General features: G+C 37.4%; 5 protein-coding genes across 7 annotated transcripts in view; 3 read left to right on the plus strand and 2 right to left on the minus strand.

Moving 5' to 3' along the window:
* The first annotated feature begins 10,279 nt into the window (after positions 1–10,279).
* Positions 10,280–11,248, plus strand: or95a1 (odorant receptor, family 95, subfamily A, member 1). The gene has a single exon (XM_060888887.1). The coding sequence runs from the start codon at positions 10,280–10,282 to the stop codon at positions 11,246–11,248; it is 969 nt and encodes a 322-aa protein (XP_060744870.1).
* A 7,674-nt stretch (positions 11,249–18,922) lies between these two features.
* p4ha3 (prolyl 4-hydroxylase, alpha polypeptide III) lies at positions 18,923–28,582 on the plus strand. 2 transcript variants are annotated; one of them, XM_060888756.1, is made up of 13 exons: positions 18,923–19,198; positions 19,474–19,628; positions 20,535–20,758; positions 22,219–22,362; positions 22,468–22,519; positions 22,740–22,903; positions 23,556–23,732; positions 26,003–26,067; positions 26,397–26,556; positions 26,690–26,752; positions 26,947–27,015; positions 27,248–27,344; positions 28,027–28,582. In XM_060888756.1, the coding sequence occupies exons 1-13, from the start codon at positions 19,020–19,022 to the stop codon at positions 28,095–28,097; spliced, it is 1,620 nt and encodes a 539-aa protein (XP_060744739.1). In that variant the 5' UTR covers positions 18,923–19,019; the 3' UTR covers positions 28,098–28,582. The 2 variants fall into 2 exon arrangements, 1 of the variants encoding a protein (XP_060744739.1); XR_009649630.1 differs by lacking the exon at positions 28,027–28,582 and having other exon boundaries at positions 26,397–26,515; positions 27,248–27,311.
* A 2,677-nt stretch (positions 28,583–31,259) lies between these two features.
* On the plus strand, positions 31,260–52,731 carry c2cd3 (C2 domain containing 3 centriole elongation regulator). Of its 2 annotated transcripts, none has more exons than XM_060888311.1 (33): positions 31,260–31,434; positions 32,070–32,339; positions 32,694–32,851; positions 33,489–33,691; positions 33,788–33,939; positions 34,048–34,177; positions 35,634–35,762; positions 36,367–36,514; positions 36,804–36,871; positions 37,043–37,246; positions 37,357–37,466; positions 37,558–37,676; positions 37,784–37,915; positions 38,205–38,675; positions 38,824–38,975; positions 39,218–39,461; positions 40,533–40,716; positions 40,985–41,168; positions 42,521–42,693; positions 43,419–43,554; positions 43,754–44,007; positions 44,310–44,375; positions 44,529–45,155; positions 45,821–46,150; positions 46,440–46,578; positions 48,238–48,302; positions 48,411–48,616; positions 48,813–48,943; positions 49,613–49,750; positions 49,856–50,049; positions 50,136–50,952; positions 51,631–51,739; positions 52,483–52,731. In XM_060888311.1, the coding sequence occupies exons 1-33, from the start codon at positions 31,383–31,385 to the stop codon at positions 52,609–52,611; spliced, it is 6,624 nt and encodes a 2,207-aa protein (XP_060744294.1). In that variant the 5' UTR covers positions 31,260–31,382; the 3' UTR covers positions 52,612–52,731. The 2 variants fall into 2 exon arrangements, with proteins under 2 accessions (XP_060744294.1, XP_060744293.1); XM_060888310.1 differs by having other exon boundaries at positions 43,754–44,006; positions 44,294–44,375.
* Positions 52,732–53,367: 636 nt separating this feature from the next.
* LOC132858315 (vacuolar protein sorting-associated protein 37B-like) lies at positions 53,368–55,405 on the minus strand. Its single transcript, XM_060888603.1, has 6 exons — positions 55,341–55,405; positions 54,976–55,120; positions 54,782–54,911; positions 54,232–54,403; positions 54,046–54,128; positions 53,368–53,955 (listed from the first exon to the last, which is right to left on the minus strand). The coding sequence occupies exons 2-6, from the start codon at positions 55,005–55,007 to the stop codon at positions 53,542–53,544; spliced, it is 831 nt and encodes a 276-aa protein (XP_060744586.1). The 5' UTR covers positions 55,008–55,120; positions 55,341–55,405; the 3' UTR covers positions 53,368–53,541.
* Positions 55,406–71,483: 16,078 nt separating this feature from the next.
* ywhag2 (3-monooxygenase/tryptophan 5-monooxygenase activation protein, gamma polypeptide 2) overlaps positions 71,484–72,089 on the minus strand; it is a 9,407-nt gene continuing 8,801 nt past the window's right edge. The window contains exon 2 of the mRNA XM_060888696.1: positions 71,484–72,089. This exon is cut by the window's right edge and continues 1,449 nt beyond it. The gene's annotated coding sequence lies outside the window, so the exon portion shown is untranslated.

The raw sequence follows: 72,089 nt of genomic DNA on the forward strand, positions 1-72,089 counted from the left end.
GCAGTGTGTATGTATAGTCCAGTATGTATAAATGCAGTGTGTATGTATAGTCCAGTATGCATAAATGCAGTGTGTATGTATAGTCCAGTATGTATAAATGCAGTGTGTATGTATAGTCCAGTATGTATAAATGCAGTGTGTATGTATAGTCCAGTATGTATAAATGCAGTGTGTATGTATAGTCCAGTATGTATAAATGCAGTGTGTATGTATAGTCCAGTATGTATAAATGCAGTGTGTATGTATAGTCCAGTGTGGATAGTCCGAAAGTTAAAGTGCAGTGTGTGGCATACCATATTGTGAAAGTATGCTGTAGGGTGTATTAGTTATGACTGTTAATTAGTCTGATAGCCTGAGGGAAAAAGCTATCCCTCAGTCAGCTAGTGCAGGCTCGGATGCTACGGAGGCGTCTTCCTGAGGGAAGCAGAGACAGCAGTCTGTGGGAAGGGTGGCTGGAGCCTTTGATGATCCTCGGGCTTTTCTTATACACCGCCTGGTGTATATGTCCTGGAGGGAGGGAAGCTCACCTCCAACAATGTGGCTGGCAGTTCGCACGACCCTTTTCAGGGCTTTACGGTTGCCAGCGGTGCTGTTTCCAAACCAGGCAGTGATGCAGCCCGTCAGGATGCTCTCTATAGTGCAGGTATAGAATGTTCTGAGGATGCTGGGGCTCATTCCAAACTTCCTCAGCCGTCTCAGGAAGAAGAGGCGTTGATGTGCCTTCTTCAGTACTGCGTCAGTGTGTGTGGCCCAGGTGAGATCCTTGCTGGTGTTAACACCAGGCCACACACACTGATGCAGTACTGAATGATGAGTTAATGATGAGTTCTTTTGTTTTTTTAGTGTTAAAGGTTAGGTGGTTCTCAACCCATCATCTCAAGCAGGTTTCTCATCTTTTTCATCACTTTTCATTATGAGTCTGATGACTACTGTGTTGTCTACATACTTGATGATGTTGATGGAGCTATGAATGGACATTAGTGATGAGCTTAGGGCTTTGGCTTAGAGGAAGAGGCTGAGCACATATCCTTGTAGAACAATAGTGCTCAGGTTCAAGGTGGAGAAGAAGTGCTAACTACTTTGATGGTCCAGGGAAGTTGGCAGGAAGTCTATTTTCCAGTTAGAAATGGAGAATTTAGTTGCAGATGGATGTATTGTTGGGAATAACTGTGTTGAACGTTGAACTGTAATAGACTAACAACATCCTTACATGGGTAATAAAATATTGATTTTATTTAATCTCTTAAACATAGGGGGCTTTGCTCTTGTAATCTCTGTTCCAATGACCCAGTAAGGTCAATGCCAATTTTTGCAATGCATAACACCTGTGAACAACAACTGTGAATGACAGGCCAATCTACAAAGGGCTTTTAATTGTGAATTCATAATTCATAATTGTGAAGTGGAAGGAAAATGATAATTGGTGTCCAAATTGTTTTTACAAATAAATATCTGAAAAGTGTGGCGTGCATTTGTATTCAGCCCCACTGAGTCAATACTTTGTAGAACCACCTTTCACCCATTCTTCTTTGCAAAATAGCTCAAGCTCATTCAGATTGGATGGCGAGCGTCTGTGAACAGCGATTTTCAAGTCTCGCCACAGATTCTCAATTGGATTTAGGTCTGGACTTTGACTGGGCCGTTCTAACACATGAATATGCTTTGATCTAAACCACTCCAGTGTAGCTCTGGCTGTATGTTTAGGGTCATTGTCTTGCTGGAAGGTGAACCTCCGCCCCAGTCTCAAGTCTTTTGCAGACTCTAACAGGTTTTCATCTAAGATTGCCCAGTATTTGGCTCCATCCATCTTCTTATCAAGTCTGACCAGCTTCCCTGTCCCTGCTGAAGAAAAGCATCCCCACAACATGATGCTGCCACCACCATGTTTCACGGTGGTGATGGTGTGTTCAGGGTGATGTCTAGTTTGAGGTTTCCGCCACACATAACGTTTTTAATTTTGGCCTCATCTGACCAGAGCACCTTCTTCCACATGCTTGCTGTGTCCCCCACATGGCTTGTCGCAAACTGCAAACAGGATTTTTTATGGCTTTCTTTCAACAATGGCTTTCTTCTTGCCACTCTTCCATAAAGACCAGATTTGTGGAGTGCACGACTAATAGTTGTCCTGTGGACAGATTCTCCCACCTGAGCTGTGGATCTCTGCAGCTCCTCCAGAGTTACCATGGGCCTCTTGGCTACTTCTCTGATTAATGCTCTCCTTGCGCAGCCTGTCAGTTTAGGCGGACGACCATGTCTTGGTAGGCTTGCAGTTGTGCCATACTCTTTCCATTTCCGGATGATGGCTTGTACAGTGCTCCGTGAGATGTTCAAGGCTTAGGATTTAATTTATAACCTAACCCTGCTTTAAATTTCTCCACAACTTTATCCCTGACCTGTCTGGTGTGTTCTTTGGTCTTCATGATGCTGTTTGTTCACTAATGTTCTCTAACACACTTCTGCGGGCTTCACAGAACAGGTTTCACTGGATTTTAGTTAGGGGTATCAGAGTAAAGGGGCTGAATACAAATGTACACTTTTCAGATATTTATTTGTAAAAAAAAAATTGGACAGCATTTATAATTTTCCTTCCATTTCACAATTATTGCCACTTTCTTACGGTCTATTTCATAAAATCCCAATAAAATACATTTTTCTTTGTGGTTGTAACATGCCAAAATGTGGAAAAGCTCAGTGGGTATGAATACTTTTGCAAGGCACTGTAAATCCAACATGTTTAGTATTGTATTTACAGTATAGTATTTACCTTTTTGTAATACATATATTACATATATATATATATTTAAAAATTACATAAAAATGAAGAAGGGAAAAATTCCCATCCAGACATTATCAAATCACACAATTAAATTATTTCTGAGTGAAATGTATTTGATGCAGTCAGAATAATCAAAAATGAATTCATACTTTTATCAAGGTATACTAATATTTTTACATATATAAATGTTATTTTATTTCTTAAATCATGTTAATTTTTTAAAATCATATTTTAAATGTGTTTAATTAATTACAATATCAAAATCAGTATTAAAACTAGAACCACAAAGATTATAAAACTGAATGATCTGGGGACATATGGCATCACCGGGTTTACAGATTTGATCATTAGATGTGTGGAGACGTCTCCCTGTAGTCTAATCGGAGCCAAAAGTCATTAACAGATCATTTGTTTTCATTTTGCTTCAGTTTAATTACTAAGGGATGCAGATGTTGAACTGGGTCTCATGAGTCCCTCAGCAACTTTTTCCATTTTGCTTGTATTAATGAATATGTTTAATAATTTAGGACCTGCTTGTCTTTAACAACCCATAATTAGTCACATAGGATTTACAAAATTGTTGATCTCATTTAACTAGGAGCTATGATGCAAGTTTTTCCTTTAGGGCCTTAGAATGTGAAAATGTTAAATATCAACTTTCTTATGTAAGTAGATTTGATTACATTGAGGCTATTCTGGCTTCAGTGCCCATCACTAAGTTCAATGCACTACAGAAAACTGATTAGTGCATGCAACCTAGCTTGCTATTCATATCAGTGACGCATGACTGAAAGTGAATGAGGATAAAGTGCCTTTTTTGTTTGCCATACAGAACAAATACTTAACCATATCCCAAACGTTTCAGTTAATAATTAAAAGCCATGTGTTCAAGTAACTTCAGAATCACACATCAGTGGTCATAAGTGGTCTATTCATTCTCTGAATATAATAATAGTCATTTCTATAGCACTGTTCCTGTATTAAAAATAAATCTCAGTATGTATGTACAAAAGAGAAATTCATTCAATGCAAAATATACTATTGCTTTGAAACTGACCTTCTGGTCAAAATGAGGATTGAGGCTCAACATGCAGAGCCACCTCATTATACTGTACAGCACCAGAGACAAATCTGAAAAATGTCCAACAAGGGAAACATATGATCACAGTGACTTTGACTGTGAAATGGTTGTTGGAGTCAGATGGGCTGGTTTGAATATTTCAGAAACTGTTGAGGAGAATGATTTCTTTCAAAATGACAGGAAGGATATGTCAACTCAAATGGCCACCATGGTGTGCAGAAATGTCTCACTGAACACTGAACTCATCAAACCTCATCAACAAAGGTGAACCCAAATTGGAAGGTCTAAGATTGGAAAAACACAGGTGATGTGTATTAATCTTCAGCTGTTCTTGAAAGTTTTCGTCAAATCCACAGAATCTGATCAATTTGTCAGATTTGGATCACTTTAACAGTGAGAGACTTCCACTTGTCTGATTATGTAAATATTTGGCATATATATGTGCATACAGTATGCAAGGACAAAATGGGGCAACTCCTTCTGTTTGTGTTCTCCAGATTCCATCAAACTAAAATAAGGCAATCAAAGAAGACGTAGCATAATTTTAGATGAACAATGTGTAATGATTGGGCACATTGCAGGTAACAAATACCAGTGTTCACTGATAGCACAAGTTACAATTCAATTACAGATGGCCAAATTGGGGGCTACTAGTTAGGAGGAATGACATTTGTTTAATCTTCAACTATCCATTTTCAGTAACCCTAGAGATTGTTGTGTGAGAAAAAAACATTTTCTGAAATTGTCAATCCAGCCTGTCTGGCATCAACAACAATTTCACAAAGTCACTGAGATCACATTTTCCAACATAGTATTTGACACGTTTATCAGAAAAACAGCAGAATGTTTTTGACAAAACCAGAAAAGCTAGTGGACTCTCTATTGCTGCAGAACACAAATATATAAATATATAAATTTAGCTGTTCCTCCTCAAGGTAAGCAAGCTAGCTTACCAACCACTTTCTTAAAACACTATACTGATACAGGGTATTCACTCCCTTATATTAATTTCTTACTGTGTGTGTGTATTAAAGTTTATTCAATTTATTTATATAGCGATTTTTAACAATCCACATTGTCTCAAAGCAGCTTTTCTGCAAAGAGTTTGAGAACCACTCTTTTAAGAAACAGTCCATTTAGCCTAGTATCAGAGAAACAAATCTTTAATTATAAACCTGAGTAAGTATAACGCTTAGTGTGTGTGTGTGTGTGTGTGTGTGTGTGTGTGTGTGTGTGTGTGTCCCATTTAATTCCATTTAATGGCGCCCAACGTGGGGCTTCGTAAGGGTTAGCGTGATCTGGTACACAGTAATTGATCTGTGTTCTGCATTATTTAGTGTTCCATTACACCCTGACTCTCAGCACTTGTTTGCATTCACTTATCGTGGACAACAGTATACTCACACGAGATTGCCTCAAGGATACTGTGAAAGCCCATCAATATTTAACCAAGTACTAATTAGAGATCTAGTAAATTTACAAATGGATAGCCTCATGGTCAATTTGGGCACAGCGAGGTTTCCAGAATGCAGATGGCTCAACCATTACACAGGGACTAGCCATATCAGAACTGTTAGCAGCTATACAACTACCTAAGAAATTAGCCATAATGAAGTGTAGGACCCACAGGACTGATGGAACAACTATAACAAAGGGAAACACTGCAGCGGATGAAGCAGCAAAAAAAAAAAGGCAGCAGTAGGTGAAAGATGCATAATGGCTGTTATGCAGGGAGAGGAGCCAGATGCAGATCCAGGAGAAATGTCAATTGAAGATATCAGGGATGCACAAAATCCAGCTAGTCCTGAGGAAGTAGAGCAGTGGGAAAAGTAACAAAAGTGTGGAGAGGAGGAGAGGGTTTGTGGGTAGCTTCCACAGCCCTGTTACCAATACTGATAAAAGAGGCAAATGGGGTAGATCACTGTAACAGAAGAGTAATAATAGACACCATCAGGAAAAATTGGTGGTCTCCGTATCTAGCTAACTTAGAGGACAAAGCACTGAGAACATGTGAGCTATGTGCAACAAGAAATGTCAGGAAGCATTTCACAGCTGCAATAGGACAATTAGACTATTCTTTAATTCGAGGTGTTTAATAAAAAAATTATCCCTTTAAGAAAAACAGCAGTCTTTACATTATTTTCACAGGCTTAAAAGTAATTGGACAAACTAACATAATTATAAATATTAACTTGTTCATGATAAACAAATATCTGTTCTGTGAAGTATGTATTGGTATTGCAGCATTTGAATGAGCCTGAGCAGAATGTATAACAGCTATATACACTTCAGGATTCATCCTGCTACTTCTATCAGCAGTAACGTCATCAATACACAGCAGTGACCCCATATCTATGACATAACACTGCCTCCACCATGTTTGATAGATGATGTGGTATGCTTTGGATCATTAGGCCTTCCTTTCATACTCTTTTCTTCCCATTATTCTAGTACATATTAATCCTGTCCAAAGAATCTTCTTTTATTTCTTCTTTGTTCTTTTATTTAAATATTTTATAGCCTACGTCTAATCTGGCCTATCAAATTCTTCTTTCTTGAGTGTTCCCAATGATTTGCATCTTGAGGTAAAACTGCTGTACTTACATTCATCAAGGCATCTCTTGATTGTAGACAATGGTACCCCAACCTCCTGCAGAGTGTTATTAATTTGTTCTTGGCTAGATGTTGTGAACGACTCATGTTGTGACTAGTTAGTTACAGCTCATTTGATTCATATAACAAGTGTTTAAAGAACCTGAAGTAGCGAGGTATCTACTTAAATATGTTATCCATAATAAAACTGTTAAGCCAGCAAAATGATTTGTTTTTAAAACTGTAGAACACTGAAGATTGAGCTGACTTACAGTATCTGCTTTACATAATCTTTCATTACTGTATAGTGCACGCATTTAATGAAACATACAGCTGCACCTACTGTCTCTGTTGAGAACAATACATGCATTTCCACCTGGTTAGAGCTATCTGGAGTTCTCAAATAAATATAGAGTATGTGATGAATCTGAACAATTTGTCAGATTTGGCTAATTTAACAGTGAAAGTTTTCCATTTGTCTGATTTTGAAACAACTCTTCTTCTGATTGTATGTGTTTTTCAAATTCTATCAAACTTAAATAGAGCAATATTCAGATGAACACTGTGTGATGATTAAGTACATTACATGTAACAAGTACCAGTTTGTCAGAAGGTGGTAAATCTAATTACAGGTAAGTTTGTCTGTTGCCAAATTGGGGTCAACCTAAGGTAAGAAAGCACAGCCAATGTGAATCCAGGGAGATGGACTAATTTTAAGCTTAATGGCATCAAAGGGGGAATCTGTAAGAGTCTGCTGGACATGTGGGTTTTAATCTCAATCCAAACACCTTAGTTTCCTCACTCTAACTCCCAGTCCTTGTTTTACACTGTGCTGACTGGCAGGCAATAAAACATAATGGGTTGCATAATCTTTATTAACTATTCTTTATAAATTAGAATCTATAACCGTTTATTATTTAACTTAGCCATTTATTAATATATATAATTGATTTGAGGAGATGGGGATTGGAATTGAATAACCTTTATGGATTAACATAATATTTTCAATAAATTCAATTCAATTTTATTTTTTTAAATGTACAATGATTAAATGAAATTAAAGATGAATTTAAAAAATGCCAGTGTCAGATAAAATTCCAGAATAAGAAGGGCTCAAAAAAAGCTGTTATAAAAAAAACAATTTTTTTTATTGTAAATTGTAAAAGTGAATATAAGATGAAAATATTATGAGATGCAAATTATTGAACAACAATTTCATTTTTTAAGGAACTCAGCTAATTTTATACTCATAAATTAAAACTATATATAGACAGAAAATTAAACTGATATTTGCAAAGTGTGGAGCTGGTAACCAAAGTCTAAAAAAATATCTGCTGGGCAAAATCTGCTGGAAAGAGTTAGGTGGAAACAGATGATTCACTGTGGCGACCCCTAAAGGGCAAAGCTGAAAGTTGAAGCAGAAGTATTTTTTGTACAGATACCTGTAGTACCTTCAACCGGCAAGAATTAGTTCCTTCTAATAATAGTTCCTAGAAATAATATCTTTCTGAGATCTTGGCTGAGTTGCTTGGATTTCCCCATGGTTAAAAGAGCACTGAATCTCATATGTGCACTCCCAATTAACTCAGTCATCAAATCTAGCCAATCAGAGGCTTCTAAATGACATTGCATCAATTTCTGAGTTTAAAGAGATGTTTGTGTATGGAAACAAAATTAAATCTAAAATAAAATAATAAAATAATCAATGTGTAATTGGTTGTTTTAAAAATTCCTCTCATGTGAACTCAGTTATAAAAAAAACTGAGATTGAATATCTTTATCATAAACATATGTAACTTTCATCCTTAGCTTTATAATATTTTTATTTGGGCAGCATTGCTATGCAGTGTGAGTTGTGCATGTTTCCTCTTATCCCTGTGGTTTCTTTAGGATTCTCCATTTTCCTCCCACATCTGGTTTCATTCTACTCTAATATAGGGCCTTGGTGTGCAAATATGTTGCCCTGTCATGAACACATTCTGGATGCATTCTCACATTGTGCCCAGTATTTTATATTGCAGTACTTTATAATATTTTATATACCACTGTAAAGCATTCAGCAGAAGGAAGTGCTTTGTAGTATCTATAAAAAACATCCATTCCACTACTATTAGAAGAATATACTATTTATTATGGGAGAATAATGAATCAAATACAGTTTTTATTCTTTCTTATACTCAAAAACAAGTAATAACCTAGAGCCACAGACATGAACATAATGAATTTTCTGTGGACAAACATTACATCAGCATGTTTACCAAATAAAGACTTGATCAAGTAATTAGAGTTATGGGGTTTTCTCCCTCTGGCCTAATCAGGGCCAAAAGCCTTTCTTTCCTTTTTGGTTCAGTTTAATTACCAAAAGAAGCAGACAGGGAATTAGGTCTCTTATGACCAAGTAGCCCATGGCTACATTTCTACATCAGTGGCTTTCCCAAATAGCATGTAATAAAATATTACTAAAGAATGTGTTTAATAATTCAGAATCTGCTTGTCTTTCACAGCACTTAATTAGTCACATAGGATTTAAGGACAATGTTGATTAACAAACAAGTGCCATTGTGCTATATGCTCTGTCTGATATTTATTGTGTCTGATGATGTATATTTATTTAATATCAGCCATTATTCTGGCTGAAATGTCCATCACAATTGTCAATGCAATACAACAAAAAAAGTGAAACTTGCTACACACATCAGTGGCATGTAACAGTAATGAAGAAGAGGTTTATAATTCAATCAACTATAAGAACAAATAAATGAGCCACAAAGAGCAAATAGCATTTAACCAAAAAAACAAATAAAAAACTCCACAAATATTTCAGTCACAGATCATCCATGATTAATTTACAATAAAAAAGACAAAAATGAGTTTGACCTGGTCACTGTTCAGTCAAGCATTATATTAACAAAATATACAAACAAAATATTTCGTTTCTAAAATATATTAATGTCCCTCAGACATGCATGCTCCAAGAAGCCAATAGTTACTACATCATTTGATGCAAAGAAATTGTCAATTTCAGTGTGGTACAGATTTTAAATACATTTACTATCAGAATACTTCAAGTAAGAGGTTTTGTTGTTATCATTATATATAAAATTCTTAATTAGTGACAGCACTCTAATATAAATAATATCTGTTTATTTCACAACACATGCATACACAGTGTAAACTTACACTTAATTATCTTAATTAACTTTTATTACATATGTTATTGACCAAACAAAAACTGCACTTTTCAACATGGAAATGTAAAATGTTAATGGAAGTGTAAATGCTGTTAAGTTTAAAAGCAGCGTATAACAACAAAGTAATGCAAACCCCTAAGGACCAATCCTCTTCCTCACATGACAAAGATGAAATGTATAAAACTTAGCTCCACTTCTCAAACTATCCTTTAACTGCTCTACTAACAGAGACTTTGGTGAGTATTTAATCATGCAATTTTAAAATATTTTTTAATATTTTATATGACATCGAATTTGTCATATCCAGGTTTTATTTTCAGTTTTTGACCAATTCATTTCAACTTTCAATTTTTTCCAGCTGTATCAATGTCATGAGCTGATGATAAACTTAAATGTCCACTGTAATTTCTTTTCTTTGTTTTCCTATAAAACAAGAAGTACAAGGAAAGAAACAAAGAAACTCATGCTGTTTGTTTTGTTATTCCAGATCTAATGCACCTCATTCAAATCAGCGCTTTATTTGTCAAGCACTTTTAATATGTTTATCCAATCCAATGTTTATTCACTTAAGTTCAAAATCAATTGTATTCCAGCATTTTTTTCATTTTGCATTTTAGGCTGTGCAAAGTTCTTGACATTATGCAAAATCTGACCGAATCCCTAGACAATGCCACATCCAACAACAGCACATCCATCATAGTAAAGGTGTGTGTGGTGATCCCACTGTTCTGTGTCTTTCTCTACTGCATCCTGCTAATGCTGCATACATTTGCCTCACACCGTCAATTCTTCGACAGCTCACGCTACATCCTGTTTGCCTACATGCTGGTTAATGACACACTGCAGTTACTTACTTCTGTGCTGCTCTTTCTATTTGTCATGGGCAATGTGAAGCTGGCCATCGTCTACTGTGCACCACTTCTTTTTGTCTCAGTTGCCACCTTTCAGAATGGCCCACTAATCCTAGCTGCCATGTCATTAGAACGTTATGTGGCGATCTTCTACCCGCTGCGCAGACCCATCTCCTGGAGGCCGGAAAGAATTTGGGTGATTGCTTTGAGTTTGTGGATCATCAGCTGTATCCCTCCTACTGTGGACTTCATCCTGATGCGCCCCAATGTGGGCTGGGATGTCTTCACCACCCCGCTGGTCTGCAAAAACGGGGTACTCAATAACTTGCCCATCCAGACTCTCTTCAAAGTGGCTGTGAATGCACTCTTCTTTGCTGCAGTGGCTGCTATTATTTTTTTTACATACATTCGAATCCTTTTGGAGACTCGAAAGATGCGTCAGGACCGGGCCTCTGTAACCAAAGCCCTACACACCGTGGTTTTGCATGGATTCCAGTTGGTACTCAGCATGATGGTCTTCACGTTCCCCATCACTGAAACCCTGATTATGTTAAACATCAGATGGATGCTGGAACATATTCAGTTTTTCAACTACTTCTGCTTTGTGTTGCTGCCACGCTTTCTCAGCCCACTCATTTATGGCCTCAGAGATGAGAGCCTGAGGTGCTACATGAAAAAAGCCATGCCTTGCTGTAGGGCTCGTGTTGGGCCACTTAAAATTTCTAAATATACTGGGTCACATAAAATTTCAAAATAAGCATTAAATGCATAGGACAGCAACCGAGAAGTACTGTAATTGTCATTTTTATGCGTTTTCATTAGTCTTGAAAGATATTTAAAACCTTTTTAAAGTCTTCAAAGACACATATATAACCAATATGAATAATAATTTGATAAGGAATTAAATATGATTTAGCTTAAAATCCAACTGTGTATTTAGAAAAATGCCAAAATTTGAATGTTAAATGTATAAAGTTGTTACCATCAACCAACAAATTATTAATGCTGCCCTCAATAATAGATTCTTAAGAAATTTCTATATGGCCACATGTGTGGATGGATTTTATTTCATTACAGAAATGTATGCAACAACATAGACATTGTTTGAAATAACAAGCATGGCATTAAAAAAATCCTCTGTATATAAAGTGCTTTTCATTAATTACCTTTTTAAAACATACTATAACGTTCCTCATATGCTTCATGTCCTTTCTATAGACAAAGAATGAGCAGGGACTCACTTGTTAGAATAGACTACAGCACACCTTGCTATATATTGTTCTTAGCTATAATGCAGTTAACTGTAATTAATGCATGCACATACAAATTTTATAATATCATACTATTCACATTTTATCTAATATAACAAAATTAACACTTATGTCATAATGTAATGTAATTACTGCCCAATCACTCATTTCTATCTGGAAAGAGGGCTGATGATACAGCAGTCTCTTGATCTCTTTCCATTATTAAATGGTTTTCATTATTATACATTTAACATTAATCTTGATTGAAATATATAACACTAGGATTGCAGATTTGTGTAGTGCCTCAAAGAGCTAACAGTTACATGTACTACAGGTACTACACAGAAGCATTGAGAATGATTGATTTTAATGTGAAGACCGCCAGACGGTGTATTAAAAAAACAGTTCACCAGTTTGTGAAATACACAGACCATCCTGGACCCAACAACAACCAGAATATAACTGTGAATAAAAGCCACATTTCTGATATTTGATGTAAGCATTAACTAAAGTTTGTATATAACACAGTGTTCACTTCTACGCTGTGAGATGTTACAAGATGATTACACTTAAAAATGTAAGTTCTCCTGCTTGCTTGAAAATGTGAGTAAACTCAACATGACGATATCATTTGTTTCAAAATTTAGTCAAGACAATAGATTAAGTTTTAATTTTTGAAAACTAATAAAAAAATTCATTCAAACTTGAGAAGTTTTTTAATTTTTTTGTAACCTTTAATATCTTAATGAATATTTATTTATAGCTACAGGAGGAATGCAATTCTCAATACTTAGCAATTACTGCTTATACAGTAGTTAATAATAAACTCTGACTAACCTACTTAATGAGTGTTTAATTAATAATTTCTAGTTATTACAAAAAATAAGACGTATTAATGAACTTCCACTGATTCATTTTGGCTTAGCTTTGGTCATCTTAGTTTCAGTGAAGGGAAATTGTAATGATACTGTATGATACAATGTTGTGTGCTTCCAACTTTGTGGCCACAGTTTGGGAAAGAAACTGTGTGTGATAGGTGTGCTTGTCAGGTGTCCACAAACCTTTGGCCAAATGGTTTATGGATAAATTACATTTACATTGTGGTCTGTGGCATTTTATTTTTAGTCCTATATGAATTTGTGTGATTGTAAAAGTCGTAAACGTCGATTGGGAAGTCGTGGCCCAATTAGAGAGTTTGACTCCTAACCCTAAGGTTGTGGGTTCGAGTCTCGGGCAGAATCCCTTCAACTGCTCCCCGGGCACCGCAGCATAAATGGCTGCCCACTGCTCCGGGTGTGTGTTCACGGTGTGTGTGTTCACTGCTGTGTGTTTGCACTTTGAATGGGTTAAATGCAGAGAACGAATTCTGAGTATGCGTCACCATACTTAGCCGTATGTCACGTCACTTCACTTCACTAAAAGATGTGGTGACATCATGAGTAGTTTTGAGCACTATTTCTGTTAATGGTTTAATAGAATAAGGTTTAACATAACAAGAAGGACAAATTGTTTAGGTGCATCTGTTAAGCATGAATACAGTAGGCTTTGTATAGCTTGTGAACTAACAATAACATCCTTTGTGAGGCAAGTCTTGCAGAGAGACAGGTAGACTGTACAGAGCAGGGTTCAATGTACCTACAGAGTTAGAATCTAACGTTAGAGTCAAGGTTAAGTAGAATGTACAGAGCAGGGTTGTTCCTGTGGGACACCTGCAGCTGATGTCTGATAGAAACCACTTGAGGCATATTCATAAAGGTTTTGAGAACATCAGGTTGACCCCAGGTCAAACTATGTAATTCAAAATGCATTAGCTATAAGTTTAGAATAATTAACAGGGAATATGTGTGGTGACTGATTTTATATATGTTTCATATTAAAGTTGAATTATAATAGGAAATGTAGAATTTAAAGGTTGTGTCTGGGAAAGGCCCAAACCTCCAAGAAAGAAACAGCAGGTGGACAGTTTCGACACTAAGGATAATAAGGAGAGTGAAAAGAAATATAAGCACAGTACTTGAAAGCAGTGGTTTATGGGGTTGATGTGGGGAATGTTCTTTGTGAGCATCTCATAACTTGTACTTAGTGCTGTCTATAATAAACCTCATCTCTGTGTTCATCCAGTCTAAAGAATTGGCTTTTTCTATGTTTTAGTTTACTATGCTAATTTGATTGAACTAGTCTGGTCAGAAAGATTTATTTTTAGATAATCTCTTTTATTTTTATTTATTCATTTATATATTTTTACCACAGGTCAAATATTGTCACATATTATAGTTTTTGGATAGTGTTTCTATATTTTCTTCTTTAATCTTTTTGGGGATCACGTGTTCTGACATCAGCAGTTACAAATCATATAAAGATACTGGAACAAATGCCACTGGTTGCTGACACAATATTATATTTGTCATTAGCAATTTCCACTAATAACCTGTTAATAATCTGACTGATTCAATTTGAATTAAATATTTTTAATTAAACACTTCAGTTAGAATTAAACATGAAACTAATTTCAATGAGGGTCCTATCAGGTTGTAAAGCAGGACACACTTAAAAGCAAATACCAATATTACTGATTTTATAACAGCAAATGTTAAACAAAATATTATGTAAAATGTTAAACAAAAAACAAATTTATCACGTATACAGTATAGAGTATACTAGGAATCAATTTGCGATAATCTTTGCATGTAAACATAGCTAATGAAAGATATTAAATAATTTCAAAACATAATCATTATCAAGATTATCTTAATGAAACAGTATGCTTTATTCATCATCTCTCAAGAACATCTTTATTAATCCTGTTTACAGTTTACAGAAGGCCTGTGTCTTTTGACAGGCTGCATTTGTTGAATGTTCTGTTGTGTTTTTAAATGTATAAATCAGTCAGGTTTTCTGTAAAATTCAAATTCAATTTATTTGTATAGCGCTTTTAACAATTCACATTGTCTTAAAGCAGCTTCACAGAATGGAAAAAGAAGAGAAAAAAAATTAAATGATTATAATAATAATAAGAAGAAGAAGAAAAATAAATAAAAGAATACATACATTTTTATTTACAAATAAAATACAAATTAATTTAAAAATATTAATTAAAAATTTAAAATACTAAATATATAATACAGGGCTCTCAAGTTTTTTTTTTTTACCACAATTTAACCAAATACAAAGTAAAAATAAATTTCCATTTATTAATTTGTGTGTATGTTTTTGTGTGTGTATGTGTGTGTGTGTGTGTGTGTGTGTGACAGATAGAGAGAGAGAGAGAGAGAGAGAGAGAGAGAGAGAGAGAGAGAGAGAGAGAGAGAGAGAGAGAGAGAGATTATGACTGGTGTTGTTTATTGTAAGTGTTTGTTGACTTTTTGGACTCCTTTATCATTTGTAATGTTGCTCCCATTTAAAACAGTTCGGCTCAAGCCCAGATATTTTTAGTGAAATGATTGAGGACAATGTCCCGTCCAGAGACAAGCTGTTTCGTGTTGAGGTTTTGTTCAAACCGACCATCAAAAACCCTCTCTAATGAATATGGGTTTTTCTTTTTCATTGGTTGTTGCGTTAAATCTTACCCCGATAGTGCTATTTACTGATTGGCTATTGTGTAGCCTGTTTTTTTTTTTTTTTTGATTGGCTGATAAGTGTCAGGCTCGACTAAGAACTTGAACCGCGCTTGATTCCTGCCCGGTTCCATAGAGACAGCGGTGCGGACTGATATTTTTTGGGCGCTGCGGCATATTAAATATGAAAAATAGTCCGTTTTTCTGCCTGAGAAATACGATGTGTGGCGGGAAAGCGTGACAAAAGACCGAAATGCGTGACTGTCACTCTCAATGCGTGACACTTGACAGCCCTGATAATATCCCTATCCCTAATGACAAGCCGGAGGCGACAGTGGCAAGAAAAAACTCCCTGAGATGATATGAGGAAAGAAACCTATAGGGGCTTTTTACACCTGGTCACTTCATGCATTTTCTGTGATCCGATAGCTATCCGATGGTAAAAAGACCAGGTCTAAATGCCCTCCGAAACGTTTTCGAGACGGATATAAATCCGATCGTTCAAACCACTTCAGGAGGTGGTCTGGGACGTATTTCAGATGAAACTGGACAGGTGTAAATGAATGTGGTTGTTCAAGCCACATACGTCAGCACTATACTCCTCCCAAACGGAAGTACGTCACTCGCAGGTGACTCGCGAGTCGTGCATTGCGCCAGAAACAAATATGTTTTCCCACCAGTTCTGGCTCCGATCTTTTACCCAGGTGTCTCGTTGGGTCTTAAAATGCACTGCTGCCGCCAGAGAAAATGCAGCAACCGCATACACCAAAGCGTGTTCCATTTCAATTACCCCGGAAATGAGGTGAAATATATTTGCATTTTGGGCGGGAGTAGAAAGATCGGATTGATATCCGATTCGCCAAGACGCATTTATGTGGCCTAATGTAAATGGAACAGTTTTAACAAATCAGATAGCTATCGGATCAGAGAGAACACATGAAGTGACCAGGAGTAAAAAGGCCCTTAGAGGAACCAGGCTCAGAAGGGAACAAATCCTCATTTGGTTGACACTGAACAGGAAATAATGTAAATGTAAATAATGTCATTTCTACAACAGTTTATAATAGTGCAACAGAGAGCTCCTGATGAACTAATCAGCACAAACTCTGAGTTTGCCATAGACCCGGCACTAATTCCTTCTTGTCAAGGCCTTTAAATGATTGCTGATAAAGACCAGACCATACAGCTGACTGACGCAACAAAGGCATGACAGTCTCCATGTGGCCCCATCCACACCAATCCCATGGCTGACCATGCAGATCAATCCCTGGCAGGGTGACTACCAGGAGACAGACTCCAACCAGGGGTAGAATGTCAGGATTGAAGAATTAGCTGCATAAGAGTGACAATCAGACTAAAAACTCTGAACAATGGGAGCTCGGGAGTGGCATATATAGTGAGAGAGAGTGATAGAGAGAGGGAGAGAGATTGAGAGAGAGAGAGGGGAGAATATTTTTAGGTATGATTGTAATCATGTGATGGACAATGTAAATTATGTGCAAAGACTAGATATGACAGAATAACTAAAAGGCTAGAGCCACAGAAGGTGACACAGACATGATGACTTCCTGGAACGTAAAGCATCCCACCACTCCACAGTCTGCAAACCTGAGTGTCTTGTGAGGGTGGACAGCATCCAGACTTCCCAGTTCACCAAACACCAGGGAGGAATACATCAAGGAGGCCCTCGGTGCCGGTTTTATCAGGTTTCTTCTTTGTGGAAAAGAAAGATAGAGGGTTGAGGCCTTGTATTGATTACTGAGGACTTAATGCTATGACGGTAACACCCCAACCCTTTACTGCTGGCTCCTCCAGCTCCAGTACAATTATTTATTATGACTCCCACATCACCACGTTTAAACAACTACAGCAATGTTTTTCTACAGCATTCATTCTACAACACTCCGACCCTGACAGCCCCTTTACAGTAGAAGTAGATGCTTCCAGTTGTGGGATCGGAGCAATGCATTCTAAATGTCATGGGGAACCTGCTAAGTTGTATCTTTTTGCATTCTTCTCCCGCAAATTAACCTCAGCTGAAACAAACTACTGTATGATTCAAACTCCAGAGGCTCTGGAGGAATGGAAGCATTGCAAACCACAAAAACATCCTCATCTGCAACACCCTTTGGCACACATTGCAGTGTATTTTATCAACAACCTGCCCACCTCCCACAGATTCACTACTATCCTGGTGACCGTAGACAGTTTCTCTAATGCATGTACTGTAAGCTGATCCCCTGAAAAAACTCCCATCTGCCATGGAAACTGCCACAGCCCTGTTTGAACATGTCTTTCAATGTTATTGCAAACCAGAAGACATTGTCTCAGAACAAGTGGTCCAGTTCACCTAAAATGTGTGGAGAGAATTCTGTGGGAAACTTAGAATTAACATCAGCATCATTTCCAGTTACCACTCTCAATCCAAAGGTTAGGTAGAGCAACTCAACCAAGAACTAGGCAGATACCTCAGAACCTATAAACACCGGTGGAGTGAGTTTCTCCTCTAGGTGGAATACACCCAAAACTCCCTTACGAGCACATCCTTGGGTCTCACGCTCTTCCATTGTGTAGTCGGCTACCAGCCCACCCTGTTTTTTATGGTCTGGTGAGCCTTCAGAATTATCAGCAGTAAATGACTGGTTTCAGCATAGTCAATATTCAGAGAGCAGTCCAAAAACAGTGCATCCAAGCAGATCATAGGAGATGCCCTCGCCATCCTTATTAGCCAGGACAAAAGGTATAGCTTTTAACCAAGGATTTAATCTTAAGCTCCACTGCCATAAGCTAAGTCCCCACTACATTGGTCCCTTCAAGATTCTTAAACAAATCAACCCTGTAAAATACTGAACAGAATTTCTAGCAAATTACCGTATTTCAACATCATTTCACACATAGCTCCTCAAGCCTGCCCATGTCTATAATCATGGGGAGAATACCCCCCCACCCCAACTGCCTGTTGAGATAGATGGAGCCTACCTGGTCCGTGCCATTATTGATTCCCGGCAAAGGGGGGGTTGCCCACAATACCCTGTTGACTTTGAAGGATATGGCCTGAGCGGTTCTGAGTTTTCAGGGTCACGAGTTCACCTCCCAGCTTTTCTGACATTTAATACGCTCACACCATCTTCTCTTCACGAAGTATCGTTAGTCTTGTGCTGTGGGCTCGAGCTTTAGTTTCATGTTATCGTGTTTTGCTTTTGTGTATGACCCCTTATTAATTCTTGGATTTTTGTTTGCCTTGTTGACTGTTTTTTGCTCATGTTTTGACCTTTTGCTTGGTTTTTGACTTTAGCTTTCTCTCCTGCTCTGGAATGTTTGCTCTAATTATTTATTAAAGCAGCTAAACCGCAAATGGATCAACCTCCTCCTTCTTTACAGGCACCTTTAAATAAAATGCGCCTTTAGATAAAATTGAAAATAAAGCTATGAAACTATGAACATAAATATGGCAATATAAAAAATTAAGAAATTAATCATTAATTAAATACACTGTAGTTGATTTCGCAGAGAAGATCAGTAAAACCTAAACACAATATTCTTCCGTGTATCATGCCAAGTATGATGTGGAACCAGATTGGCTCAACATTCTTGAGAGCCTGCATTTCTTCAAGGAGAACACATGAGCGGCTGAGGCTGAGCGAGTCACTGGAAAGTGTGTGTGAGTGTGTGCTTGTGTGTGTACTTAGGTTTCGCTTATTATGAAGGAAGCACAGTCTCTAAAATGTTGTGTTTCCAGTTGCTCTCACTGTGGTTCATCCTGCATGTGTGCCACCGTTCACTTGGGGAGTTTTACACCTCAATGATGACTATAAAGCAAAGCATTTTATCAGAAAGACAACTCATCGATCATTTAAGAAGATACCTTCATCGGGAAACTCAAAGACTTGAAGACATTAAACGGTGAGTGAACAAGTTTATTCTTGATAGACACTTAAAGCTGACTCAATGTCAGTAGAGGTTATTTATAATTGATTAATACAGTTAAGATAATTTAATTAGAGGGGGAATTGTACATTTATACAATTATAGTAAATCTGCAAAATGGGGGCAATGATAGCATTTTACACATGATTTAGTGGAGTATGGGCATTCTGTGCCATTGCCAAAACATATAAAGTGTTTGTTTTTAATTAATTGAAATATTACAAAGGCAACATATAACCCAAACCTTTCAGGTTCTATACAAAGGTTACTGCATTTCATGAGGCGACACACAATGATTCAACAGTTTCCATGGATAATCCTTTGGCAGCATTTACACTCATCAAGAGATTACAGTCTGAATGGTTGAACATAATCTACAGCAACAAAGCTGAAGAAAATGTCCAAGGTAGTTTGTCTCCAAGGAATAACTTTTTAATGCATGCCATTATCATCATCATCATCATCATCATCATCAATATTATTATCATCATCATGGACAATTTTGAACACTCATGGCCACTGAATTTGCTGTATCAGAACGAGATTAACAACATAAATTTAGTAAAAAAAAAGGCTTGATCTTTGCTATTGACTACAAAGCTAAAATTCTTTTCTCAATTCAGTTTCTTATTCAAATTTGCTGTTCCACCTTAAATTTTATTCCACCATAAATTATTGCAGAAACATTTAGTCCATTATTATATTTTTTAAATTATTCTTTAAAATATGTCTTTTCAGTTTACACATGTAGTGTCTTTTGTACTTACTCATTAAACAAAAAAGGGAACTAATAATAAAGTCTATTAATTTAAAATAAAACAAAAATTCAAAAGAGGTCATTAGCATTTTGTCTAATATCCAAAATATATGGAGCTGTGAATAAGGACCTTCTAAATGATAAATACAGCTGATATATGTTGTGGTGCTCGAACCTGCCCTGTGGACAAGCAAACACTTTGTTTAATATTTATTATCTTCTGTTCATTACTTGGCAATAGATGTCTCTTTTTGATTGTAGCAGTGCAGTCGTAAAATACCAAGAAGGTTTTAGCAATATAAACCAAGTATTAGCAATATAAACAATATTTTAAAAAAATATTTTAAAAAAGAGACCCAAGAAACTTTCAGGTACACAAGTATGATTTTTCAGGCACACACTTTTATTTACAGTACAACACAAAAACTTTAGATAAGTTACAGTAGTAAAATAACTGTTCATAGTTAGCATTAGTATCTTTTAAAAATGGTGATACTATGGTGAGAATTAAATGAAATGAACAGTGCGTAATAATTTATCATTTTTTTATTGTAGAGATGAAAGGTTTTTATAAGAAGATAGAAAGCAACTTGCCAAAGCTGGAGGACCTGCAGGGAGCAGCACAGGGGCTGATGAGACTCCAGGACGTGTATTCCCTTCAATTGGAGGGAATGGTGAAAGGTCATTTCCAGCGGGTCAGCAATGGAACCATAGTTGACATTTACAAGCCATCTGTATGTATCTCTCTCTCTGGGGATGACTGCTTTCTTGTTGGAAAGGTAGGCTACCTGGAAAGTTGCCTTGGATTACTTTTCTGTGGCTGCATATCACTGGGATCGAATATGGCCATCAAATGGACATCAGTATTCTATGTACATTATTATATTATAGGTCAAGCACATTCTTTTATCTTATTCATATGTGGAAATAGTGGAAGTTTTCAGCTATATTTAAACAAACAAGACAACACATAGATAATGTGAACAAGATTGCATGAAGTGCATCAAAATATAAAAAGCTAGTTTTGTTAATTATACAATATACACTAATTACCAAAAACAGAAGAATAATTAGCCTCAAGTCAACATAGTGGAAAGACAAGAACTTGGAGGAAAGGTTATCAAACTGCATGTTGTATTAGAGCACATGAATGTACCAGGGAAAATATAAATAAGCAACACAGTATCTGGACACACACTTCTGAGTGGAAACAGTGCAATGCAGGAAATGAGAAATGAGAAAAATAAAGGGCTGGAGCTGGTGGGGTTGATAAGAATGAGTTTTGTCTGTCATATTTACACTTAAATTTATGGCATTTGGCAGACGCCCTTATCCAGAGATACAAAACTGCTTTGAAGTCTCTATGAATGAATACATAAACACTCTCTGAAACTTTACCCCACAACTCTATGGTCAAGTGATAGTGCTGCTATATTAGTTAAAGGGCACTATTTATTTAAATTTGACTGAATCTTTCATGGTTTCTCTAAGAGGCAGCTAAAAGTGGCCCATAAAACTTCTAATGGAGTTTCTACCTTTTCAGATTTCTCCTCTCAGAGTTGAAGGTTGGGAGCAATAAAAAAGCATTTGAACCCAAATGTCCTACAGAAAGCTAAATTTATAAACAGTCACTCTGAGGATCTAAATATGGTTACTTTCTTGTGACATCTACAAAATGCACAGGCTCTGGATTTGAAGCCCCATGACTTCTTGGGCCCTTGGGTCTGTTCCCAGAAAACATGTTCAGGAGTACATCCTTGATTAAAGAAACCATTTAAACACTGTACATTAGGCTTTGGGATCTGACAGACATGTACACATCCAATCATTTGTTCATCTTCTGTAACTGCTTTTTTCTGGTTCATGTAACCTAGGCTATTTACACAGACTATCCAATGTTTCTGAATAGGCCATGTTCACAAAACCTCAGTTCACAAAACCTCAACCACCACCACTCCATCCCGGACCCCCAATTTTACAGTCACTATTATATTATATTAGATGAGATTCAACTTTATTGTCATTACACAAGTACAAGGCAACGAAATGCAGTTTAGGTCTAACCACAGTGCAATAGCAGCAAGTGCAGGATACACAGTGTTTAAATGAGTTAAATAAATTAAATAAAATGGTATGGCTGTTACTGCGAAACTCAATAACTCTGTTAATCATCACTGAACATAGACATATTACAAGTTGTCTAGTTATGTTTGTCTAGACAATATTTTTCCTTTTTGAGGTGGCGTACCATGGGGAGGATTACTATCATTCTGTACAATGGCTTGAGGAGGCAGTGCGGCTTTTTCGAGGCTTTAACAGGAGCCCAGAAAATGAGGGCACTTTGGAAGATGCCCTAGATTACTTAGCTTTCTCTCACTTTAAGGTAAACTATCGTTGGATCAGCTTTAAGGTTCAGTAAAACTGTGCCTGTTAAAACATTGCTGGTTTGGAGGTTTACATTATTAACCTTTTGTTTAAATCGCTTCAGACAGGAAACATCTTCTCTGCACTTAGCCTGTCCTTGGAGCTGCTGCATTATGGTAAACGTTTAAAACTATAAACTAAAAGCATGTCATGTCACGTGTAAGGGTAAGATTTAACACAGTTTACAGAACAGCTGTGTTTTTATATATTATACAAGTAAAGAGAATTTTAAAAATCTCAAAGTCTTCAGCCATAGTTTTGCAAGCAAAGTTCACTACTCAGTTCAGTGTCCTTTCATTGTCTGCACTTACAGTAAAATTTCATTTTCTGTTAAAGATCCATCAAACAGAAGAGTTCTGCTAAATGTGGAGAAGTATGAAAAACTTCTGTCTAAAAATTATGCCGTTTCAAGGCTAGGGTCTGGATTAAAGAGACCCAGTACCACCTACCTGAGAACAAGAGACACATATGAAACACTTTGCCAAAGCCAGGGATCTCAGGTAAGATTATAATGTGTTATAAGGTAAATAATGGTTTGTTCCATATGTATTTCATTTCTAACCTAGGGTGTATTTCAGTGAAAATGAATTGATGAAGTTAGACTTAAGATCTATATGTGTTTGTATATATTAGAGCTATATTTCTATAACTATAGATTAATAAATAAAATGTAAAATATTGATTCTCATCATATTTGCTAGAGGATTCACATTAAGGAAAAACTATGTATATTTATACAAGTTCAGTCCACAGGGCCATCTAAATCTACGATAGTCACTTGTAATTTTTCCCATATGTCTTTTGTTTGTGAAAAAGGAGGTCCAGGATCTCTGCACTGTTAGGAAGGCAGCCAAAAGTCTTGGAGAGATGTTGACTAAAAACTCTTTACTTTTGCAGCTGTAAAAAATTCCACAGTTATATGGAGTTTGTTTAATTAGTTGTAGTTTTAATATTTTTACTGGTTTCTTGTAATCTCAGGATTTTCTGTTCTAATATGTTTTGTTATAGTACGTGAAGTATGGATGCTACGCAAGGTTCTCAGCTCTGCTACTCAGAATATGCTAAAACATAAAAAAACAGAGAAGTTAACAGTCAATAAGGTTTTTCAAGTAATAAAGTTAATAGAGCTCAGATGGATGTCTTTGTTTACAGCCAAAGCATTATGAAAACCCAAGACTTTTTTGTGACTATTACACCAATGGAAGTCCTGGCCTGCTCCTGCAGCCCATGAAACGTGAGCTAGTGAACCTGCAGCCTTATGTTGTCCTGTTTCATGACTTTATCACAGGAGGAGAGGCTCACTACATCAGGGAGTCTGCAGTGCCAGCAGTGAGTGATTTATAAGTACATTTTTAAAAAGCTGAAGATTTTTTTTGTTTGTGTGAGTGTATTGTCAGTACATATGTATTGTACAATTGGTACAACATTGATTCAAACTGTAGAAGAGATAGTAATATGACAATAACAGAGCATAATAATTAGCTTGATTGTAAAATACAATCTGTGTATTCTATGTGTGAAATCTAAACATCCAACTGAAAATACTTATGATTCACACATAAACATTGTGACCCAAAATGTTGTTCCAAATCAGCTGCTGTTCATTTCTTCCTGTTATGAATCACGCATGTGGAATGATGCAAGTTAAAATCTGCTTTCCTTGAAAGAGCCATCATCACCGCCTTGATCATTATGCTGTCATCTGAGTAAGCAGTTCTGAATTGATTTCAAACACATCTGATGAATCAGTCATGTGGGAAGGTCAGCTATGCCAAAAATACCATCAGTTTTTCCACTTCTGCTTAATGTTGGTAGATTGAATGACAACCTTTTTCCATCATCATACTTCAGAGGGTAAAATCCCTACTTCCTTGCCAGCAGTAAAGCTGTAACATATTGTTCCATCTGCTGATAATACTGCATAACAGAAATGTATCCCTTGTATCTATGAGTGCAGCTCAGAAACTTTTGGTAAGCTTAACAAGCTAGTTATGTATTTAACTGTGGTTTTGTTAACACAGTCTAAGTTCTGATTTATACTTCTGTTTGCATGAAGTATGAACATGTCAGGATATCATGTGTGGATGCTTGCTCAGGATGAAGTGCTCATACTTGCACATAATGTGAGGTTGTCCTCCCTGAGGTGCTGTCATGTTAAACACATCAGAAATTGTGATAAATTACAAATTACAGAATGGTGATGCTTTAGTTTTTATTTATAATGAACAGCTCTGGTTTACATCCCCTACAATACTGTATGTTTTTATTGCTCGAAAGTTCAGTGCACAACCCTGGACGATTAAACTGGCCTTTCTAATGAACTACAGCAGGCCATGCACTTCAATATTCCATATGAACTACATAAATACTATAATTATAATGATACTAGATTATAGTATTTATAGTAACACAATACTATGACAGGTATTATACAGTAATGTGGCCATCCAACTATTGGCCATCCAGAGGTACTTTGCAATCAGAACACTTACTTCTATCTGCCTGTGGTCTTATTAGAATTATTAGAAGTACTTCTATCCTTTCAGAATTAAATATGAGGAGTTAATTTGGCATCTAAAATCTAATGTCCTTTAATCTCCTCAGTTGGTGTCTGTCATCTGGCCTTGCTGAGACATAACAGGGTGTCATCAGCATATTAGTGGTAGCTAATACCATGTATATGAATATATTTACTCAGAGGTGCCTTATATAAAGGGAAAAAAGCAGTGGGCCTTAAATAGAACCTTGTGGAACGCTTAAACGTATAATTTAGTAAGAATAGAAAAGGCAAGATTCTGACTTTCAGTTAAATGAGATCTCAGTCAGGAGAGATGTTCTTTTACTCCAGCTAGATTTTCTAATCTGTACCTAGAATAATATGATAAATGTTATCAAAGCCTGCACTAAGGTCAAGCAACGCAAACAAGGAGACACAACTCTGATTGGAGGCCAGTAGTAGGTCATATGCCACTTTAACCAGCACTAGAGCAGAACTGTGATGAGGCCTTAATATTAAAAGATTACATTCATTTTATTGTTATACAAATATGAGCCTAACCTTCTGTGCTACAACTTTTTCTAGGATCTTGGAGAAAAAGGCAGGTTTTAAATTGACCTATACTGTAGGTTTTTTAACCAGGGTTTCGAAACTGCTAGATTAAAGGATTTATTTTGCATATGCAACAGGGAAAGAATTGATTAGGGAAGGGATTGGGCATTATTTTGAAACTTAAATTAGTGAAATTAGTTGTTTTGAGAAAAGTAAATGATTCTAATTGCTGAAATGTGGATGTGGTTATATTATCATATACAACAGAGCTTCAGTTAATGTTCTCATAAGAATAGGGGAAAATGTGATCGCTGCGACTTTAACCATGACATTGTTGTTGCTGCCAGATTAGCTTGAGTTAGAGTATTTCTAACTCAATAGAGTTTTTCTAATAGAGTATTTCAGAAACTGATGATCTCATGGACATTTTACAAACAAGAGTCTGTAGAGTTTAAACAGAATGATACGAAAAAGAATATTAAGAATCTATATTTTAAAAATTGAGCAAATGAAAATATGTATATTTTGTATTTGTTCTTGTTTCCAATAGCTAAGGAGATCAGTAGTGGCTTCATCTGTGAACCAGTCCACTGCTGACTATCGCATCAGCAAGAGGTAATGAATGTTGATTTAAGGCCTTCATCAATCCTGCCACACTCACTTGTCTATGGAGGGACTTGCAGTGTCTTTGTCATAACATTGTTACTGAAGGTCATACATGACACATAATAAAAATATTCGCTTCACTTTACTTTACTTTAACTTTGCTTTACTTACTCATATTTACTTTATTTTAAGTAACTATCGTAAATGTACACATACAACTATACAGCAATGTCATGTATAGTGTTTGTGTAAATATAGTCTATGCAATTCAAAGTTTTGTAATACTTTGAACCATTTAGTGATATTTTATAGGTTGTACGCTTTTAATATATTTCCAGCGCATGGCTGAAGGGCTCAGAACATCCCACTGTTAGCAAGGTGGACCGTCGTATCAGTCTGCTAACAGGCCTGAATGTTCAGTATCCCTATGCGGAGCATCTGCAAGTGGTCAACTACGGTATTGGGGGACACTATGAACCTCATTTTGATCATGCCACAGTACATAAGCTCTTTATTTTTGATAATTGATCAGAGACTCATCATCTTTTATTTATAGCTAATTAAATAACTCTATAAAAAGAGAAACTTGCTAAGAACGTTTTTGTATTTTCTTTTTTCATCACGTTGACAGTTAAAATCCAGCCCGCTGTACAGACTTAACTCTGGAAATCGAATGGCTACCTTTATGATATATGTAAGTAAATCTCTATCCTGTTAGAGCCTTATTCAAAAGTTCTGGTGTGCATGCTATAGCAGCAGTGCAGCTCATCTAAGTGTGTTCCTTTAATATTCCTATGATTCACCCACACATCACTAGTGATTGTATAATCTATACCAAATTATGTCTTTATTATGAGTGAATTTATTGAATATTGAGATGCACTACAGCTTAGCTCCGTGGAAGCAGGAGGATACACTGCCTTCATCTATGCCAACTTCAGCATTCCTGTAATTAAGGTACATCACCCACTATATCACAGACACAGATTCACATTCAGAATATGGCACATTATTATACAACAAAATTCATGGCAACTGCCAAGCACTGATATGTAACCATTACCCAGGAAGTGTTATGAGTTATAGTGATTACCCTTTAACCTGCAACTTAGGTTTTCACCACCTGGAGCTAACTCATTTTAATGTTTTAGATCTTTTTCTATTTTTATGTTTTTTATTGCTTCCCTAGAATAGTGCTGTGTTCTGGTGGAACCTCCACAGAAATGGCCAGGGGAATGGAGATACGCTGCATGCAGGCTGTCCAGTCCTGGCTGGTGATAAATGGGGTAAGGAAGTAAAATGATATATGACTTTTACATTATATTGATGTGTCACTTAAAAAGCAATTTTGTACCGCTTGAATATATATCATTAAGTTCTGTATTTGGTTACATATTTGATTACTGCTGGATGAAAGAGAGACAGCTGTGTTCTATCAGTAGGATATAGGACATGTTTCAACCCCAAAGCCTGTGCAATCTTGCATAATAGTCATCTATGCGCCTAGCTATCTTATATTCATCTAGTCTAATTAATAGCACTACACTTCATATAAAGTAATATCAAGCCAAAATGGAATTATATACACAATGTGAAACTGACTGCAGAATTTGTTTAATCATCTGAAATATGATTGTAAAGTGCCTGTATTAGTTTATAATCTGTCTCACTTCCACTTCCTCAACTAGTAGATGTTAGAATGTTCTAGTCTAATTGCTTAGTTATTGCAACTTCTAATATATATTACAAATAACGTTAATGCGTGCTTATGTCCTTCTGTTTCCTACAATCCAACTTTTCTACTTTTCTACTTCTTGGTATTAATCTATAACAGAGATAATACATTACAAAAAACATCAGCTTTAGTTCATTGATTGCTTTAATTCAAGGTTTGATGTACGCTTGTAATGTAAATGCATATAATTCAAAGGTAACATAATAATATTGATCAACCCATATCTCTCTCAGTGGCCAATAAATGGGTGCATGAATACGGGCAGGAGTTTCGTTGGCCCTGCAGTCCCAACCCTCATGAATGACTTGGATCATCAGGAGCATAAGCCTCGTTATGTGGGTAGGGGAGAAAGAAGAGGACAGGCCAGACTTCTGCAGGGGAGTGTGGAAATTGGCAGAGGAGATGTGGAAATTAGGGGATAGTTGGCTAAATTGGACTGGACTCCATCGGACTGCATTTTCCAGGCTTCTTGGCCTCAAAAGTGATAAATTGGCTTCATTTTACTCTGCCAGGTCATGTAGACTTTCAGAACTAAATTAACAGAACGCAGCATGCACCTTATTGTTTGCAGAGGGTTTTTGTGTGTGTGTGTGTGTGTGTGTGTGTGTGTGCGTGTGTGTGGATTGTGTCACTTGCAAAAAAAAAGGGCTCATGTATTTTTTACTCAGATGGAGGTATGCACACATTCAAATTCTGTTTAAAATACGGTCCAAATCTCTGTAATTTATCAGTTCAGTATATTGTACCATGTTAAGCATGAACATTGTGAGACCTATGAAATAAAACAGTCCTTGCTAAGAGATTGTTGGTCAGTGCTTTACATATGCATCTGTAGTCTGCTAGGTGTTATTTGTTTACTCATATTTTTAATATTGTGATGGTTCTGTGTAAAAATCCTGAGTCTGACAAACAACTTTGCATTACAATTACACATTACATTAGTGATAGTGACAGTGCTGAAACAGAGTTATCAGGCATGAACACGCACACACACACACACACACACACACACATTACTCTGAGAAGCCTCTGCTTTAGGAATGCTGTGTGAACCATGCTGTATTTGGCAAGTTTATAGAAGAGATTATTCACTATTCATCATGATTTACAGGCCCGGACACATTCTCCATGTGTGTGTGTCCAAAGCATAATAAATAATGTGGACATTGAGTGGAAAGCATTGAGAGCCCCTCAGTTTTTTTGCACACATATATTGTGTTATACATTTGATTTAAATGACTTTTTAAGCACCAATCTTAACAAACAACAAGCTGTAATGATAAGACAAAAATTAGATTTCTAAATGTTTTTCCACTTTGTCAGTAATAACAGCTTTGAACCTCTAAAAGCTTTGCACACTTGGATGTTGCCAGTTTCTCCCATACTTCCTGGAAGATCCTCCAAAGCTCTGATTAGATTTAGAACATCTGTGATCTGACTACTTCAGTTATTTCTGCAGATGTTCTATGTGGTTCTAAGGCTGGGCCACATACAAACATTCAGAGATTTGTCCTTAAGCCTCTTTACTGTTCTCTTGGCTGTATGCTTTGGACTGTGCAGTGCCTCAGTCTGAGGTTGTGTCCATGTTACACATTTCTTACATCATTCCTTTAATTTTGATTAAAATTGTCATTTGATATAATATTTATGATGTGATTGCATTCAGGCAGGTTCTTTCATTTCTATGGCAGACTTCATCATCAGTTTTGCAGACAATACTACAGTATTGGGAATCAACAGCAACAACAAGACAAACAGAACTGATGTGGGGCAGCTAGTGAACTGGTGTCACCTTAGAAATCTGTCTCTAACTGTTGACAAGACAAAGTAGATTGACAGTGAAGGAAAACCTGCATGCACAACTCAACACTGCTCATCCATGCCGTTTCTTCAAGTGAACATCTGAAATCTAATTATATGAAAGTAATGTATGCAATGTGGTTCACAGTAACAGCACGTCTGGATGGCTTGACAAGGAGGACACACACACACACAGAGAGAGAGAGAGAGAGAGAGAGAGAGAGAGAGAGAGAGAGAGAGAGAGAGAGAGAGAGAGATTACTCTCACTTCATTTTGGATTAACATTAACATTGATTCAGATCATTGATGTTTGAGGGCATTTATTTATGCACAGCTCACTTAAGATCCTGTCACAGCATCTCAAAAGCGTTGCCATCTGGACGGTGACTTGGCCATTCTAACACCTTGATGTTTTCTAATAAAATATTTATAATCTGTTTAAATCTGCTAGTGGGGTTTATGGAGGTTATCCTGTTGCATCACCCAATTTTGGCCCAGCTTAAGTTTTTGGACAGAATAGCACATTTCAAATAGTGTGGAGATCCTTAGAACTCTTTCGAGATTGATGAGCAGTGATGATTGATTTTCTGAAGTTTTATCTGATGTTCTTTTTTTCTTGGCATGATGTAGACGTCTAGCTGAATGATCCAGAACCCCAACATTAAAAATGTTGTGCTTTGTTATGTTTAAGTCTCACTTCTTCAAAATAATACATCTTTTCATTATTAATGAAAAACATGGAGACCTATTACTCTCTTAATGATGTGGAAGGTGTAAGGGTCTATTTATTTTTTCCCACCTGACATCTGAATGGTGAATTGGTCTATTTAAAGGTAGGGTCTCTGATTTTTGAAAGCCAATGTTGACATATAAAATCACCAAAACATACAGGCCCCTAACCCAAATGGGTCCCACCCCTGTATCGATAGCTCCGCCCACACATACATACGTAACCCAGGCAACTAATGGAAAGAAATGTGTCTTTATCATAGCTGAAGGGAAGAACGATACGATTGCAGATAAACAAACAAGCAAAAATGACACACAAGCATAATCATGTAAAGGACGGCATATATTAGTTCTGTGAAACAAAGCAAAACCAACGTTACTCACCTATCGAGAAGGAAAAAAGCAATAACTCCTGAGCTAAACGCTGTTACTCCACAAAACACAGTTGTAGCTGCGTCTCTACATTACTACGATAGAAAAAAGGTGTTATTTGTGTAGTAACAGCGTTTAGCTCAGGAGTTATTGACTCGGGAAACTTCAATCTGTGAATATGTGGCCAACTTCCTGCTCCTTCAGTTCTCTCCAGCGCTGGAAAGCTGATCCTATATTAACACGTCCTACTTCTTGCCTTATCGTAAGTCTTTCTTCGCTTTCTTTCTTTGTTTTTATCCTCCATGTCAATGCTAAAACCGCTTTCTGCTAATGTCACACATGCGCACTGAACACTCTCTCCACCCACATAGACAAGACACGCCCCTTTCTGATCATTGGCTACACGTTAGTTTTGTTTTTTGTTTATTTTCGGCCCGACTCAGTTTTCTGAAGCATTTCTCAAAAATTGGAGACCCCACCTTTAATATATATTTTGGCATAGTGTTAATTCGCGCGGCTCCCTCTAGGTGGCGGTAATGAAAGAGTCGCGTTTGACCAACACCATCAGTAGAAGAAGTAGAACGCGGCAGTTGTGATTAGTAATTTGTTCGTTGCCGAGCGGCATTATGTAAACACAAAGAGTCAAAGGACTAAAATAACCTGAAGTTTAAAGTTTACAGCTTAAATAATGAAGAACAAAAGGGAAAAATCATCCAAGTTTGGAGGGAAAATAAAGAAAGGTAGGTTTTAGAGAGTGTTTACTGTGTGCCAGAAGCTCAGGGATTAAAGCCGTTAAGTTTGTTGACAGATGATCATTAGTGAAACACAAATGGACCCAGACTCCATCCCTGTGTATAAACACACTTTACTGTGGTCTGTGTAACACTGTAGTGCATCATCGGGGCTAATAACACTCTGGGATTGGAGTTTAGCTAGTTGTCAGCTGTAAAGCCTTAAAGAAAGAAATAAAAATGAGTTTTGAATTAGAATTAATTCTAAAAAGTATCACAGCAATGTAAATAACAAGCTTATAATATTTATACAATCCAGTTTGGCGTAATAAGAAAGCTGGAAAGTAGTTTATCAGCTGGAAAATGATTTAATCTGAGCAGTTTGATGTGTGTTTAACAGACAGGGAGGAAATAAATAAAACATGGGGAAATAAATAAATAGATAGTTAGATCCAGGTATCTTACAAAGCTAATGAACATTTATGTATAATATAAATAACACAAGCTTTTAAATTATAGTCTTTCTATTTAAAACCCTAGTAAATGAGTAAATGCACCAGCAGTCAGACTTAACCTTGTGTTCTGCATGTAGCACCAATTGCTTTTTTTGCTCCACATTTGAAGACCTTTATTTTCTTTGCCAGTTGTCAGTGATGTGTCTCCTTCGACAAGCATTCCTCCTCTTGTGGAGGGCCATGTGCGATGTTTCCTAAGAGTCACGTTAAGCAGAGTGTTGTGGACTGTAGCCAAGCCTCCACCACGCACCCTGATGAGATTACGCTGGTGGGGAGAGACGACCAGCGGCACCGTCTTCTGTCCCAGAGATGGATCTCTAGATAGAGAGAAAGATGTGAAATCCACAGCCAGGTTTCCAGTTCGATGTGGCCCAAAGCAATTCACTTCATATTTAACAGGTAATGTCATGACTTAAGATTTTTACAAGTCTAATCATTGTAAGATTAAATATTTTATATTATGGCTCATAAAATGATATCATGACAAAGGACATCACAAGTTACTTTTCAGACAGTAGTGCATGATAAGTCAGTGTCTTTATACTTTGCTCCACAAATACAGTCACAGCCATATTTCAGGGTGGACCACTGATCCTCATAATAACCCCACAGTCCCATAACAATATGTTAAATCTTTTACATTTTTAAAATTCTACATATGTATGTATGTGATGTTATGCTGCGGTATTATTTTCTGCATTTTATGATTTAGGCCACTGTTTTCTTATGCGTCGTCATTTATGTTCTTTACAGATATGGGCTCACTGGTGCTGGATGTTCTTACAAAGCCTGATCACTTACCCATAGCACGAGTTCAAATACCTGGAATTGCTAAATTGTCTTTTTCTCGTTCTGTTAATGGATCTTTCACACTTGTGTCACCGGTGTCTGAAAAGCTTGGCGAGCTACAGGTGGGCAGTATGTAAGATCATATTTCATATGATCTCTACTACTTACAATATATGTCAGATGTGGACACGTGACCATTACACGCATAAATGATGATTGAACATCCGGTTCCAAGACTATGGACCAAAAGCCACTCAAGCCACTCTTCTGGAAGAGATTTCTATTAGAAGTCTGTGGTCAGTTTGTGCTTATTCAGGTATAAAAGCCAGAGTCAGTGTTTCTCTTCATCATAATGGTATTCAGTGGGGTTAAGGTCAGGGCTAAGTGAAGGTCTCTCTACTTGGTCTAAATCAGCCATGTCTTCATGGGCCTCACTTTGTGCACAGGGGCATTGTCATGCTGGAACAGATTTAGCAGACTCCCCTTAGTTCATTTTACTGTAAGTGAAAGTATACATAGACAGTTGTGTGCTTCCAACATTGTGGCAACATTGTGGGGGAGGTCCACATATTGGTGTGATGGTCAGCTGTACACATGCATCTGGCCATATAATTTATTATTATTATTATTACTATTATTGCTATTATTTATTAATGAGAATTAAGAGCTTTTTGGCATAAATTTGCATATTATAATGCCTGTGTTTTAAACTATGCATTTTTGAAAAATGTTTTTTTTTTTTCTGTTTTCCCACAATAGGCTACACTTGTTCTGGAGCCTCTGACAGAAACTTACGACAGCAGCAACTCAGTACCAACTGTAGACTTAAATAAAGACACAGCAGTTTCTGCTCCAAGACTCATATCTGACCAAAACATGCTGCTGCCATCTTCATCCCAGTTTGGTTCAAAAACCAATGGAAATGAATCAGATCCTGGCGGCAGCTCCAGGGGGACACCAATGTGTGTTTTACTTCATCATAAACTTTTGTTTTCTCCTTTTAAGTAAATAAATAGTTTTTCCTTTCTTGATTTAAATATTTCTTATTTTTTTATTAGAGGAAAGGATCACTTATACTTTCAAGAGCGGGGAATACCACATTCTGCTAGACCTAATGCTGATGCTGGAGCTTCAGTAAATAGAAATTTGCAGGAGAAAAGTGGCGAACCCAATTCCCTCATTCCCTCAACATCAGTGGACCTACTTTCTGGTATGTTTCCAAAGCAAGATATTTTCTTTATTTTGTTTATTAAATATTTAGCATTTGGGCTGGTGTGTATTTAATCCATCTAATGACCCCTGTCTTGTTCCCTTCTAGTTCTTCTTGAGCGTGGTAGCAAGCTTAGAAATGCTATGGTGGTGTCTGCATTGCAGTCTGATATTGATTCTGAAATGGGTCTAAAGGATGCTTCCCTCCACCTACAGACAGATAACACTGGAGCTTTACCGTATGTCTCCACAACTTCTTTTTTAAATTGTATTTTTTTTAATTCATTTTTAAATTGAAGAGCCCTCTAGAATTATGGAAACTTTTAAGGAAAATGCAAGAATTAGGCAAATAAAACAATAGTCTTATATTTATATATATATTATATTTATATTTACTTATATTTATATAATATATTGCTCACAAAATACAAAGCAATTCAAACTTATTGGCACACTTACAATTAATATTTTGTGGTGCCTAACAGAGAGGAACATTTAATCTTATTTTGTAATGTCATGTTATACAGTTTGTGTTTCTTCACCCATTTCTTTGTTGATGTGGGAATATGTTTGGCTCATCTTGTTCTTCACCCAACCTCCTGAACCGTTAGCTGCACAACACCTCCAGAGCATCATATCATCAAACATCATATTTAACAGATGCATTTCTTTGTATTCAGACCCACTTTGTGAACAAACAAGCCGATGTTGTGCATGACCAAGATGTTTGGTGGATTTTGGTCTCAGTCTGAGCACAACACAAGATTTCAGTCTAATGACGCTTGCTTCTGCAGGGCTTATAAACTACTTGTTGCTATAAGTGGAATTTAAGTTAGTTCTTAAAACTTTAATATGACAATGATCAGTTAGACTTTGCAATTATAATGGTGTAATCTCTGAGCACTTTATTTCTCCTGCACTATCCCCTCCATGTGTGCTTTGACCATGTGCTCGCGGGTTAAAGGTGGGGTCTCTGTTGTTTGAGAAATGCTTCAGAAAACTGTGTTGGGCAGCCAAACAAAACAAAAACAAAACTAATGTGTGGCCAATGAGCAGAAAGGGGCGTGTCTTGTCAATATGGGCGGAGAGAGTGTTCAGTGCGCATGTGTGACATTAGCAGAAAGCAGTTTTAACATTGACATGGAGGATAAAAACAAAGAAAGAAAGCGAAGAAAGGCTTACGATAAGGCAAGAAGTAAGAACCGTGTTAATATAGGATCAGCTTTCCAGCGCTGGAGAGAATTGTATTACCATAGTATTACTCATTGAGTTCATTCATTGATAAAAATATACCCTCGGCCATCTGACCCAGCAGTTTCCGCCATAATACTTGTCTGGGTTATACTTGTCTGGTGTATGTGTGGGGCGGAGCTATCAAAACAGGGGTGGGACGCATTTGGGTTAGGGGCGTGTTTGTTTTGGTGATTTCAAATGTCAACATTGGCTTTCAAACAACGGGCGTAAAGTATTTATTGGCAGTGTTAATATCTTGGTACATATAAATGTTGATATTTTAATGTATTGTTAATATTAATACTAGCATTCTCTTAGTGTTTTAATAAAAATTATTCTATTTTTATTTTCTTCATTAATTATTGCTTTTTTTGGCAGAATGGTGCCTTTAATTCTGGAGTTCAATCAGACTATGGTGACTGTCTGATAAATTAATGGGTTTTTTTTTCCACTCCAAAAAAGGCCCTCCATTTTATCGACAACGCCAGTGAAGCAGAATATTCTCCACTCAAGTATTCATCACTCAACTCAGGACCCTGAGCTCCTCATGCCTGATACGCATGACACAGCTCTGGAGCAGCTTCTGGGGAGGTAATGAAGATGGCATTTCTATTGCATTTAAGGAATATCAGGAATATAAGAAATGTGTTTATTTTTAACTGTAGCACAAATGCAGTTATTATAGACAATATCAACGCTTACTGTGCTGAGCCTATAATGGAAAATAAATCAGCTTGTCATACTTTCCTAAACATTTTGTTGTATCCAGGTGAAAGCCCCACAACTAGAACCTCAAAATCTGCTCAGTGAAGTTAGACTAAGAGTTTGTTTTATTTTACACAATTTTATGTTGGGTAATTAATGCTGTGGGTAATTAAGGAAATTCGTTTTCAAAGATACCTTTCACATAATAATTTTTTGACTGCTCCCTTAAGTGCCCTTTGGCTTGTTATAAGAAACTTCTGAGACAATATGCTTACCTTTCTTTGATAACTTCAGGGACACTTGATGGACTGGTTATATATAATGACACATATGTAGTTGATTGATAAATACTGGAGTTTTTTAATGTTTGGATGCTTTTTTTTACAATTTGGAGTTTGTAATAAGACATGTCCAAGTCATGTAATTTGATATTATGTGTAAATCCTACACTGTACAAACACTGGGTACATTGTAAATTCATTGTTTTCAGTGTTAACGGATCCGTGCTTGCTTTATGGGATGGAGAAGGTTCTCTTCCTGGCTCTCTCTCCGGCTGCAGTAGTTTACTCCTGGACAGTGAGCTCAGTGATCCCCAGTATGATCAGAGTCTACTGGAGAACCTGTTCTACAAGGCTTCAGTAAGTTATGTGTGAGAAGCGGTAGCTGAGTGGGTAAGGGATTGAAGCTAGTGACCTTAAGGTTGTGAGTTCAAAACCCAGTAGAGTTTAAAACTCAATTTGCCTCAAAACAATCTCCTAATTGTTTAGCTACTTTGTGTAAAAGCATCAGCCAAATAAATGTAATGAGTTAAATGTAAAGCTTATGTTTTGGTGTAGTTTTCTATAGAAATGCTTATGCAGTTGTCCTGTCATGATCTGTATATCACAAGTTTCATTTTATTTCAGGACTTCTGTTTTCTTTTTTTAGGTGACTGATAGCTGTTTGGATGCAGAAGATGAGCATGAGCAGCAAAATAGCTTAGAAAAAAATGCCAGGTAAACATTTAGATGAGCATTTTCACAGCATCAGTTACCCAACTAGTAAAATGCTCTTTGGTAAAAGGTTTTTTTTATAACCTAACCTAGTCATTGCTAATTGCATTACTCATTGCTAACAACAGTCATTGCTAATTGCAGCTTTTTTCTTTTTCCTGTTCATCTTTGAAGGCTAGATTTGGGTGTCATATCACATAGCGGAAACATGATTTCCTTCCATGGGCTGAGTTTGGACAGGGTTTCACTTCTTGGAGGCATCAGTTCAGCTAGAGTTATAGTTATTCAGTTATCAGTCCCTATAGACAATACCTCTAATATATCAAGGAAGCAATCAGGAAAAGGAAGACCACCTCTACCTCTCACTACTCGGAAATGGTATGGCCAATTTTTTATTATAAACTTTTATACAGTGTATAGTGCGACAATTTATTATTATTATTACATTCATATAAACAAGCCAGTATTTCATTGTTTCTCTTTTCCAGCACATATTTTGTTGAATATCACTTTCCATTAGCATCTGCTAATAATGCTACTGGGAAATCAATTCCTGTGGAGGTCATAAGAGCTGTCTCCAATAAAGCTGTCGGTGGAGGTTAGAATTTGTTTTTATTTTCATTTGTTATTACAAGAATTGGGAGAAATAAAATGGTACAAAGAATGTATCATATTTCTTTTTTTTTCAGTGGTGAAATTTCAGCATCGGAGTGTCTTTCCAGTGCACTTCAGTGGTGCAACTATCAAGCAATGGTGGGACACAAACCTTAACTTTACAATCTACTTGAGGAAGATTCATCAAAAGAAAGTAAAATGACTATCTGTAATCTTTCAGTGTTTCGTAGAATCCAAATTTCTTAGAATACATTATGTCAAATATTAAGAGTAACATTTTAATCCCTCTATCTGCTTTAGCCTGTTCCAATAGGGACGGCTGTATTCCAGTTACGCACTTTGCTTCAGAGCGATCGACTGAGTATCACCACTTCACTTCCTGTCCAAAGAATTGACAGCGACTATACAAATCAGGACATTGGACCTCTCAAGGTAACAAACCCTTTAACTATTATTACTTTTGAGGACCTTTGTAGGATCTGTTCCCAGTGTTGTAAAGTTGTAGTTCAGTGTTTTTACCTTTGCTCGTTTACAGTCACTGTCTGCTGAGCTGTGCACAATTAACCAAGCTTATTTTGAAGCTGCTGCTGTAGATCTGGAATGTATACTTGTTAAACTGTTCATGTACTCATCTTTTTTATTTTAAATGGATGATATGACTTTGTATATGTTTGTGTTTGGATCATACAACAATATTGATGCCATTTTTATGGTTCTGAAGGTCTCATTTGAACTGGCTGAAAACAAGAAAGACTTCACTTCTAAAAGCAGGTCAGGGAACATGGCAGCATGTGCAGGCACATCTCCACTGAAAGCAGACATCTCTCTTGGACAGCCGGATGATGGAGACGCTATTGATTTCCCACATGTTAGTAACAGTTCTCAGAAGACAGACAGAAGAGAGACACCTCCCATGGCAGTTCATTCATCCTCGAACATCGTAATGCCTGAGGCCAGGTCTGTTTCACCACAGGGAGCTCAAAACTTTCCCCGTAAACCTGCTCAACTCACAGAGGAGGAAGACAGTGATCTTTTGTTCCACACCCTGCTCATGGTGCCAGATGGAAAAGATTTCCATTGTGCACCTTTGCAGCCCAATGTCTATTTAAACTGTAAGCTCTTTGGATCTGAAGAGACAATTCGGTCTGTGGTCAGTTGGGGTCAGACACACCCAACATTCAGCTTGATTCAAGTGAGTTCAATGAGAAGTCTGTATTTTTGACAAAAAAAAAGGAAAAAGTGAAATATTTTTCAAACGTAGATGGTGCATCTGTATATAGTGTGTGTGTGTGTGTGTGTGTGTGTGTGTGTGTGTGTGTGTGTGTGTGTGTGTTCTGCAGGTGGCACCAGTAGCTCTCACTTCCAAACTGTTAGAGAGGATGAGGAATAATATGATGATCATAGAGGTTTGGCTCAGAGCAAGTTCTGCACATGATGATAAACTCCTCGGGCTGGTCAAACTACCTCTACACCAGTTTTATATGTCATTCAGGTTGGCCTCAAATTTATTATAGCAAAAGATGACTCTAGCACATGCACCATGTCTGTAGCATATTGCACTGTAGCATATGGGCAACAACAGCTTTTAAAGTTCAAATACTTTCCCTGTACTAAAAAATATACTACCTTTAACTTTATCCAGTTATTTGCTTTTTCTATGTTTTTGCTTTGGATTTGATTTGCAAATTACAACACATCCCCTAATAAAGCCTTGTTACTTTTTTTTGCCAACAGAGACCCCAAAGTTTGCCAGCTGCTTCTACAGGCACAGTATCCAGTGGTGGCAGTAGACAGCTATATGCCCGTAGTGGACATTTTCAGTGGTGGAACACGTGGGAGTCTGAGGGTGTTTTTGGCCATGGGTACATCTCAGCAGATCACAGCTCTACAGCGCATGAGAGACGAGGACCTGAGCGCCGTGTCTCGGTTGCCCAGACCAGTCCACTTACTAGACCACCGACCCATTGAAGATGTAAAGGTCTGTTTTCTTAAAATGTTTAAAGCTTGTGTGCCACAGTCTAATACTGGATGGTCACAGTACGAGGGATTTAAGGGATTTGCCTTTAGGTATCACCCTGATATAGCCCCTCATGATGGGCATCCACTACAGGCATGGGATCTTTGAGAAAAGCCTCCTAAATGAAGCTCTCCAATAAAAGTGGTTTAGATGATGGAGAGTTTTCAAAGGTTTACCAGAAAAACTGTAAAGAATTAAAATGTTAAATGGTTGTTTGACACTTCTATTTTCTTAGACACTACACAACGTCTTCATTAAAGGTGGGGTCTCCGTTGTTTGAGATATGCTTCAGAAAACTGTGTTGGGCCACCAAACAAAACAAAAACAAAACTAACGTGTAGCCAATGAGCAGAAAGGGGAGTGTCTTGTCAATATGGGCGGAGAGAGTGTTCAGTGTGCATGTGTGACATTAGCAGAAAGCAGTTTTAACATTGACATGGCGGATAAAAACAAAGAAACAAAGCGAAGAAAGGCTTACGATAAGGCAAGAAGTAGGACCCGTGTTAATATAGGATCAGCTTTCCAGCGCTGGAGAGAACTGAACGTCTTCCGCGTGAAACTGAGATAAACCTTTAACGGTACAACACACAGTACTACAAAAACACACTTGTATTACCATAGTATTACTCATTGAGTTCATTTATTGATAAAAATATCCCCTCGGCCAGCTGCCCCAACAGGTTCTGCCATAATAGTTGTCTGGGTTATACTTGGGTTATCCTTGTCTGGTGTATGTGTGGGGCGGAGCTATCAACACAGGGGTGGGACCCATTTGGGTTAGGGGCGTGTTTGTTTTGGTGATTTGAAATGGCTTTCAAAACAATGGAGACCCCACCATTAATATTCAAAATAGTAAAAGAAAAAAACCCCTTCTATGATGTTCAGGTGTTTTGATTGTAGCCTAATTAATACAAATAAAATCACATATTTTATATGACCTAATAGCTGCATTTTACTGACAAATGGGGTTCATAGACATTTCTTTAAGAACAATAACACTAAATCTTTTTACATTTTTTTCCCTTTGTGCAGTTAAACACTCCTCCTTCTGCCCAAGCTAAGCATGAGCACGTGTTTTTGTTACGGATTGAGAGAGTAAAGGGATTAATTCCACTGCAGTCTACTATCTGGGGAGAAGCAGATTGTTATATCCAGTACTCATTCCCCATTCAGGAGGAGGCCTGGCAGGACAACGATCCACATATTGTGGAAAGCAGTAAGCATCTGTAACCTGTCAATAGTAATCAACACTTTGGCCAAGCATGTTAATGTGGTTTAATAATGAATGTCAGCCTGTAGAGCGTTTTTCTTTCTAGCATTCTAGCATTCAGGACACATTGGTTTTTTATGATGTGAGCATTTTTTCATTCTAAAAGTTGTATCGACTCTGTGCCTAAAATTGTATAATAATAATTTGTTCCTATTAAAAACAGGTATTCTCATTTATTTTTTTGCAAAAACTGATTTTATTTTTTCTTACTCAGATGTAGATCTGAAGTCATATCGCACTGCTACTACACTGTGCATGCCCGATCCCGTGTTTGGCCACCGTGAGACACATGTGCTAGTGGCACCTCCTGGTGTTCCAGTGCAGAAGCTGTTGCTCAGCTCGCTGGCCAGTCAGGGCTTCAGCAATGGAGGAGGAATCCAGTTTGAAGTCTGGTGCAGGTAAAGAGCTGAATATTTTCTCTAAATTTTCATGTTTGTCCATAGAACAATAACATATTTAATAAAGCAACAAATATAACCAATTTGTAAATTAAAGTGTTTTAAACCATTGTCAATGCACGCGTTTAGCTTCATTTCATGTGTTTGAATTTTACATAATAACATAGGGGAGGGTCTTCTACAGTAGTTCAAAAGATTTAAACTATTGCCACTATTATGTTTAAATAGTTAGCAAAGCAAATGGTACAAAAATCAACATATTTTACAGTAAAAGTGTGATGTAGTGCTGCAGCCACGGTATATTACATTTCATTTTATCTCCTGAATGGCCCGTGCATGACTAGTAGGTTTAATGTATGTATGTATGTATGTAACACATCATATCATTTTGTATAAAATTTTGACACATTTTAGTATGAAGAAGAATTTAAGATCCATGTGGTCTCCAGTACTCTCTGTCCTGGAAAAAAATCTTTATTAAGAAAAGTACATTAGAGTTGGTGGAGTAGTGGCCTAACTCCAGAGCTGGAAGTGAACAGCTACACCTTTCCATGCCTTAATGTTCATACATTTGAGGTCATAAGTTTACATCCCACTGCTGTTAATAATTGGAAATAATTTATAAAAGGAATTTTAAAAAATTTCTACATTTACAAACAAGTTCACAAGACAAATTAATAACTGTATTTATACAAATGAACCAGTTCAAACATTTACATGTCCTTGATTACTAACACTGTTGGATCAGTGATGACGTTCTAGGAGACTTCTTCATGAGCCCCTTGAACAGTTACACTGCACACAGTTGTTTAGATAAATCCTTCAAATCCTCCCTCCTGTAAATTCTTTGCTTTTCCAGCATCTTCTGGATATTTGACCGCTTTGCATCTGACCCCATATAGAGGCTTTATGACTATGAAATTCATCTTTTCACACTGAGGAACAGGTTTGAACTGGTTAATTTGTATAAATTCAGTATTATTTAGTTTTGTGGATTTTATGTAAACTGTTAAATAGCTTAATCAGTTAACATTTTCAAATGACCTCAACTGTAAATTAAAATCAATATAGAGCATTTAAACAATCATGTCTGCAATCACAGTAAGCCCCACAAAAAGAATGATCCAATTTTAAGGCACATAGTGACACTCTGTGACACCCGGTTTATTCTCGATATGTTCTTGTATTTGGTATTTGCATATTATATGTACTGTACTGCACCAGGTGCAGTTGTGGCTTTGGCAATTACAACAATAGGGTAGTTGTATTTACACAATTACTCTTTTCATAAATGTTTTTTCTATTTATTGAACAAACAAACATGGTGGTGCTGTGCTTGTAAACACCGGCAGGTATTATTACCCAAATGTGCGTGAGCAACTGGTAGCCAGAGGACTGCTGCCCATGGCCAAGTTGTGTGCCATGGTGACAATGCAGAGGCAAGGAGAAATGGAAGCACAGCTTTTCTGTCTCCCACTCGTGCCAAAGTCTGACAAGCCTACTGATGTCCAGACACAACCCTCAGGTACACTTCATCAACACAGAGGTTTCTGCAGTGTGTTCAAACTGTGGGCTTCATGATCTCTTAAGTCACACTAACTTAATAGATGTGAACATTATTAAAATCATTGAAATGAGTAGATTTGTATTAAAGTATTACAATGGACGTGTAGTGTCACTCTTATCTGGTGTAGAATCTTGCGTTCTTGGTTGTCATATGCATTAAGTGCTTGTGATATGTTATTAATTATTCAAATGAATTCAAAAATAAATATTCAAACTCCTAGTGATGCAACTGCTCCTTCATTTGTCTGTAGAAAACATTGTGGCACATAAAGAATATACTTTTTAATACATAATATTAAGTGCCTTTATATCTGTAACTTTCATTATAATAGTACATACAACCGTGTCTTGAGACCATATATTTTGCACAAGATAAAGAGAATAAAGAGAATAGTGAACAATTTTTTAGTGATACCAATGTATTGTTCTAATTTACATAATGTTACAAGTTTGAATCTCCTGATAGAAAATGTATGATTTTTCTATCAGGAGAATGAATATATATGAATATATGTTTTTAAAGTTTAAACTTTGTTGTTGTTGTTGTTGTTGTTGTTGATGATTTATTCTTTTTAAAAGTCTTTAAGATGCACAAACTTATGCGTATTTTGGTCAGTCGCCACACTAATGATTGGGGTCTTTAAATATATCAGATTATATAATATCAGTTGCACTTGCTCTTAGGTCTACTTGAAGTGAGTGTTCAGTACAAGACCCGGCCGGTGAGGAGGAATAGTTTAAAGGAAGGCATTTTGCCCACCCGCGTGGTGAATCTGGTCGTGCAGGTGCACAGAGCCACTGGCCTGCAGGCCGCAGCACGGTGAGTTATTTCCTCCAGCACAGTGAGTTTACTGTCAATTCGCCAAAGCAGCAAAACTCAGAGTTAAAGTTAATGGCAGCTGGTAAGGATGAGCTATCATGATTGTTTTACTTTACTTGTCCTATGTTTTTTTCATAATCACCTTGATAACGTCTAGGCTGTATTCCCCACAGTATATAAGATCTGTCTCTCCACACAGGGCCATAGGATTGAAGTACTACTCAGAGGTGGGAGTTAATTCGTTCGTCACATTGCAGCTCTCGTTCCTGCCTGAGAAGGAGATCAGGACGACACGTATAACAGCCAGGAGCTTTTGCCCACAGTTTGAGCATCACACTGAGTTTTGCTGTCAGCTGCTAGTACAGAGGGACAGTGGAGAGAGTGTGAGTCTAGCTGAGGTGCTACAGGAAGCTATGGCCATTTTTACAGTTTATAACAGAGATGGACGCAAAGGTGAGCAATCTGCAACACTGCAACACTATGCAAGACTGCAACAGCTATGGTTAATCAAATCAGCTGTTCTAGCTGTTACTAGTCTTTGTACTATTGCAGTATTACATTACCACTCCAGTCTATATTAAAAGCCACAGTGTGTAATTTTATTCTTAATAATCCTAAGTAAGATATAGTCTTCTGTTACCTGCAATGAAAGCATTTACCAGGCTCCGCTTACCCCATTACTACTTCCTATAGCTAATGACCACATTCTTATTAATATTTAAACAAATTATCTCATTTGGTGATGAATGCATCAGGATCTGAAGACAGCATACTGGGATCAGTGAAAATTCGACTAGCTGAACTCCTTGATAAAAGAACAGGTAGGGTGTGTAGTGAAAAAACCTCTTTACTTCAAATGTTAAAGTAAAGAACTTTTAACCATGACTGTATATATATATATGTGTGTGTGTGTATATATATATATATATATATATATATGTATATATATTGAGAGAGTTTTTATTTTTTTATAGGTATTTCTGGTTGGTATGCTCTCTCCCTCCCTTCATGTGTGTCTTTACATCATGGCCTAACTTCAGTCGGAGGACTCGAACTCTCTATAAACTTCAGCCACCGCACAGACCGGGAGCGAGTCCTGAGTTCCGCACGGATGCTAGGATGGGAACCTGCGACAGACGGGAGAGAGGAAGATTGGGATGATGAAAAAAAATGGGACACTCCTTCACAAAGAATGTGCACAATGACATTTTCTATTCTTATGCCCAGAGCCTGGCTACCTGTCCATAGCCTGCTGCTCCCAGGTCACACAAAGCTCCAGAGGTCTACCTATTGTTACTATAGATACAAATTTAATGATCAGGAGGCTTTCTGTTCTGAGCTAAGGCATCCAGCTCTGGAAGATGGTGAAGATTGTGAGGGCATGGCTACAGTGGCATTCACAGGCACCCAGGTTATAGAACTGAGAATAAGTCAGCCACTTCTGTGGTACCTGAGGGAGGAGAAGCTAGAGGTGCAGTTGTGGGTATCCTTTGGGAAGGAGAAGCGGATACGGCCTCACAAGTTGGATCGCCTGGTGGGGTCTGCCTTTGTGGATCTTTCAACCCTTACAAAAACTTCAGAGCACAAGCAGACAATAAGTGGTACAGTAATATTTATGGCTATTAGGTACACCAAAGCTTATTCCTGTCATTTTATCAGGTGCACCTACCATAAAGGGGCACTTATATAAATAATTTTTAAAATGATATGTGCATTTTAAAGCAGTGCTTTTATTCCCCTTCCGAGTGTACACCAAATATCGAAGTCTCTGCGGTCCAACCAGAGAGGCCTCAATAGGGCACTGCACCTGGTGTTATTGTGCTACTGGATGCCCAGTTTATTACATCTGTGTTAATGTATTCATCGATAGAGACTTAAAAACACTTTCGTACATTGCTCTGGATAAGAGAATCTGCCAAATGCTGTAAATGTAAACAATTTAGTTGAGTTATTACATTTAACAGTTTAACAGTTCTGTTCAGGGTTTTTTTTTTTATTATAAATATACACATAGAACAAACAGAGAAAATGCTAGTTCAAGTATTTCAGGAAGAGGCAAGTCTCCATCTGCTGTTTGAAGACAGTCAGTGACTCAGATGTTCGGACATCTAGCGGAAGTTCATTCCACCACCTCGGTGCCAGAACAGGAAAACAACTATTTTACTATATTTTTATGTACAGAATAATGACAAATCTGAAGGGAAAAATGAGTGCACATGAACAAAGGAGATGTGTATTATGTGTGATATTTCTGCTGCCTCTGTAGGTGTGTATCCTCTGTTTAATCCTTCTGCTGCTGACCTGGGTGGAGCTGCTCTGAGAGCCCACATCACTGTGACAGCAGGATCCGTTCCACACACACATCAGGCCCCAACACTCACAGAGGAGGAGATTCAGCTGAGCAGCCCCGGAGAGGAAGAGGAGGACAAAGGACCCTCGCCTATACAATCTCCCACTCCAAACACTCAGTCCAGACAGCATTGTGGGTCTAATATACAACAAACTAAATCAGTGCAAAGCTCAAATGTGATCACCAGTGACAACACTTTCACTGCAACTGTCAGTATAGAGCGAGCTATGCACCTTAGTCTGAAAGGTAAGATATGTTGCAGAAATAAATATGTCTTACACAATGTACTTCTTCCCTACAGGAAGTAGGAATTATGACAATATAAACATTTTTATTGGCTAACCTGTTATTACACTCTTGCATTAAATATATTTCTTCTCAACTTGGGGATCATTTGCAAACACGATCTCTTGTAGAGGCAATCAGTTCTGTCTTGTTTCTCAAAATTACCCAGAACTTACCCAGAATAATAGGATTGTCAAGAGGGACACGCTGCCACCTTCAAATTAAAGATATGGTGTCTATTTTATCACAGGTTGCCCTAAAGCTGAGAGGAATAACAGCCTTCCCAGCTGCTGGGTATCTTATGTTACAGCTGATGAACCTGCTACAGTGAGCACATCTGCAGTACAGGATAGTGAGTGTCCAGTGTGGGACCATCAACAGGACTGCAGGTACACAACATTCTCTCTCATGTCTGTGCACACACAAACATACACTTACACAAACATGTACACACACAAACATACACTTACACAAACATGTACACACACAAACATACACTTACACAAACATGTGCACTCACAAACATACACTTACACAAACATGTACACACACAAACATACACTTACACAAACATGTACACACACAAACATACACTTACACAAACATGTACACACACAAACATACACTTACACAAACATGTGCACTCACAAACATACACTTACACAAACATGTACACACACAAACATACACTTACACAAACATGTACACACAAACATACACTTACACAAACATGTACACACACAAACATACACTTACACAAACATGTACACACACAAACATACACTTACACAAACATGTACACACACAAACATACACTTACACAAACATGTACACACACAAACATACACTTACACAAACATGTACACACACAAACATACACTTACACAAACATGTGCACTCACAAACATACACTTACACAAACATGTACACACACAAACATACACTTACACAAACATGTGCACTCACAAACCTACACTTACACAAACATGTACACACACAAACATACACTTACACAAACATGTACACACAAACATACACTTACACAAACATGTACACACACAAACATGTGCACACACAAACATACACTTACACAAACATGTGCACTCACAAACATACACTTACACAAACATGTACACACACAAACATACACTTACACAAACATGTACACACACAAACATGTGCACACACAAACATACACTTACACAAACAAGTGCACACACAAACATACAATTACACAAATATGTACACACACAAACATACACTTACACAAACATGTGCACACACAAACATACACTCACACATACACTTACACAAACATACACTTACACAATCATACACTCACACAAACATACACTTACACAAACATGTGCACTCACAAACATACACTTACACAAACATGTACACACAAACATACACTTACACAAACATGTACACACACAAACATGTGCACACACAAACATACACTTACACAAACAAGTGCACACACAAACATACAATTACACAAATATGTACACACACAAACATACACTTACACAAACATGTGCACACACAAACATACACTCACACATACACTTACACAAACATACACTTACACAATCATACACTCACACAAACATACACTTACACAAACATACACTTACACAAACATGTACACACAAACATACACTTACACAAACGTGTGCACACACAAACATACACTTACACAAACATGTGCACACACAAACATACACTCACACATACACTTACACAAACATACACTTACACAATCATACACTCACACAAACATACACTTACACAAACATACACTTACACAAACATGTACACACAAACATACACTTACACAAACGTGTGCACACAAACATACACTCACACAAACATGTGCGCACACAAACATAAACTCACACAAACATGTACACACAAACGTGCAAACACAAACATGTACACACAAACATATGCTCACACAATCATATATGTACACACAAACATTGACACACAAAGGAGCCAACTAACTATATTGTGTATTTCTGATTAATTGACATTTTTTTCAGGCTTTCAAAAGAGCTGCTTTTAGATCCACAGCAGTCTCTGGTGTTCAAAGTCTGGCACAGAGGAGGTATAGTCTGAGTACATGTAGTCTCATTTACATTCTGTTTTTATTTGCTATCAAACTGAGTAACATTAACAGTTATGGTTCCTTTTCCTCTGTTTTCCTTTTGAACAGAAATAGAGCGTGTAATAGGTTTCACCTCAGTGGACCTTTCCCCTCTTCTGTCTGGCTTCCAGTCCGTGTGTGGCTGGTACAACATTACAGACTTAAGCGGGCAATGCCAAGGCCAGATCAAAGTGTCTGTGTCTCCTCGAAAGGGTGTGCAGGAGCTGCGAGCCCAGAGACAGACCATGCACGAGAACACTGCTACAGAATACAGTGTACGTGTGCTGCATATTCTGTGTGTTCTCAGTGTTCCCATATCGTCAGTCTGGAATTTAAACTCAGACTTCTGATTATTAAAATATCAAATATTATCTCAGTGTGCTCACACTTGTACACTAGTAAAACTAAGAGGTATTTAGTTTTATAAGGGTATTTGGTGCGCCTCAAGACATTTTCCTGTCCCTGTTTCAGCCTCTGTTTAGTGCCATGCCGCTGTGTTATCAGACCACAGCCGTGTACAGCAGCTTCCCCAGTCACATTAGCCGCTTCTCCGAGCAGAGGATCAGCACTCCTGAACAGGCAGACCGATTGCTGTTTACAAGGTATGAACCTTAAAAATAAACCTTTTTAAATAAAAGATTTTAAGATGGTGTATATCACATCATTGTGACTTATATGATATGAATAATGTCTTGGTATGTCATAAGATCTTGTTTCTGTAATCTGTTAGTGTTTGTAGATATCTAAACACATCCTTTACTTTATTGTCATTACACATGTACAAGTACAAGGCAACAAAATGCAGTTTAGGTCTAACCAGAGTGCAATAGCAGCAAGTGCAGGATACACAGTTTTTACAAGATTTATGTCTATATGACCATACAGTGCGTATTGCAACGAGATTTCATTTCAAGGCTTAATTATTATTTAATTTTTTCTAACAGGTTTAAATTGTATTTTTACATTTGCTCCTTCTTTGGTCTTCTAGCTTAGAGAATACATGCATCTTAAGGCTTCTGGTAAGGTATTTTTTATTGCAGGCACAAAAATTACAAACAGCTTGCTATGAAAAATATCTTAAATTGACTGACTATCTTAAAGTTGCTAGTTGCACAAATGTTTGTGCTGGACTTTGTCTTCTGTTACTGTAATCATTTCCTATTTTAAAGGGATAGTGTAACTAATAAAAGATTAGTTGAGAAGCTTATTTGTGACGATGGGATGCATTAGCACTGCTGTGTTGTCAAACAGCAGTTATCATTGTTGCTTAGGTTAAGCCAGGCTGACCATCATGACGAGCACATGGACAAAGTTCGCCAGTTCCATAAGAATCTGCGGGAGAAGGAAAGTGTCATGCTGAGTAACTGTGCTGGAGATCCTTCTAGCTCAGCACTTTTCTCAGCCCTGAGGTATTAATTATCTTTCTGTTGCAAATTAAATTTAGAATTTGTGACACTCGTTTTTCTGGGTTATATTTGTGCAATAGAAGACACATTGCTCTTACGGCCTTTCAGGAAAAACCTCAGTGAGCTGGATGATATCCGAAAGTACTTTAGCCGCAAGTTGTCTACACCCGTGTTCTCTGCTTTGGGGGAGCTGAATCAAAACCCTGTGGACAAGGAACCACACAGAGATTCAGAAACAGACACACAACAGCTACTTCTCAAGTCCAACCAACTGGTGGGAGAGGTTAATGAAATCATTAAAAGTAAGTCCTACATCAATCCTGCTTGTTTCCCTAATTCAACCTGATAAAACTATAGATCATGAAAATATATATTTATGCTTTTACAGATATAAGTGAACATCAAACCAAAAAAGCATCCTCAAACACACATAGTAGCCCTACTACCAGCCCAGCTGAATCTGACGTGTGTGTTTTTTCAAGTGTGGGACATTCAGAGAACTGTGGGACAGAGAATGTTTATAATAAAGCCCCAGAAACAGAGATAGAGGACATCTCACCACTCCTGTCTCTTACATCAGAAGAACCTGATCCTAGGAATGAGGAACTAAACCAAGACAGTCTCTTATCTGAGGATGTCAATAAAGAGGAGGATGAGGTGGAGGAAGATGACAATGATGAATTTGAAGAGACACTGATAGAACCTCGGCCTCTCAATGAGATCACTTCAGCCACGGACAGGACAAGCCCCTGGACTACCGTGCTGTCTGATCCTGAACTTGGCTCTTTAGAAAGTCTTGAGGCAACAGAGCAGCCTGCAGACATCATATACCAAAAGGGGAGAGAAATGTCTCCACCAGTTACTACCTCTAAACTACAGAGAACTTCTAGTGATTCAGATCTTTCTGTTGAGATTGAATCATGTGAGGATACAGGAGAAGATACAGTGAGAGATACAGGAGAAGATACAGGAGAAGATACAGTGAGAGATACAGAAGGTTGTGATGCAAGAGATGTGCATGTTTGCGGGGAAGATGGCAAAGTGCATAATAACAATTCCAAGCAAGACACTGGACAGAGGAGAGATCATGATCAACAAGACAGTGCATCAGATACAGAAGATTCAGGCTCACCATTATCTTCTAGCTCTGGATCTAGAACAAAGGCATACGGTAAAAGAGAAAAAACTGAAAGTAACGAGAAACTGTATCCTTTTTACCTTTTAGTATTTTCTGTGAAATGTATTCATACAAGACAATGATAGCAGGTCAAGCTGACTGTGTTTTAAAGTCATTAAGATCTTCTACAAGCATTTATCTCTGTGTATATGTGACTCATGTTGATGATACTGAAGTTGTTAGGCCAGTCCAAGTCCTAGGCTGAAAAAAACATTGGTGGCTGCCAGTGAGATACAGAATGAAACCTCCAGCGATATACATTAGTTTTAGGTCCCATTTTCAGTAATGTAAATGCAGGTTTCTCAAATAAGTAAACAAACATACAAAGCTGATGTCTGCCAGTTTTAGCGAATCCAGATATCCTACATAACTTGGTGCAGCTAAGGTTTAGAGTATAAATTCTTGTCTGTCTAATTTCTGCTTCCTAAAGCAGAACACCTATTCGCTGTCATTTGCATTACATTACGGTAACGGCATTTGACAGACGCCCATACCCAGAGTGATAATGGCCATCCATTTATCTTTTTTATACAACTAGGTAATTTAGGGTTAAGGGCCTCACTCAGGGGCCCAGCAGTGGCAGCTTGGTGGTTCTGGGCGTCTAACTCCCAACCTTTTGATCAGTAGTAGAACACCTTAACCACTGAGCTACCACAGCCCACAATATGGCTTCTGCTCATTTATACCTTAACCCACATTCTTCTAGCTGTGACGCTGTAGAGATTCCAAATTTCTTTCTTCCGTCTCACCACTTGGAGGCATCTATGAGAGCGCTGCGTTTGGCTCCTGTTTTTCCCTTAACTGCTGGTGATCCTGTAAGTGTTAATGCTTAAAGAAAATGTCTTTTCTTCAGAACATTTTAGTAAATCTGATGCAAATCTTCAAATGATGTCTTTCAAGTCATCTAAAGTATTTTATTTTGGGTTTCTGAAATTATAATCCAAATGTGTGAACCGATCTTTGATGACACCCGAATTATAGTCAGTTATTTGTATTATTTTAATTTTTTACCAGATATTGTGTCTTGTTTGCAGTATTTATAGTCTACAGTTTTGTACAAGTCTACATTTCCTAACAATTGTAGCAGCTTGGTCTCTCACCAACCTCACAAATCATTTTTCCTTTGTTGGAATTAATTAGTAAAACACAAAAGATGCTGCTTGTCAAGATGCAGCGAAACCATTACACATTTTAATCATTTGTAAATCACTGTGGTATGAGTGGAATACTAATCTCTGTAGCTCTGACATACTATCTAAAAACTTTATTTATGTATTTATTTATTGTTTGATTGTTTTATAATAATAATAATAAATATTATTGTTTATTATTATTATTATTATTATTATTATTATTATTATTATTATTACTATTACTATTGCAATTGAAGCTGCATTTGTAGTGAAAGGAAGCCTGAAATCTGAGATTTTCTGAAATCCTTGAATGACACATTTTTTTAGTTTTTATGTTTTTAATTTTTGATGGGATGTGTGATGGGAATTTTATGATTTTGTGCCACACTTCTCCTTATATGACTTTTTTAAATAATCTGTTTTAGACTTCTGGAAAACCTGAGTTTACATATCATCGAGTGACTCGTCCAAGGCCCAGCATTCCTCCATCATCAGCAAAGAGAGAAGAAACAAAACGAATTGCAAAAATATTTGCTTCACATTTTACACAGTGAAATGAACAGTTTTGTAGAATTTTGTTGACTTTTTGTACTAATGCCTTTCTGTATAATAATTGTATTTATGTTATTTATATTATTTTAATAATGAATTATGAATAAAAAAATATATTTTGACTTGGAGGTTTTTTAAATATAAAGAAAAAAATATTATTTTAAATATTACACATGCAATTAAGATAATGTTTTAATGTTGGTTATATTCCAGGTGAATGTTTGAATTTCATTTTAGTTCTGTTTCCAGTATGGCAGCAGTGTAGCAAAGAGCCCAAGTGTGCTAAGCATTTGGCTGACAGATGAGAAAATTGCCCAATTTGAGTTGCTGGGAACAAAGAGAGTCACTGACAGCAGTGTAACTGAAGTCTTATACAAGGGCAAACAGGCAAACAATGTCCCCCTTTCTGTGTCTCTCTATCTGTTCTAATTAGCATTTGGAGCCAAACCCCTGGCTGAACTTTACCTGCATGGGGTGACATTGACATTAACGTTAGCATGTAAAAGCCACCAAATGCAATGTAGCCAACAAATGTAATGGCAGAGGGTTTGTTAGTCTTACCAATTTTTTTAACTAACCAGGGCGATAAATGTCTGACTACATTTGGAGAATGTGATCAACATGACTATTTGTCAATGGTAATTGTCCTTTTGTGAATCATTAAACAATCTAAGCGAACACACATTTTAAAAATTATTTTAATATTTTAATTTTAATATTTTAAAGCTTTTATCAATAGACAGAGACACAAAGCAGCTTTACAGTACTATAGAGGAAAAAAATCTCTTGACAGGAAGCAGAATAAAAAAGGAACCCTTTCTCCACTCCAGGATGTTGCATGCTATATTAATCTTAATAGTTCATCTTAATACTACACACACTTTAAATATTAATGTAGCTCTGCAGAGATACAGCTTCATTGTGCATGGTCTCTAGTCTTTTTTGTAATATTGTAATTGGCCTTCAGACTGAGGCCAAGTTTTCTTAAATTCTTGTGAATTCCCTGCATTATTTTTGTGCATTAACGGCATGCACAGGTCAGCATGTGCATAGTGGCTAAGATGAGGTAGGAATGGTGGTTTAACAGAATAGCCTATTAATGGAAATATGGAACAAGGGAGTATAATAGATGGAGAGGTGCTATAGAGCATATTCATTACACCAGATGTTGTCTTGTCACTTGAAAAAAGGTCTTCCTTTCTCCGGTTTCTCATTGTTTGTATGTGGACATCCTGCAGTTTCTCCAGCTGGACCAGTTGAACATGGTAGAACTTCTGAATGCTTTGAAAAGAATCCACAAAATCTACCAGCAACATTTTACCCTCCATAAACTTCTGTCCAAGACTCTAAAACAGTAAAAACAAATGTTTGTCTCTTTCTTTTTACATTTCCATTGACAATTATATCTAAACATATCTAAAATATTAAACATGTACCTCAGATTCATGTGTAAGATGAGCAAGCTTTTCTTTTAGAAGCTGATGAGTTGCCTTAAGGCTTAGATGTCCATTCAACCTGTCTATATGTTTTAAAATTAAAAGCAAAATTGTAAAAATACTTCTGCATTTCTGGGACTGAATGCATAAAATATTAGCACTATAGCTTGTAAACTTCACACTTACCTGACTTCTTCTGTTTGTGTCTTTCTGAGGTGATAAGCTGGCTGAGAAGCTGGTACCTTTCTGCTAGTAGTGCTTTCTTGTATTTCAGATATGGCTGATAGGATAAATTTCGTTGTGCAAGCTTGCGGTTTGAGTTGCACAAAACCTCTTTCTGTCTCTGAAGTTCCTGGAACTGAATGTGAAAACACAAAATGAGGGAATAAAACAATAAACCAGCAGATTTAATGTTATTCAGCCATCTGTAGATGAAGCTCAAACATATTAGAGTGAATAAATAATGCTTATAATTCATTAGAATTGCACATTGTAGGGCAATTCCAATGCAACAAAGAATCCTAATTATGTTAGAATGAAATAAATTCAGCAGTTGCTGGGTAATGCAATTTAATTACTACACTACACAGACTGTACTACACATATACGCACAGATTAGCATACAGAATAGCTCAGGAGCTTATTGTACAGCTGTTTGGTTTTAGTTTTTTATTTTACATATTTTTTTGGTTAGATTAATAATTTTTAATGTCTACAGTAATCGAAGAAAGACTACCTTTGGGTTATTCCTGGCAGTGCACAGCAGAGTCTCATCATCTCCCAACAAATCCCACAGCTGCCTCTGTTTTAAATACTTGAGGCCCTCAGTATGAATGCTGGAGTCCCATCTATGGTGCATTTGTATCCTAATATTTCAAAAGTTAATATACTGTAACAAACTAAAAAGATAACAGCTTTCTGATGCTTTACCTGGCGAGCGTGTTAGAGTTGTACATTAGCATGTGCGATGTCTGCCCCCAGTTTCAGCCTTGCTGAGGTTTTGGGTTTCCACACAGATCAGCAGCCATGTTCACCAGGCATTTATTTTCTTTTGTAAAGGAAACTTACTCTGCATCTGCATGAAAACATCACTTTCTTTTTAAAAAAATGCTACTATGTTCACATTAATGTAATGGAGAAAATCAACAATTAATAATATCAATAATTAATAACACTAGACACAAAAGAGTCTGTAATCATTACAGGTGCACTGATAGCAAATCAACCTTACAGCTCATCTGTTCTGCAAATTCTACAGTCTTACTAATTCACCAGTATAATTTTACACAATTTACCAGTTAAAGTGCTTAGAATTGAAAAAGAATGGTGATTAGATTTTGGCGGCATCTAGTGTTTAAAAATCTATATTTCCTTTTTTAATATTAAAACTTTATTTATTAGGAACATTTTATTAAGGAGCCTTATTAATACTGGCTCGTTGCCCTCAGTTCTTGTGAAATAGAAAAAAGAAAGGTGCTCTGTAGGCCACAGAGCTTCACTGTGAGATCATTTGTTCTTGTGATATGGTACAATTATCATGCTCCAAACAGCAATTATAAGAAGTATAAACTTGGCCATAAAAAGATGCACCTGGTCAGAAACATTAATTTACGTTAATTGACTTTCAGACATTGATTGATTGGTATTAAGAGGCCCAGTGAGTGGCTAGAAAACATTAGGTTTGGATCCATGTTGCTGATGTGGTGGAAATTTCTACTCTAAAGATGTTTGTAAGGCCTTGTCCTTCTATGCTTTTCCCTTGTAACTGTTGTGGCTAGAAATTGTTATTGTGAAAAAAATGTAATGTCCACAACACTGTTTATAACTCCCATATTTATTAATTTATTAAAAAAGCAACGTTTCGACCCTGCTGGGTTCTTCTTCAGGCAAATGGAGCACATTTGTTAAAAGGGGATGTATAGGCCTTACAATCAACTGACCCACCATGTGATTTCAATTAGCTTGATTGGGTCTAAACAAGCCTAATAGCCCCACCCTTTACTGAATTAAGAGAAGACTTTCATAGAAAAACACTCAATGGAAGAAACAGCTCCACACATACACACAAGCCCAAAACAACATGAAAAGAAACAGACAATTTCCCACAAAAAATACATACATACACATATACATACATACATATTACATGCACACATACACACATATACATGTGTATATATTCGATGAGGCATTATAGGTGGTATGTTCTTGCCTCTTTCCAGGGTTCTGAGGCTTTCTGCTGCTGAAAAGACCATGATGAAGCAGAGCTTCTTTAAGGCACAGCAGAAAGACATGATGCCAAAATGTTTGAGAGCCTCTCCATATTTTTCTCTGTAAAGAAAATACAAAATAAATAATAATAAAGGACGATTTAAATGAGGACCAATTAAAAGTCAACTGATCAATATTTTGAATAAACTTTCATGATTTAGTGTCAAACTGGACCAAATCTTTACTACATTGTGTTCTTAATCCATCTACTGCACTGACAGTTTTGTCTAAGGGTTTTGTCTTTAATTACTTTACTTTTACATGAATTTTCGATTTAAACTTAAATCCATCACTGTTATTTACCAAATTCCTCTTGAGGATTTAGTATTTCTGAGGGAACCTCCACACTGGATGACAGGGAAAACTCAACCGGAGTGTATGTGACTGTAAAACACAGAAGAATAACAACATGTTAGGCTATAACTGTATTCATGTTCTTTCTTTTTTTCTCAACCTGCTGTATATGCTGAACAATTTTTGAAATCAGATATATTTCTGTTAAGTACTTGGTAATGTATTCTATAATAGTGCCACAAAAAGGTTTATGAACTTTTTAATGTCTTTTTGGATATTGCAGTATTTTACATTCTCAACAATCAATCACAGTGTTCTAATTTCAGTTGGTCCACCATTTACATAGTAAATTCCAACAAACGTCAAATAATTCACATATAACCTGTAGCTGAGGCTTTGCGTCTCCCTTCTCGCCTTCCCCTTGACTTGCCACAACCTACAAAGACCCTTTTAGTGGTCCATGAAGGGTCTCCTCCAGAGCCTGCACGTTTCCTCTCCTGGGGACGGAGCTCCATTCTTCCAAAATATATTCCCTCATTTACATATACCATAGTGAATGATAGGATGTTAATTGCTTAACTGCATCATGCAATATACCTGTCTAAAAACTAATACACTCATCCTTCCACATTCATTATGTTTTTACTTCAATCTGTCCCCATCTGTATGTTCAAGTATAAAATGATTGAGGTATACTATATAAAAACTCTGACCCTGGCTTCAGCTAGAAAGTGGGGTTGTCTGATTCCGACTTAAATGTTAAAGTTTTGAATGCTAATGTAAAAGCATATTTTGTATGCAATTGATTTTCCTCAAAAGAAACATACTCCACAAGGTACATATGCAAAGTACAGTTTAGATGCCTTTAAGCACATGCCAATACACACATTAAATGTAGAAGGAAAAGACTTTTTTTTTGTTAGATTCTGGTGCAGGAAGCTCTGTGAACAAAATAAATGAGTTGTGTGAGATGCTAAAAATGAGTGGTAGATCCCTGAATTCAGTAGGAGCATCTGGGATTGTTGTGAAAGAAGTGACGTGACGTGACATGTGGCTAAGTATGGTGACCCGTACTCAGAATTCGTTCTCTGCTTTTAACCCATCCAAAGTGCACACACAGCAGTGAACACACACACCGTGAACACACACCCGGAGCAGTGGGCAGCCATTTATGCTGCGGCGCCCGGGGAGCAGTTAGGTGTTCAGTGCCTTGCTCAATACCTCAGTCGTGGTATTGCCGACCCGACTCTCGAACCCACAACCTTAGGGTTAGGAGTCAAACTCTCTAACCATTAGGCCACGACTTCCACAAAGAAAATTTGTAAGGCACCCATAAGGAGTGTTGGGAATAACCAACAGTCATTCAAATTTTCATTTCTGCTATCTGAATGCTGCCCAATTAATCTGATGGGCAGGGATTTGATATGCAAATTGGGAATAAACTTAATTAGCACCCCAAATGGATTAAAAGTGTGTACAAATCAAACAGTTGCATTTCAGGGCGTTAAGTGGGACTTTTTTATATGTGTATGAGTGGGAACTCAGCACCTCTGCTGTGAATTCAGTGAATCAAGCACTGACAGATAAGGCCCATGCTGTCACTAACACTACATGCACACAATACACGGACACACATGATCTGCACTGCACAGCACACACACACACACACACACACACACACACACAGAACCAGATGTATCTTATGAACAAGAGTGGTTTGAAAAGCAGAAAGAAGCTGATGTGTTGTTGTTGAAGAATTTGTATTGGGATGATCACAGATGTACTGCAGAAGTGAGTCTGTCTAGAATACATGTAAAGCTGGTGAAGGCCCACCCATTAACTATAGAGAATTCACACCCACATGTGTCTCTATCTAAAGGTGAAATCAAGTTTTGAAGACAGGAAAGCGTGACATCTCTAAGTGTTTGTTGCCTTTTTGGACTCCTTTATCATTTGTAATGTTGCTCCTATTTAAAACAGTTCGGCTGAAGCCCAGACATTTTTAGGGTCATGATTGAGGACAATGTCCCGTCCAGAGACAAACTGTTTCGTGTTGAGGTTTTGTTCAAAACGACCATCGAAAATACTGTCGCTAATGTTTTTTTTTCATTGGTTGTTGCGTTAAATCTTACCCATATACAATAGTGCTATTTTCTGATTGGCTATTGTGTAGCCTCTTTTTTTTGATTGGCTGATAAATGTCAGGCTCGACTAAGAGCTCCAGGGGAGACGCACTTGATTCCTGCCCGGTTCCATAGAGACTGATACATTTTGGGAGCTGCGGCTTATTAAATATATGATAAATAGTCAAAAAGTTTTTCTGCGTGAGAAATACGATGTGTGGTGGGAGAGTGGGACAAAAGACCCAAATGCGTGACTGTCACTCTCAATGCGTGACACTTGACAGCCCTGTTATTGTATGTCCTTGAACTGGATAGCTTTGGCTAACAGAACAGTTCAGATAATGCCACAGGCAGACACAGATGTATTGAAAACAATGTATCAGATGACACACATTTCTGGGGAAAACCCACAATTAAAAGCAGTTCCTAGAGAACTTTGGGGAAATATGATGTAGGTCTGATCAAAAATTGTGCACCGGTTCATACTATATAACACCTAAATCAGATTACAGACCTTGCAAGACACAGTATCCCTTAAAGAACAGAGGCTATAAAGGTTATCACACCAGTATTTAATTCACTGCTTGAGGCTGGAGTGATTGTGCTTTGTGAAACCTCTCCAGTGAGAACACCTATTTTTCCTGTGTAAAAACCTAGAGTGAACTAGAGGAGTGGCGCTTTGTCCAGGATTTACAAGTAGTGAATGATGAAGTAATTTCAAGAGCTCCGAATGTGCCAAACCCTTACACAATCTTGTCCCAGATTCCACTAGAAAGAAAATAGTTTTCTGTAGTAGACCTAGCTAATGCTTTTTTAAGTGTACCAGTTCATCCAGACAGCCAGTTTTGGTTTGCATTTTCCTTCAATGGAAAACTGTACACTTTTACCAGATTGTGAATCTCTAACTATTTACAATGAAGCTCTTAAGAACAGTCTAGAATCTCTGACGCTGACCCCAGGGTCAGCAATTCTTCAATATATGGACGACTGCATGATTGCAACGTCATTTAAAGACCAATGTGAAAAAGAGGAAGGTCACAAGGCGAGCTTATCAAAGCTGCAGTTTGTACAACAACAAGTGAAATTCTTGGGACATTTGATATCAGAACAAGGCAAAACTATTGAGCAGAACAGAGTTGCAGCCATACAAAACATCCCAAAGCCTAACACAAAAAAACAATTGATGTCATTTCTAGGCATGTGTTCCTATTGCAGGACTTTCATACCCAACTATGCAGTCCTCGAGGCGCCCTTAAGCACAATCGCTCATGGGAAAGGCATACAGGCCCACAGTGCACTGACTTGGACACCAGGGCAGAAAAAGACTGTAGATTTAAAAATGGCTCTATAAACCACCCCAACAATGGGGATTCCAGATTCAAACAAATTGTTTGTACAAGCAGTTGATGAGAATAATGGTTGTATGACATCAGTGCTATTAACAAATCATGGTGGGAAATTGAGACCAGTAGCCTACTGCTCAGCTAAATTAGATCCAATAGTGGCAGGCCTGCCAACGTGTTTAAGAGCAGTAGCAAAAGCTGAAAAAGCAGTTAATGCTTCTAGAGATATTGTGGGATACAGTAAACTAACTCTTTTGGTCCCACATGCAGTGTTACTTCTTCTTGAACAGAAAACAACACACATGTCTGCAGAACAATGGCTGAGATATCACACTATTTTGCTTGACATGCCAAATGTGAAATTGAAACGCTGTACTGTACTAAACCCTGCAATTCATCTCCCCACAGAAGCAGATGGGGAACCACACAATTGTGTTGCAGTTGTAAATGAAATTTTCAGGTCTGATTTGCAGGAGACACTGTTGCAGAATCCAGATCTCGAGTTTTTTGTGGATGGATCAGCCTTCAGAGATCAGAAAACAGGCCACAACTGCGTAGGGTATGCAGTAGTTACATGACATAAAACAATTAAAGCAGAATCATTACCAGAGCATCTCTCTGCACAAACAGCCGAATTGGTTGCTTTAACAACAGCATGCAGGTAGATATGCATTTGGAGTAGTTCATGTTTTTGGTACTTTATGGAAATACAGAGGTTTCCTGAATTCTTCAGGTAAAGCAATCATGCACAATGGCCTGATTTCTGAGCTCTTGGATGCAATCCTATTGCCAAAATCTATTGCCATATGAAGCACACACTGGGAAAAATGATCCCATTTCACAGGGTAATGCACAAGCAGACGCAGCAGCAAAATCGAAACTTTGTGTATGTTGAAAATATGTACTGATCTCAAAGATCTTCAGTCACAACCTACAGCGGAGGAAAGATCCACATGGAGGAAAGCAGGAGGTGTGGTAAGAAATGGGGTTTGGTATGGCACGGCTGACAAACCATTCCTGGAAAAGCGACTGTTTCCATGCTATGCTAAATTGGGGATGGGGGGACGTATAACAGTGTCTCCAGATACTGGCACACTAAGGGCTTTGCTAACTATTCCCAGATGTTTTGTGAGAAATGTATAGTGTGTGCAACAAACAATATTGGGCGAAGTGTTAAAGTCTCCCAGAGTGCTCATCCTCCGAGAGAAGGAGCATCAGGGCACACGGTGACGTGCTAGTGACCTCTCCCGTGAGCTCCAACTGACTCTCCACGACACGTAAAGTGTCTGAGTCAGAAGAAACACCGATATAACACCTGCTTGCCCACTCTGAGAAGAAGCAGCCGAAAGAGCAACATCGACACACACAAATGTGAACACAAATGTTAATGAAATTAATAAAGTACAGTAAGTGAAAGAGGTAAATGTGACACTTATGACAGCAGACGACGATACAGTATTACATACTAACTAAGACACCCAGATTCTTACACACACTCACACACACACATAAGATCTGACTTCTAGAGATAATCAACATAGACGAGTTAAAAGCTCCTGTTAAGATGAGGAGCCTTTATGACAATCACCCTAGTGAGTGTGGTATTAATCTTATTATGTTTGTTTGGCCCTTGCGTATACAAATGCGTTCATTACATCATAATGTCCAATCTAACGACCAAACAACTTGTGAAACTGGACGTTGTTGACAACGATACGGAATGGACTTCTCCATTTGATGATGACTATTTCACTGAATTTGCCCAGACTGATCCAGAAACAGACAAAGGTGAATATGGACAGTAGAGACTTGTGACTTGTAGAAAAGTTACAATGAGATTGATGTTTAATGATTTGCCTTTATTTGCATTTATTACGTATGGGTCCTGTCCCCACAAAAACAGCATACTGTCCCCTGAAGATCATGTATTTTATGAAGCATTCATGAAAACCCTACAGGGGAAATGATACGCTGATGTGAGATTGTACATGATGAAGCTTAGCTTAAAGCATACGTGAATATATTCGTAACTGATTAATTGACACTGATTAAGCAATTGATTAACAATACTGTGGATTAAGTGGTTGATTAATAATACTGGTACATATCATTTAGAGTTTAGATTTGGTTACTGATTAATGATTAATAAAATTTTGTGTATTGTCCCAAGGACAAAAGGAGGGAACTGTGGTGGAAATGTCTACTCTAAAGATGTTTATAAGGCCTTGTCCTTCTATGCTTTTCCCTTGTAGCTGTTGTGGCTAGAAACTGTCATTGTCAGCAGTTGTTTTTTTTTTTAAGATTATGACAAGAGCACCGGGGACTGGAGACGAGTTGTCGGGAATTAGGCATAAACAGCTTCCAGTAAACCTTCCAGTAGGCCTTCTAGCAGACCTCAGCAGGTCCAGATTACCTGATCAGGAGATGAGCAGGCGGTGATTTTGAGCCAGTGATTGATGATTTTTTGCTTTTTCATGTCTTCTTTGTTTAAATTCTGTTTATAAAATCTTGATGTAATCAATGATCAGGTCCCTTCCTCTCTCATGGGGTCCTGCTTCGTGACATACAATTCCTACTGTCAGTTCCTTTACAGATACATTTCATGTTAATTTGAAGAGTTGCATTTGTATTTTATCATTCCACAGTGTAGGATGAGCATGGCCATGAGCAGAGACTACCGTAGCAACAGTTGCTATGCAACAAGGAGCTGGCATTGTTGCTTAGTATCTTGTGGAAATCTCCCCAGACTGATCTAGGTTTCATTGAAATCCATATTCTTTTGTATTCTCTGTCAGTGTGGCTGAGACACTATCGTTTTAATACTTTACACAATTTCATTTCATTTCATTTCCAGCATTTAGCAGACGCCCTTATCCAGGGCAACTTACATTTTTATCACATTTATACAACTGAGCAATTGTGGGTTAAGGGCCTTGCTCAGTGGCTCAGCAGTGGCAGCTTGGTGGACCTGGGAATCGAACTCTCAACCGTCCAATTGGTAGTACAGCACTTTAACCACTAGTGTGCTGTGAAGTAATTTGGATACGCATTTTTAACATACTTTTACATAGTAATCAATTTTCAAATATTTCAGTGGTAAGTATTTTATTGTGTTTATTACAGTAACTTAGTAAATGCTTATAACGGGCAATAATTACTGACATAACATAAAATAATAAAGTAAATAAAAAAGAGTAAGCAGAAGAAGAAGAAGAAGAAGAAGAAGAAGAAGAAGAAGAAGAAGAATAAAAGATAAATTCAAAATTTCATCATTCCCTTTCACATTTTTTCAAATAACTATTTCAATTGTACATTTGTCTCTGAACGCATTCAATTTCCTTCCCTCAGCCAATAGAGGGCAGCACATAACAATGATGTGCTCTAGACTGTGTGGTTATGACACCTCTAACATATTTAAACAGATCCAATTCTCTGCACATTCTGTTTGAAATAGTACAGAAAATATACGGACAGTAGTTCAGCTAACGTTCATGAATATTTTGTGCATACACCTTTAACAATCATCTGAACTCATTATAATTCAGCTTTGGTTCATGCTGTTGTCTTGTTTATGAAATATGGTCAGTCACTTAGATGGTCCACAGAAACAAATAGCTTTTGAATTGGGGAAATTTGCAGGATATGATATGATATCCATGTCCACTTTGGTAATATTGACAAGGTTTGGACCTATGGTGTGAACATGTGATTAGGGCCTGATCACACTAGCAGTCTCACAGTACTTGTGTGTATGTAGAGTCTAGTTTCTAATTTCTGATGAGTCATGTGTGCAAATGAAGGAAAAGAGAAGGCTTTTTTTTTTAATTTTTAATAAAGCGAAGGCAAAATTTTTTGAGATCACATACAGGCACTGGCCAGGTAATCATCAAACAGTAAACAGGGCATTAGACAAAATAGAAGAATCTAGACTCATGGAAAGTGCCCCTCCCAAAGGGCTCACTCAGAGAGTACTGACCTTTCTGAACTCCCTCCTGGGGCGAGGGCAGGGACGTTCTTGGTGGTTAGCATGAAATTCTTAGTTGCGTTTAGGTTTGCGGATGTCATGAGATGGTATACATCAGTGAGTGAGTCAAGGAGTTCACTCCTTGAGTGGCAAGTTGACTCCTTGACTCACAAACCTGTGGCAAATTTCTTGCATGTGGTTCTCATAGGTCTCAAGCCATCAACCATACCCTGTCAGCAGGCTAAAGTTACAGGTGTGGAACCCTGTGTTGGTTGGCATAACTCTTGTGGGTTTAGATGGCTTGCTCAAATCTTTGGTGGGTCCAACACTTGTTAACCACGTCAGAATTATCTGCTGCCAGAGAGTCAGTATGGTTAGCATTCCATAGGAACAGTGGGATTCCTATGGAATATATGGCTATATATATATCCTATAGTCAGTATTGCTAGCATTCCATAGGAACAGTAACACTGCTTACAGAAGTGTACTTCAGGAACAGTTTATTTATGTTGCTTTAAGACTTCCATTGACTCAACTGTTCAGAAACTTAAGTTCCAGAACAGAGAAAAGTTATGATGCATGCCTTCCCTGTACCCTGAGAGATGGTGAGACCAGTCAAGCAGTACAGGAGGATTGGGAAGATTATGGAGAAGTGCAGGTGTAATAAGTTTGGAAGGTTCAAAAACAGCAGTACAGCTGAATCCTAGGCAGAGGTAGAGCGGCACTATGAACTAGACCTGATGAGAGTAAGGTCCAGTAGTTCAATCTTGAAATTACAAGAGACTGAACAAGCACCTGGGTGGCCTCTGTGGATAAAAATGAACAAATCCTTCTGAAAATGTTAAAAAGAAATCAGATTAGCAATGTGAGAGGAGAAGGGAGGGATCCAGAGTGGGTTTTATTGTCGGTGAGGCTGGCCCCAACACTGTCTGTTTTTAAATCTAATCTTAAAACATATTTTTATTCTTCGTCATTTAACGCAGATTAGAAGTGTGTCTGTTGTCTTTTCCTTTTCCTGCTGCCATACCTGAGCAAACTCTACACTGGTGGAGCCCCAATCCTACAGCTGAATAAACTTGCTGGACATTCTTAGGTGCCCTGAAGCCTCTCACCTGTGTTAACAAGAGAATCATTGACATGATATCAGGTGGTCCTTTTGTGGCAAGCCTGAAATGCAGTGGAAACAATTTATTCTCATGGCAAAGAGGGACTTTGCAATTAATTGCAATTTATCTGATCACACTTTATAACATTCTGTAGTATAAGTAAATTCCCATCATAACTGAGGCAGCAGACTTTGTGAAAATTAATATTTGTGTCATTCTGAAAACCTTTGGCCAAGGCTGTATTTCAACAGGACCATGGTGAACACTACAGTATTCAGAACTACATAATGTTTGTACATTATGTAGTTCTGCATACTGTAATGTTCACCATGGTCCAGTTGAAATGACATATCCACACGACTAGTCCACGTGGCTAGTTTCTTAATTATGCCTTGTGGTGTTAACAGGCATGCTGTGTTTAGGTTACTTATTTAGGTTTGTTGTACAAAGTTATTTTGCTTTATGTTGAAGATTTGCTTATTATATAATATAGTTATAATTAACAGTGTATGCAATTATCATACTTGTTAATGTTATTACTCATCCTTTGTCATTAGTGGTATACTAATTCAATTCAATTCAAGTTTATTTGTATAGCGCTTTTTACAATTGACATTGTCTCAAAGAGGCTTTACAGAACGAAAACAAAATTCAAGATTAATATTAGACATATTTAAATGTGTTTGTATTTATACACAATCAGCAAGTCTGAGGTGACTCAGTCAGCAGTGGCAAGGAAAAACTCCCTATAATGGAAGGAAGAAACAAGGAAGAAACCTTGAGAGGAACCAGGCTCAAGGGGAACCCATCCTCGTATGGGTGACACTGGAGGGTGTGATTATAAATATACAGTCTGACAAATGTCAGAGTCTAACTGGAGCTGGTAGATCTCTAGATGCCTCAGGATACTCACAGAGTCGGCCTCATCTCAGTCTTTGTCGCACAGAAGACAATCGGAGCTGGTACAATTTCTGGATGCCTCGGGATGGGTAGAAAGAGAGAAGCAGTGGAGAGGGATTAATATATCTGCTGTTCATAATATTTGCAAGTCTGATGTAATAGTGCACAATATTATGGGACATATTATTACTATTCCAAAGTTTGGGAGCTAAATACGAAAGTAGACCGCCTTTATAGTAGACTTTAGTAGACTTAGATACCACCTTTACCAGACAGATATTCTGGGAACTACTAGGAGTCCTGAGTTTTTTGATCTCAGGGAGCATGAAGGATTGTAACGTGTTAGAAGACTAGTTAGGTAAATGGGAGCTAAACCATTAAGAGCAGTTTGTAATCAATTCTAAACTTAACAGGTAGCCAGTGTAGAGATGATAAAATTGGGGTTATAGGGTCATACTTTCTTGTCCTAGTAAGAACTCTGGCAGCTGCATTTTGGACTAACTGTAGCCTATTTATTAAAGATGCAGGACAACCACCTAGTAATGCATTACAATAGTCCAGTCTAGAGGTCATGAATGCATGAACTAGCTTCTCAGCATCAGATACAGACAGGATGTTTCTCAGCTTGGCAATATTTCTAAGGTGGAAGAAGGCTGTTTTTGTAGTATATTATAATAATATATGTGCAAAAGACAAGTTGCTGGTATATGATAATATAATAATATATGGTAATATGAGGTATGTGCTAATATATGGTATTTTGCTTTTAGCCAGCCATAAGAGCTTCTTTTTTAAAATAATCTTTAATCAGACACCTGTGGTGGGCTCATATTACCAAGATTAGAATCGTTGTGGATGTGATTTCACAGATACTTTCATGGTCCTTCGAGCTTTCTGGATGACCCCACACACCTCTCACACACACTCTTCACGCTCTGCCATCTGGAAAAAAGTACTGATGCATTCTGGCCTTTACAACCAGACATATTAAAATTAAATGCAAATGCAACATGAGAATAATGAGATGCTTTAAAAGAATGGTGACCTGTTGCATGCTTTACAAAGAAAGAAATTGACAGATGACCTGAAAGGGAATAACAGGCATTGGATATTTCAATTCCAGATTCTGGCACAGAAAGGTGCATCACATACACCTTGAAGGAGGTAAGCTAAGAAAACTATGACCTTCTGCAGGTTACTGACAGAAGTTGTGGGATATAAAACTTACACTTACAGTGTAATTGTGCAACCAAGAGCTCCTGACGAACTAGTAGGTCAGGGTAATTTATTACAGACTTAACACTAATTCCGTCCTGCCAAAGTCTTGTCTAAGTGTTCACTGATAAAGACATGAAAGCCCACTGACACAATAGCAGTTCAAATTATATTATATTAAAAACTGCTATTGCACATTGGTTTTAACCACAGCAATCCTATGGGTCACATGCTGTCCATGTATATCTATCCCCAGGAGAGTGTGGCACCAAGTACCAAGTACCAGGTCCAAAAAGAAGACGCAGTCACACTGGGAACTAAGAACACTGGGGGCTAAGGGATATTAAGTATGCTTGCATTTATGTGATGGTAAAGACAATGTACATTAGTACACTGTACATAACGTAGTACAAATGATTGGCCATTTCTGAGACAAACCATGTTTCTGAATAATTGCACCAAGGGAGAGCATACAGTATATAGAGAGAAAAGCAGTGGGCCTAAATTAGAACCTTATGCAACACTAAACACAACCTTAGTAAGTTTGGAGCAATTACCATTTAGAGCTACAAACAGATAACAATCAATCAAATAAGACCAGAGCCAGGAGAGGGCTGTCCCTTTAACACTAACAAGATCTAGCCCATTAAGTAGAATAGAATGGTCAATGATATAAAAAAACTGCACTAAGATGAAGTAACACCAGCAAGAAGACACAAACCTGAGCAGATCTGTTTTGCATCTCACTATTAGTTTTACTTGATCTTAGTGCTGCATTTAAAACTATAGATCATGACATTCTCCTCATTCTAATTAGAAAATTACAAAGGCCAGCCCTAGTTGTGTCCCACTTCATGAAGATTTTGGACATTAAAAGAAAAGAGCTCATGCCTGAGAGGATTTCCAGTCATCTAGAGATGTGTTTTTGTAATTTATGCCCAGTGTTTATAATAACCTATAATTACACTCTCTGGTGTCACGCAAATAAGGATGGGTACCTCTCAAGCTTACTTCCTTATACCATCCAAGGGTTTTTCCATACCACCATCACCTTAGACTTGTGCATTAAGGATTAACTGTAAATAGAAAAATTCATATAAATGTACATATTGACATCCATATTTACAGAAATTCTGCTTTGAGACAATGTCCAATGTTAAAATGTGGTAGCCTCGTGGTTGACACCACAATTGGACAACCAATCTGAAGATTGCAAGTTTAAATCCCAGCTCCACCAAGCTGCCACTGCTGGACTCTTAACTCTCAGTTGATCAGCTGTATAAAAATGAGATGCAAGTGACTCAGGATAAATGCCGTAAATGTAAAAAGTGCAATAAATGAAATAAAATGAATAATTATTTATTTATGCAAATTCGTGCTTCTTGTTTTGACATGAATATATTTTACTGTTTGTTTTTCAGTTTTCTAATTATTCTGCAACATATTTTTGTTCTTGAAGAAAAAGTGGAAATCCAAAGTGGTTTTGTACTGACAGTAATGCAGAAGTCAGAAAATACATGCCTTACATTTTAGCTACCTTTTCTAAATTTGTGTTACTGAACATGACTAGAATTTAATGGAGAATTATTAGCCTCATTGAGAGAACAGTTCTGCTCCCGCTACTTTGAGATATTTTCCAGCTGAAACTGCATGCAAACCAGCATTACCATAAAGAATATAATAAAATTCTGCAATGCAAAAATCACTGCATGTATGTTCATGCTGGGAAACGTTTTGATATATTAAATGTACTAAATTTACAGAATATCTTTTATTGATTTATTTATTTTATTTTTTTATATATTTTTCCCCAAGTGGTCACTTCCTATGCCACAGGGGAGTAGTGTAGCCAACAGAGTGTGCTGAGGTTTATATTTTGTGGCAGTCCAATACATACAATGAGTATTATCCTATGCTGTGCGAGTCAATAAAGAGTTACAACTGTTAATCCTTGATTTTAAATTTAAATTAAAATAAAGGTCTAGTGTCTCCCCGTGCCTCGGGGGTTTCCTCCGGGTACTCCGGTTTCCTCCCCTGCATGGTAGGTTGATTGGCATCTCTGGAAAATTGCCCGTAGTGTGTGATTTCGTGAGTGAATGAGAGTGTGTGTGCCCTGCGATGGGTTGGCACTCCGTCCAGGGTGTATCCTGCCTTGATGCCCGATGATGCCTGAGATAGGCACAGGCTCTCTGTGACCCGAGGTGGTTCGGATAAGCGATAGAAAATGAGTGAGTGAGTGAGTAAAGGTCTAGTGCTCATGATGTTCAAGTGAAGGCTGTTTACCATTGTTTAACATTATATGAGGAATGTCATTGTAGCTTTCCATTTTATTTAGTCCAAAATTTGCAGACTAATTCAGAGTTTGAATTAATACCATTATTTGTTAAATTAATTTAAATATTGTTAAATATAGCCTTGTTCATATTAGTGGTCTTTTGCATTTTAAGTCTCTAATGCATATCTATCATTTCCTCTTTTAGAAATACTCATTGTGGAGAATGTGCATCCAGCTGACTGATTGATTGAGAGAACAGGTCAGTGAAATGTCTTTTTCTTCAAATATCCCAGCTCATATCCCAGGAATATGGGGGTCATCCATGATACAGCACCCCATCAGAGAGAGAGTGGCTGACTTCCACTGAACCACCACTACACAAGCAAACTGAAGTGCGAGGCCCAGGTTGACTTAATTGTGTTAACCACTGACTCAAGGGTTATTGAACACTTTGTACATTTGTGTATGAATAATCAATTACACCAAGCAGCTGCTAATGACCATCAATTTCATACGTAGGTTGAAACAAAGTCATTAACTGAAACAGAAACAGCAGTGTTGTAGAAGGAAACTCTGCTACTAAGGTGAGGTTGTGGAAGACAGTTTCATATCACAGCTCACACACCATAGCAAGACTGAGCATAGCAACAAGGCAAAGTAGTTATACTGCATTAGCCAGGTCTCTCTGAGGCAAAGATTTGAAAGCAGACCTTAATGCAGCAGAGGAAAGGCAAATCATACATACTTCTCATCAATATAAGATGTCAATCAGTGCCATCAGCAAAGAACTGTCAGAAACCAGTGGGACCCTGGTACACTTATCTACTGTCTGGAAAATTCTGTGACCAAAGATTAAATTTTATATTTAAATTTATATTTTCACATGTCGATCCTTGATGTTGAGGAGCAGAGATTGGCCCTAGATTTTAATGTCTTATTTTATTAGCCAGTAGGTTGATCTGGGTTTCTACACAACGTCAACAGGAAATACTTCACCAGCCTTGGCAACAGGCTATTCATTGGTTGACCTGGAAGCTCAGACGGTCTGCTATTGGCTGGCAGTACAGGCTAATTTAAAGAGAGAGCTATTTATCCTTGCACAGCCTGGTGTGTTATTGCATGAGGCTGCAGCTCAATGCTCCACACTCTTTGACAAATTATTCTCCTCTGATTTGGGATAATAACTAGGTTCTTTGAAAATGTGGTACAGAACTTCATAGACTACAGTGAATAGCGTTTTATTGTGAATTGACAAGCAAGTTAATTAGGGCAAATGGAGGCAATTAACAGCGATCAATAATGCATACCTACAGTATAAGGCTGTACAGTAGGTTCCTTCTGCAAATACCCCGTTTTAATACTAGCTAGATGACTGTACCTGTTCAGTGTGACACAAGATGACAGCACCACTGTTTAAAGACACTGCCATTGCTTACACAGCTAGAGGAGCTCTTTTTTTTTTAAACAAAATTATTGATATCTGATACCATTATATTTATGCAGATTTACATAATAACCAAACTGAGGATGAGATAAAATAAGATTTACAAATGAACTCTAAAAGTTAATTGTGATTATATACAGATTTGTCATTCAGGTTTAGTTTTTACAAATATGACACATCCTCCTCATTTAGGTGCATGCTCATGGATATGTCAAAAGACCAAAGGCAACCTGTACTCGATCATGAATATATAGAATATGTATATGATATGAATATGAGATAGAATATGATCAAGTTCTGCTATATTGTATAATACAAATCCCACACAAGTCTAAAAAATCTATAACATGCAGAAGATATTTGTATTATGCAGCTAGTTAGCTCATTTAATTTGTTGCAGTATGCAGTATATATATTACTTTATTTTCACTTGCTTCAAAGCAATGTCCCTCACTACACATGACCAAAATAGAGGCAATGCATCTATGACCACTTTTTTCTTTATTTATTTTCTTTTTTCATGTCTCATTATTTTGGCTCTTGTGCAACTGCTACATAATTATTCACATTCAAGATAAGTGTCACCCAGGAGACAGCTAAAAGTAAAAAAAGAAAAAAGAAACAAAAATAAATATATGAATGAAAAAAATTAATACTGCCAAATACAATTTATGGTCCATGTTCTGATTGTGACACAGAAACACTGATGCTGATACTCCACTGTAGCTCAAACCAAATTGTGCATAACATGACGAAAAGCACTCGTAAATCGCTGAGAGCAGAAACATGTCATGGTATAGTTTACCGAGGAAAAACACGTGCACAGTTAAGTGATCAATAGTGTTTTTCAAATTTCAGTCTAGCTAAAGAAAGAAAACATTTCATGTCACAACAGCAATGCCCATAACATATCAATTTATTCATAACAATCACAATTTTTAAATTAGCAAATCAAAAAAGATAAATATGAAGTAATCAATATGAAGCATATTTTACTTCTCAATCATAAGAATACATAACATCCAAGGTATAAGTTAATAAAGTCAAGCGGTTGTATAAATACATCACCAGCATGCACAATATTGAATCATTGATAATATTATCATTAT

Source organism: Tachysurus vachellii, chromosome 15, assembly GCF_030014155.1.
Source record: "Tachysurus vachellii isolate PV-2020 chromosome 15, HZAU_Pvac_v1, whole genome shotgun sequence".
Classification (NCBI taxonomy): domain Eukaryota; kingdom Metazoa; phylum Chordata; class Actinopteri; order Siluriformes; family Bagridae; genus Tachysurus; species Tachysurus vachellii.

What these genes read in the sequence shown, in the direction of transcription:
- or95a1 (XM_060888887.1), top strand. Translation starts at nt 10,280, where the DNA reads ATGCAAAATCTGACCGAATCCCTAGACAATGCCACATCCAACAACAGC.
- p4ha3 (XM_060888756.1), top strand. Translation starts at nt 19,020, where the DNA reads ATGTTGTGTTTCCAGTTGCTCTCACTGTGGTTCATCCTGCATGTGTGC. An exon ending in GCCAAAGCCAGGGATCTCAG is followed by an intron (nt 22,904 to 23,555) that starts GTAAGATTATAA and finishes CTTTGTTTACAG; the next exon opens with CCAAAGCATTATGAAAACCC. An exon ending in CCTGGCTGGTGATAAATGGG is followed by an intron (nt 27,345 to 28,026) that starts GTAAGGAAGTAA and finishes TATCTCTCTCAG; the next exon opens with TGGCCAATAAATGGGTGCAT.
- c2cd3 (XM_060888310.1), top strand. Translation starts at nt 31,383, where the DNA reads ATGAAGAACAAAAGGGAAAAATCATCCAAGTTTGGAGGGAAAATAAAG. An exon ending in ATAACAGAGATGGACGCAAA is followed by an intron (nt 44,007 to 44,293) that starts GGTGAGCAATCT and finishes TTATCTCATTTG; the next exon opens with GTGATGAATGCATCAGGATC. An exon ending in CCTTAACTGCTGGTGATCCT is followed by an intron (nt 51,740 to 52,482) that starts GTAAGTGTTAAT and finishes AATCTGTTTTAG; the next exon opens with ACTTCTGGAAAACCTGAGTT.
- LOC132858315 (XM_060888603.1), bottom strand. Translation starts at nt 55,007, where the DNA reads ATGCTAATGTACAACTCTAACACGCTCGCCAG. An exon ending in CTGCCAGGAATAACCCAAAG is followed by an intron (nt 54,404 to 54,781) that starts GTAGTCTTTCTT and finishes TTTCACATTCAG; the next exon opens with TTCCAGGAACTTCAGAGACA. An exon ending in ATCTTACACATGAATCTGAG is followed by an intron (nt 53,956 to 54,045) that starts GTACATGTTTAA and finishes TTACTGTTTTAG; the next exon opens with AGTCTTGGACAGAAGTTTAT.